This window comes from Thermobia domestica, chromosome 14 (assembly GCF_964235325.1).
Source record: "Thermobia domestica chromosome 14, izTheDome1.hap1.1, whole genome shotgun sequence".
NCBI lineage: Eukaryota > Metazoa > Arthropoda > Insecta > Zygentoma > Lepismatidae > Thermobia > Thermobia domestica.
The window spans coordinates 5,810,283-5,863,690 of record NC_137467.1 but is presented as its reverse complement, the minus strand read 5'-3'; the positions used below and the strand labels follow the sequence as shown (position 1 = coordinate 5,863,690).

Sequence of the window (53,408 nt, the reverse complement as noted above, 5' to 3'; positions counted from 1 at the left end):
TTTTTGTTTAAAAAATTCAAAAGAGTGCTTTAGTTTCGGAGGATTAGTTCCTTTACGGCCAACGTGCTCAACAACTGTTCAATTGATTTGGTCTCACTTCATTAATAAATCCTTGATCTATAATTTTATAGTACACAAATAACAATTTTGCATGAAATAGTCCAAAAGTGGAAGTTCACTCTTTGGTTTCTTTTTTTAATGGGCGATTTCATATGAACGACCTGCACAATTTTGTTTACGAGTTCCTTCATGACTAAGCGGTTAGCGTGCGCGTCTTTGGAAAACCCGGGTTTGATTACCAGCAGGAACTCATGCGGTTCGGATTCCACGTTAATCAGTAAGTCCACGTCTCGTATAGCCTCGCTGCTGAAAGGGACGCTAAGCTCAAAAATCTACTCAGCTCCACAATTTTGTCCATATTTCATAAATAAACATTACTGTAACAACCCTACAAGTATGGCATGAATAGTTTCTCATGAGAGAATCCACAAGGGGTGGTTTCCTCTTAGAGTTTTTTTTTTCTTAAACACAGTTTTCCGAAATCGCCAATTATAAGTTTGTTCATGTTTCGTAAATAAATGGGTTTAGTATAAACTACAGAATGATATAATTCAATTTAAGTGAGAGCAAGAAAGTTTAGTACGGTCGCCCCGTATCCTTTATTCATTTCATAATAAGAGGTAAGAGATTATGGCCTTCCACAATACAATTAAACATATCGAAAAAAGACTGAAAAGTAAAAATAGCTATTGTTTATACACTGGAACACACAAAATGAAGATAAATAAGAAGAAAACCAAAATGTTAAAGTGCACAAGAGCAATACAGGAAGGGGCAAACGTATGACTAGATGGAGAGAAAATCGAAGACGTTAAGACGTTTCCCTATTTAGGAAGTCTAATATCCTCGAACGGAAGAAGTGAAAAAGACGTAAATTCCAGAATAGCGCAGGATTACATTCAAGCATTCAATAGGAAAAGAGGATTACTAACATCAAGAAATGTGTCGTTGTACGTTCGTAAACGATTTATTAAGACTCTGGTATGGAGCGTGGCGCTTTATGGATCTGAGACGTGGACATTGAGAAAAGCTGAAGTATCCAAGCTAGAAGCATTTGAAATGTGGTCTAGGCGCAGAATGCTACGCATATCATGAACCGAACGGAAAAGGAATGAAGACGTACAAAGGAAGCTAATGAAGGACGACAGATCATGAAGATAATAGGAAAAAGAAGAAACAGCATGCTTGGTCATCTTATTAAGTACTCCGATTGGATCTCCGTGTTGACAGAGGGAAAGGCAGAATGAAAACCAGGAAGAGGAAAACCAAAGATAAAATATATATTAAATGCAATTATGAAGAAGAGACATCATCAAAGTATGAAGCAGCTCTCCCAAGGGAGAGAAAAGTTTTAAAATTTCCATGTTGCCCACCAACCTATGGTTCAGGCGAAGAAGAAAAGACCTGAGTAGGAGTGAACTACTTCCATAATGTCCAGAAAATATTTAGCCCCCTACCTTAGGAAAAACCTCCATTTTATTTAGTCTTTTTAAATCCCATTTCTTCTATTGCTCCAGCAAACAATCATTTTCTTTATTTTAGTGTAACTCAATTGAAGTGACCGCAAATTTTAGATAACGTGGTGATACGAGGTGATTTCGTTAGTCTTAAATGAAAACACAATGAATAAAACAGAACAAATTTTATTATATCATATAAATAGGGAGTCACACTTGCCACTCTACTCCACGTACTGTTAATGACTTTAATAGTAATGAATATACTATAACAAAATTTGAACTGTACACTCTCAGTCCGTAATAAAGTAAATGTAAGCGGAGCTTTAAGCAAGATGAGTCAACTAACGTACTTCCTACACTACGCTGGATAACATTAAATATTTCCTGATTACAAAGTCATTTTGAAAGGAATGCAGCAGTCCTTACAGTCGGCAAATCTACCGTCTCTCGAAAAATTACGTATCGAGCTACCTGAATGGATGAGTTTGTCAAAAACCAACTACAATCCTTCGCCATAACGAAATCAAACATTGTCGAAAAAATTCAGGCAATTCCTGGGATCAAAATGTTTTAGCAATTTGAAAATAACATTCACCATATTCAACTCTGGGTCACATCAACAATGTATCTTTCTGTCTTCATGCTCAGTTGAAATATCATTACAACTTCATTTTTATCCAAAATGGTAAATAGGACACCCTGCATATATTGTATGCATAAAATTTGATCTACAATATATAAATCACTTATAAAAACTGTTTCATGACATTTAAAACTCTGTTGTAAAGTAGAATATTTGCATCTTTGGCCCAGAGGAAGTCTGCATGGCTAAATGCAGGCAGAGGCACCCTGTAGTATTCTACAAGGTTGTGTAGGTGTCTTGACAGCCAGTAGACATCCTGGAAGAAAAAATATATGTGTGTAAAATTTCAGTTTTACAACCAGAATAATGTTGCTTTATAATTTACTGCATTTTCTAATTGTGTTATCTTATAATCGATTTTTATTTATTTATTTATTTGTGTTTTGAGATGAGACATAAATCAAGTGATAGATCTCATCCACCTGAACACAGTTACATCTTTAAAACTAAATCCTTATGCGTAGTTTACGATAAAATCAACAAAAAAATTGTTATGATTTATTTTTTGTTCCAAGTTATGAAGATAGGACGTACTATTAATGTGAAATCCAGTCCAATATTGAGCTTTGAATCCTGTGCAGTTGGTTGGATCATAAATGGGATTAATGCATTTTCAATTAATTCTCAACCTAATTGCACAATGTACTTGGATTATGCAATAATACTAATAAAGAGAACATCCATCAGCATAAAATGGTTTCCTTTTTTAATTTCAGGACAGATCTGGGAACATTCTTTCTCCTTCTGAAGTGTAATACCTTTCAAGATGAGTTCCAATCTCGAAAGAATTCAGAAACACTGTACAAGAGCATTATAAAATATCGCAGGTTCTTAATGCATAGGCTACAACAAAATATTTTATGCGATAGAAATGTTTCATTCGATTAATTTATGCCTCGGCATATTGTACTTAGACAAGGACCGTACCCAGAAATTTTTGTGGGGGCGTCCAATACTACATCCACTACGTCTATCCAAAAAGACTTCGTTGAACCATGAACATTTACCTTGCATCCGTCAAGGGAACAGTTCGCATAACCAACGCGAAAAGCAAATTAAACAGGTGATTCAATTTGTTCGGTAAACTGCGTTGTGAAACGCAAACTGAAACAATCCAATGTATCGCGGTGATCGGAACAGATTCATTAGCATTGACATGAACTTTATTTGATTGTTTCGTTGGTACATCATAATGCCCGGATGAAGTTTCATACTATGTACAAATCTTCTGCCATAATCTTTAATTATCGAAATCTAAACGTGTCAAATGGTTGTACAAATCGTGTGCAGTTTTTGGTTTATTCTTAACCAGTGTTTCTTTCAGAAACAATGTTTCGGGAGGGGAGTGACTTAGTATTTCGGGGGGCACTTCTAATACTATTCTATTTATTATTATATTATAGACGCATTATTTTGGTCTGCTCCGGGGGGGCACTCTCAGAGCTCCGGAGGGGCAACGCCCCCCCAAAGAAACGTATGGAAGAAACACTGCTCTCAACCATTATGTCTTTGCCATCCGTCATCCAACTTGCAATGGACAAATTGTCTATGCATGGACCACAGTGATCAAGCAGTAGCAAGTTCAAACCAACAATTCTGCATAATAATGGTAGCAGGGGCGGATCCAGGATGGAGTTCTGGGGGAGCGGTAGGTTGTAATACTGCTACTTAGAGCTACTTTTAAGAGCTCCGAAGGGGCGGATCCAGGATGAACTTCTGGAGGGGAGGTGGGTTGTAATACTACTACTTAGAGCTACTTTTAAGTGCTCTAAACTCTGGGATGGGTTTTATTTATATATATAAAATAAGAAAGTTTCCTCTTCTGGGGGGCGACCGCCCCGATCGCCTCCCCCTGGATCCGCCACTGAATGGTAGGTCGCTAGGATACGCAATCGTGCATTTAACGTTGAATCTCTCGAAAAGTTCTCAAAAGTACAGGAATTTTACTAGCATGTTGTAATCAGCATGAATTGGTCTTTCAAATGGCATGCTTAGTTTCCCTGCAGGCGAGTGCTTTCTCCCAAACTTCCCTTGAAACAACCTCTCAGCATAGGTATTTCTAACGAAGGAAAAAATTAACTACAGAGTGGCCCAAAAGTAGGTATACAGACCTACATATATAAAACCATAGAGGCATGTATACCTACTTTTGGGCCACTCTGTATGTAATTCCTTAGCTATACTCACCGCTGGATCAGAAAATATATCTTTATCACTGTAGTAGAGAGCAACAGGAACTGTAATTTTCTTCAAGTCATACTCTGGTGGTTTAAAACGTCTATATTTCAACAAATTTCCTAGTAAGCCATAGTCAAATTTCTGGAATCTCTCTGTAAATAGAATGGAAAAAACAAAGTTAACCAAGATACAGTATTTGTTACTGCGTGTTAACAAAGATTAAGTAAAACTTACATAGTCTGCCATATTCTCGCATGTATACTTTTGATTTATGCTGACATTCGGCTGAAGCATGACGGTAGACTTACAAACTGTGTATTCAATACTAAAACAAGAAGTTATACAGGGTGTTTCAAAACAACACCGACAACGTTTGGGAGGTGATTCCTGACACCAAGATAGGACAAAAAGTATAGACCAACCTGGGTGCATAAATGCTTCCTTTAGGAGTTATAGGCTGCTGAAAGCATGAAAAAATAAAATTTAAAGGTCCATAGCTCCGAAATTATGGGACTTATCGTAGTCAGGTCAGGACTTCACTTAGGAATTAATATGTGTGCTACCCAAAAATACGTTTCAGAACTCTGCAGTACTCACGCTACAATTGTTATAGAGGGAGTTTACCTGCGGGCATATAATTTGAAGTACTCACCAACTCCCTCTATAAAATTTGTTGGAAGTAACGCAGGATTCTGAAACATGGATATTTGGATAGCGCACATACTAGTTCCTAAGTAAGGTCTTGATCTCACTATGGTAAGCCCGGTAGTTTTGTAGCTATGGACCTTTAAAGTTCTTTTTTTTTCCTGTTTCCGGCAGCCTATAACTCCGAAAGGAAGCATTTGTGCACCCAGGTTGGTCTATAATTTTCGTCCTATCTTGGAGTTATGAATCACCCGTTGTCGGTGTTGTTTTGAAATACCCTGTAGATATACTTCTGGTTGCAATAAACAGACAATGGATGCTGAATGTACGAGGAAGTTGTTCGGAAAGTAATTATTGTTTTGAAGAAAAGTACTAAAACAGGTTTGTTCAAGATAAATTTTATTTTTACATGAAAGATCACACCTTAAAGTATTTTTCGGCAGTGTCGAAAATTTGCTGCTGGTGGACAAACCATCACAGACGACGTGCGCAGTGGCCGATCTAGTATTGTATCAATTGGGGGACATCATCGACCACCCTCCCTAGAGCCCAGACCTCTCTCCAACGACTTTCACCTGTTCCCGCATTTGAAGGAGCACCTAGGAAGCCGTTGCTTCGCTTCAGATGAGAAGGTGAAACACTTTGTAACAACGTGGCTGAACTTTCAAGGACATGATTTTTACCAAGAGGGAATCTTGAAACCCTCCTCACGGAGCAATAAGTGTCTCAACTGTTATGCAGAGTATGTCGAAAAATGACCTAATATATGTACTATCTATTGGCTGTATTAGTTGTATGGAACAATATGTACACGTTTCACTGGAGGCTTTGTAACCTAACTTTCTGATCATCCCTCGTATTTGGCCTTGGTCAACCACGCCCAAATTTGACATTTCACTTAAATAGACAATAAATTACCACCGTATCAATTGTGGATCGAAATCAGTGAGGTCATGCTTAAGAAATATAAATTTAAGTGTGACACAATGGAAAGCTATAGTGTGCATGTTTCAACACGAAGGAATGTTGAACGTTCCAATTTGGACAATCAAAGAAATTGGTTTTGGTTTGCATGAACAAAATACTCACTATCTCGTATAATTTGTCCGTAGTGAATGAGATCATACACTGATACCCCAGCAGGATCATTGTGGTAAATGGCCGGTACAATGCTCTGAAATAGAAACAAAAATAAACATTAAATACTTTAAAAGTTATAAGTAGGGACAGAAGTTCACGACCTAAAAAATATAGATATATGACATACACCCTCCATTCCAAAAGAAACCGAACGTTTAAAAAAAACAAAAAAGCAATGTACATTTTGGAACAAATCATTTTTATTATCAATGTATTCCCCTTCTGCATCGATACACATATTTGCACGCTCCAACAAGTTGTCAAACGACTTCTCCATGTCCTTTATTGGAATGGTCTTTAGGACGGCGGTCGTCGCCTTCTCAATGGCATCAATCGATGCGTGCCACTTTCCTTTCATCGCCAAATGCAGTTTCGGGAACAGGTAGAAATCGCACGGAGCGAGATCTGGTGAATAGGGCGGATGATGCAACCGAATAATGTGATTTTTGACCAAAAATTCAGTTACAAGTCGCGAACGATGTGATGGTGCATTATCGTCCAAAAGAGTCCAACTGCCGATTTCGCGATATTCGGGCCGAATACGACGAATTCTTGCCAGCAAACGCTTCATGACGCCCAAGTAAAACTCTCCAGTGACTGTCTGGCCGGGCTGAACAAATTCTGTGTGGATAATTCCTTTTGAATCGTAAAAACAAATCAGCATCACCTTAACTTTTGACTTCACCAAGCGACTTTTTTTGGGTGTTCCTTCATCCGGCGCTCTCCATTCAGCACTTTGCCGCTTTGTTTCGGGCTCATATTCAAAACACCACGTCTCGTCACCAGTTACAATCGATTTTAAGAAGTTTCGATCCTGCCGAGCACTTTTAACGATGTCTTTGCAATGCGCAATTCGATCAACTTTTTGGTCTTCGGTAAGTTTGTGTGGTACAAACCGCGAATTAACCTTCTTAAGGCCCAAAACTTCGGTCAAAATGCGGTATGCGGTTGTTTGAGGAATGCCTAATTCCATTTCAATAACTTTCACCGACGATTTTTTCTTATGTTTGATGAATTCACGCACTTTTTCGATGTTTTCTTCCGATAATCCGGTTCTGGGACGCCCTGATCTTTCGTCATCATCCAGCGTCTCTCTACCCGATTTGAATCGCCTGAACCACTCGTAAACTTACGTACGGGATAGACACTCATACGGGATAGATAATGTTGTACATTTCTAGACAGCTTATATAAGTATGTGTTTGTCAATTCTCGCTTTTGAAATTGTTAATAAACACGACTAGTTTCCTTCTTGACTTTCCGCATTCCTTTCAGCACATCCTGATATTTCCTAGTTCTCTGAAATCCGACTCATCATTTTGCAACCAAACAAAACCACGGAGGACATATCGACAAGGGGTATTCGCCTCGAAGTTTAGGAAGGTGCAGGATGATCGGAGGCAAACAGATTGCACCATTGGAGGACTACTGATTCCATGTCCCGAGAATACCATTCTGTTGGTTCATCGCCGCAGACACATTTGAGTTTGACATCTAAGTAGTGGCATGAAGGTGAAGAAGTACATCGTAGAAAGCACATCGTCAAGAGAGAACTCGACGCTCCTAGCAGATCAACAGGATAGAGATCCAGATGATTGATTCCAGCATTTCCAGAATTCCTCCAGAGAAAGACATTCATCGTTCCAGATGATCAGGACGACGCCAGTCTCGTTGGAATATCAGGCTAGTGCTCATTCTTTATCTCTTAGTCATAACCTATCTCTCTCTCTCTCACCTTTTCCCCAACTAGTCATCTTCAAAATTAAAACATTTGAGTTTTATTTATATTCAATCATAACTCTTACAGTTAAGTACCGTATTGTGCATCAGTTTCATCCCCAATTGTTACATTTATTCAATGAGTATTTTAGAAATTATTCTGAGCCATAACTGATGGCACAGCACCGGCACAGTATGTAGTTTTCATTTTAAATGAAAGTAACCAAATAAAATATAAATTTAAACAATTTAATGAATGGGTCAAATATTGTAAATTATACAACATGAAATGCAGTAGTTTCCCGCGTCTCGGCCTACTATAACGTCCGAGAAGTTGCCCCCCATTGAAACACTAATGATCTCTTCTAATGCAATCGTTAGTGCTTCGTTAGTGCTTCTTAGAACACAAACTCCCAACATTAGTGCTTCAATAGTTTGGACGCTAGAAGCAAAAAACTTTTGGGGGGCCAACTTCACGTTAGCCCCCCAGAAAGCACTAACGATTAAACCTAGTGCAATCGTTAGTGCATCGTTAGTGCTTACAGAGAACACTAATAGTTTCGTTAGTGCTTCACAATTAGTGTCGCTATGGCCAGTTATATGTCACGAAATTCCCATAAGGAATACATGGGGAATTTTTAATTGGCTCAAATTCCCGCCAAATTCAAAAGTGCTAATGACCTCTTCTAATGCAATCATCAGTGCTTCTTTAGTGCTTTTGAGAGCACCAACTCCCAACATTAGTACTTCAATAGTTTGGACGCTAGATGCAAAAAACGTTTGGAGTACAACTTCACGTTAGATCCCCAGGAAACACTAACGTTTAAATCTGGTGGAATCGTTAGTGCATCATGATTGCTTCCAGGAAACACTAATGGTTTTGTTTTGCTTTACTATTATTGTAGATCTGCGCACTTATATGTCACAAAGATGTCCAAACTCACGAGATCGGTGCTCACGAGTTCGAAACGTACGCTCACTCGACCTCAGCCTCACGCAGTGAGCGTGAGATAAGGCTGGTGATGTGAGCGTGAGGTTGAGTGAGCTGTAGGTGAGACTGGTGAGGTGAGCGTGAGGTCAGACTGGTGATGCGAACGTGAGGTTGAGTGAGGTCAGTCTGGTTATTTGAGCGTGAGGTCAGACTGATGATGTGAGCGTGAGGTTGTGTGAGCGTGAGGTCGAAATGAGTTCGTGAGTTCAGGTCGAAATTAGTTTTTGAGCGTGAGGTTGAGTGAGGTTAGGTCAAACTGGTCACCTCTGGTTACGAAACTCCCATAAATACATGGAGAATATTTTACTAGGACAAATTCCCGACAAATTCAAAACAGCTAATGATATCTTTAATACAATCGTTAGTGCTTCGTTAGTGCTTCCTAGAGCAGTGACTCTTAACACTAGTGCTGCAATAGTTTTGACACTAGAAGCAAAAAACTTTGAAGGACAAACGTGAAGTTAGCCCCCCAGGAAGCACTAACAATCAAACCTAGTGCAATTGATAGTACATTGTTGGTGGCCCTAGAAAACACTAAGAGTGGAAGAGAATGTGAATAATGAGTGTTTATTCACACATACTCTCTCTTCCACTCTTCTCCAAAACCCATTCCAGAGTTTGGAGTTCTTAAAGTAGCTCTAAGTAGAGTATTAAAAACCACTGAGCCCCCAGAAGTCCATCGTAGATCCGCCTCTCGAGAAGAGTATGCGTGAATAAACACTTATTTTTCACATTCAGTTTGCACATCTCAACAAACAAACAATATTTTCATTCACTTCCATCTACTACTGCATTCTAATGAACTGTAACGCCTTTTTATGTTTAAAAATAATTATTCATTTTTCAATAATGTAAATGTTTAAGTTCAGTAATTCACCATGAATAGAGTCAACTAGAAGTGTTTTTGTAACGAAGAAATAACATGAACTATGAAATATCTTTCAACAAACTGTCGAGGGTTGAGAGTCGACAAACTTTACTTTCTCGTTTACCGATTATCTCGAAACCGCGTTAGCCAGAATTAGCCCAGGATAGGGGACTTATATTAAGAAAATGAAAATCTCAGGAAAATGCAGAAGTCTTTTAGTCTTGTAGCTCTTAGTCCGTATGAAAGTACTGATAGAAATATGGCGAATGAATTATGAGTATTTTGTAGAACATTTCACTTTAATACACAGGAAATTCATGTTCCGGGTTGCTTGGTTGTGAAAAGATATAGAGTGTATTGGTATACTGTGTAAAGTATGTGTACTGTCGCTGATTTGTGATAACAATCAGAAACATAAGTAAAAGGTAAATTATAGTAATAGTTTTCTCTTAATAGTTTTGTATAGAAGGGAAAACGGAAAACCTACTTTTATCTTAACATTTTCTTTCTTAAAATTTCTATTTGGGTTCACACCCTTCCCCGTCAACATTGAATACGGAAATGGAGAACTGATTTAGAATTTGATTGTTGATTCCAGTATATTTCAAGCATCACTTCTCGGACCTAGGCCTGTGTTATGTCGATAACGCTATCGTCGATATCTATATTATCATATATCAACATTCGATATCGCAAATATATGGACATGAATATATCATTCTAAGTTTTCGATATCGATATTCCGGGGGGGCGACTAGATATAAGGAGCCCCTAAGACTTGATGAAGGAACCCCTATGGATGAAGAAATTAAAGTTACTTTTTACAATAATTATATCTTTATTACCACAAATTGCAATGTAAATTCATCCACTTGCAAATTTGCAATATTATATGATATAATTTCTTAGACGCCAGAACGTTTCTGTTCCCTGAAAAAATGAAACAAAAAATCACGTCCAAAAGCAAGTGCTTCGAACTTTGAACTAGAATTTACCATAAGAAAGTTTTTTTTATTTCTCTCTTATTTGCAGTTTGCCACACTGATATATTTCTGACAAAATTGAGGTTTAGTCCAACGCCTTTCGAAGTTGCAACCAACCCAACCGCCGAGTTGTTTGGGTTGCCTGCTATTTTAGGAAAAGGAGAATTGCAGGTGGTAATGCACTTTTGGGGTCGTGTATACATATCACCGTTGAGTTGATACATTTATAATTATTGAAGTATGCCTTCTTTGTTTTTATTTGGTTTGTGTATATTGAATAATTAGTAGAACACTGTATGGTATTAAATTTCGTATGTTGCTAGTAACCCTGTTAACAATTTGTATTTAACGTAGGAGATGTCTGCTAGGGTAACCGGGGTGACAACAGGAATCTCTTTAGAAGAATTGTTCAAGAAAAAGGTTAATCAATAACAGTTACTTCAGATTAATTAATAACTCCACATTAATTAACTGTAAAGACACTTACATTCTTTTAATTACAGTCTTCTTAGCATTTTCATCTTTTTATACAACTTTGAATCATGAAGCCTAATGTTCACAAATAAATAATACTATTGTAAAAGATCAATTAACGTTGTTCCAAAACCCGTAAACACCATTTTACATACTCAACAAACAGAATTAAACATACTAAAATTAGCAAAGGATTGTAGTTAATTTTTATCGTATCGTAAAACAATGCAGAAGAAAAAATAATAAAATGACTGCTTATATATGAACCAAGGTAAAAAGATTACATTTTCATACGAAAAAATTAGAAACATATTGAAATTCATCTCCGAAAACAGAACTAATAGAGAAACAAACAAAACTATTACTGTTTTCTACAAGTCCTAACGATGCACTATGGATTGCACTAGATTTCGTCGTTAGAGCTTTCTGGGGAACTAACGTGAAGTCAGCCCTCTTTTTCTACCTTTTGCTCCTAGCATCCAAACTAATGAAGCATTAATGTTCGCATTTGGTGCTCTAAGAAGTATTAACGATTGCACTGGAAGAGATCATTAGTGCTTTTGAATTTGGCGGAAGTTTAATTCAACGAAAAATTCCCAATGTTTTTCTTACGTGAGTTTCGTCACTAATAATGAAGCACTAACGACACTATTAGTGTTTTCTAGGACCACCAACAATGTACTATCAATTGCACTAGGTTTGATTGTTAGTGCTTCCTGGGGGCTAACTTCACGTTTGTCCTTCAAAGTTTTTTGCTTCTAGTGTCAAAACTATTGCAGCACTAGTGTTAAGAGTCACTGCTCTAGGAAGCACTAACAAAGCAATAACGATTGTATTAAAGATATCATTAGCTGTTTTGAATTTGCCGGGAATTTGTCCTAGTGAAATATTCTCCATGTATTTATGGGAGTTTCGTAACCAGAGGTGACCAGTTTGACCTAACCTCACTCAACCTTACGCTCAAAAACTAATTTCGACCTGAACTCACGAACTCATTTCGACCTCACGCTCACATCACCAGTCTGACCTCACGCTCAAATTACCAGACTGACCTCATTCAACCTCATGTTCGCATCACCAGTCTGACCTCACGCTCACTCAACCTCACGCTCACATCACCAGCCTTATCTCACGCTCACTGCGTGAGGCTGAAGTCGAGTGAGCGTACCTTTCGAACTCGTGAGCGCCAATCTCGTGAGTTTGGACATCTTTGTGACATATAAGTGCGCAGATCTACAATAATAGTAAAGCAAAACAAAACCATTAGTGTTTCCTGGAAGCACTAACGATTGCACTAGGTTTAATCGTTAGTGTTTCCTGGGGGGCTAACGAGAAGTTGCACCCCAAAAGTTCTTTGCTTCTAGCGTCCAAACTATTGAAGCACTAATGTTTCGACTTGGTATTCTAAGAAGCACTAACTAAGCACTAACGATTGCACTAGAAGCTGTCATTAGCGCTTTTGAATTTGGCGGGAATTTGAGCCAATTAAAAATTCCCCATGTATTCCTTATGGGAATTTCGTGACATATAACTGGCCATAGCGACACTAATTGTGAAACACTAACGAAACTATTAGTGTTTTCTGGAAGCAGTAACGAAGCACTAACGATTGCACTAGAAGAGATCATTAGTGCTTCAATGGGGGGGGGGGCAACTTCTCGGACGTCCTACTATATATACAGTGTGTTTTCGCGTCTTGCGCGTCAGTGCAAAGATATAATGTGAATTGTGTAATTATTGATTAAAATTAAACAAATTGTATATGGACAATCGTAAAATAGAAATCAGAGACATATTATGAGGGGGGCGACTTTCTAGGCACGTTGCCTCTTTCCACCAAAACATAGAACATGAAAAAAAAAGTAACAAATTCAATGTCAGAAATTATTTTTAAAAACACACAGAAATGAATTTTGGTAATATCTAATGAAAATGATAATTTCAGTTGTGTCCAATTACTTTACATATGATTGCAGTATATCAGCATTGTCTTGACAACATAAGAACAAAGACTAATATCTGTAGCTTAGATCCTTTTTGTTTTGCTTATAAATTGCCACCCTATGATAAAATGTGTTTACCTCGGTGGAAAAGTCTGCAGAACATTAAAAAAATTAAAAGAATGACAAAAAATGGCGAAAAATTGCCGAAGCTTACTAAAAATGACGAAAAAGTTCACTAAAACTTAGAGAAAATGACCAAAAAAAGCCTGAAATAAAATAAAATAACTAAAATTGAAAACTGGCAAAACACTAAAAAAATATGCACTTTAAAACCACCACTGTTTTCTTTCAGAACGAAGTGTAATACTGCCGTTGTGTGTATTTGATGCACATTGTATTTGCGATACTAGAAGAAAGATGGCATTTCATCAACTTCCGCTCTTAAGTTATAAGCGTACTAAATAAACCAACTAAATGTAGGCCCTGTAATACTTACTCAGCTATTCTTTACTGAGGTTCAATTTGCACGTACCTGGGGTTAAGATGAGAAGTGTTTGAGATTGAATCCGTTTCATAAACAAATACCAGGAGATGTGACAAAATAAAATACCAAAAATGGCAGGCAAAATGGCAAATAAATTTTTTAAAAATGGTATTATAAAAGGCAGTTTATATTGCGAAACTGTATATATATCGGGTTGCGGTGGTTCAATGGTAGACCATTTACTTCTTCTGGTTGCAGTCTTTGGTTCGACCACGCTCACGTCAAGTCAACTTTATGGCGGAAAAACACTGTATATTGGATTTTTTCTCAAGGTCTCCCATTTCCTTTTCTTTCATCATTCCACCATTCTATTAGTTTCTCATCATCGCCGTTTCCTTTAGCCCACATAGCATAAGCCTGAGACGTAAATCTGAAAGATCACGTTTATTTGTCATTAATTTATCAAACACTTACATTAAATGCGTTAATCTACTTTAAGGATTGTATATGTAAGTAGCACTAATATAGATTTGACCAGGACATATCAGAATGATAAAAAAGCAAGAAAATTAATATCCACATAAATATTAGTGTTAAATATAGAACTACAGAGGAAGTACTCTAATGAATACCGTAGCCAAATACTACCTTTAAAAAAAAACTCAGCTCATAATAGGATTCCGTAAAGATGGTATCGAAACAACGCTTACTGCAGTCTTGGTGGACAAATGGGTGGTTTCAGTCTGGGTCTCGTCTCGAGTCAGTGGTGCCCACCTCCCTCATATCCATGACGCACCCCCCCCCCTCAATTGTCTATTTGTAGGTGTTCTTCCATGAAAAAATATCTTTCCGGTTAATTTTTATATCCCCTCAAACATATTTATATAGATTTTTACCCCCCCCCCCAAATATTTCAACGACGCAGTTTGCGTCATAGCCCCCCTTTGTGGGCACCCCTGTCTCGAGTCACATTTATAATATCGCTCTCGGTTTCGTCTCCATCAACATATACATATCTCGGTCTTGAAGGTCAAGTCTCTCGATAGTCTTGAAATAAATTGTAAGAAACTAAAAATTAATAAGTTCAAAGAAGAACCATAAGCCTTTCAACATTTCCAGAACTTAAAAGTACACACGTGTACAGGGTTAGCATAAATGATCCATTCGTTTTGAAAAGCTTATATTTTCAAAAATATTGCACCTACACACATGAAAGATATATGAAAACAAAAGAACCACAAACTCACCAATTTTGTATTGTATATTCCAGGTGGCAACACGAGTCCGTTATCTCTCCGATCGAGTGTGGCAGTGTAGCAGCACGAGGTTAGTACCTGTTGAAAATGGAAGGAAAGCAAGAAAAACAAAAGGTGACGTCTGGTCGTGTGTCACCAATGGGGCACATACTGAATAGTCGTAGAGGGTGTATAAACTTGGGGAGTTTGTGGTTCTTTTCATATATCTTTCATGTGTGTCGGTGTAATACTTTTAAAAATATAGCCTTTTTAAAATGAATGAACCATTTATGCCAACCATTCTGTATTCTGTGATCGACTGTAAGTACAAGGTCAAACTGACCCAACAAAGAGTGTGATAAGCGGGCTATTTAACACACAAGCAGCAACTCTGTCAATATTTACAATCAGTTTTTAGTGGCAGTGATGGTGAAGGCACAACAGTGTCTGATACGTGAACAAAACGAACAGATATGAGTTCGAACTCGGGTAAAATACTGCAGGAGCAACCAAATATACTTCTCACGCGAAAGTGGAATGTGTAGCGAACAACAGCATAGCAACTCGTTGGTTCCACAAATTTCTCCATAAGTAGAAGTTTTGCTTTGTATATAATTAAATACAAATTAATTATTTGCTGAGCAAAGCAATATATTTACATTTAAAAAATAATGTCCGATGAAACCATAAAGTTAGTTGGCGAAACTTCACAACTATTTAGTTTTTGAATGTAAATATATTGTTTTGCTCAGCAAACTAAGTTTGTACCAGAAATTTCATGTAGGTTGTAAAAATGTCGAAATCAGTCGAGCTTCAGCTACAGATTCTGAGGTAACACGACACGCTATTAAAGAAAATTCATTCACCAACACACGACGATTGAGCTCCTTTCTGGCTAAGAGGTTAGCGTACGCGCCTTTGGCATGGGAGTCCCGGGTTCGATTCCCGGCGGGAGCTCATGTGGTTCAGATTCCACGTTAATCAGTAGCTCCACGTCTCATATAATCTCTTTGCTGAAAGGGACGTTAAACTCAAGATCAACTCAACATACGACGATTGTCAAACTCGAAATGTCCTAGTTCACTCAAACCTGTTTTAACCAATTAGTAAATATTATAAGTTTTACATTTTAAACTTTCGCGACAAAACCTACGGGACTTCTCGACACACCAGTTTCAAACCACCGGTTAAAATATTACTTACTCTATTTAACTGTGCAGAATCCCATCCAAGCAGCAAGAACAATATATCTGCACACACTTCTCTAATTGGTGCACGGCTTTTACACACTGAATCCCCAAACAAATTATAGGTCTTCGTGTGGCCAAGAAATTCATCAAATCCTACCAGGCGTCCCAGAAGCTGAAAAACAAACGGGAATTATGAATTTTTTGGTAAATTTGTAATTTTATTTTATCCTCGTGTTGCTGTTACCACTCAGGTTTTAAAAAATCATAAAATTAAATAACAAATGCATGAAACATCGAAGGGGGTGCTCTTTTATTTTGTACCAAGGTACATCCCTTAGTTTTTGACATGTAAAGTATCAGACAAGTATAGGATATTTCAAAATAAATATTGAGTTTTGTAGTATTTATTACATTTAACATACAATTATAAATAAAACATCAAACGAAAGAGCAACTCAAACAATTTTTGCTACAAGTGTTCAATGTGAGCACCATTCGTCACACGGCACACATCGAGTAGATAGACGAGAAAGGCCCATAAACCTTCCACTGAGATGTGGCACAAAACATTTTCAATTTAGGGGAGTCTCGTTGCAGCTGTACCATCTCGTGGGGATTTACTGACCTCCAGATGCAAACATTATGAGTGTTCATATCGCCACTCAGGTGAAATGTCGATTCATCACTGAAGATGACACGCTTCAGAAAATCTTCATCGTCATGCAGCAACATTTAATTTGCAAAGTTGGTACATAAACCGTAGTCTATAGGCTTTAGAACTTATAGCAAGTGCAAACGACAAGAACGTAAGTGTAAACGTCTCCTTAAAATTCTCTACACAGACGGTTGCACTGAAACTACAGATTCGGTCTTTTCAAAATGTAAAACACGGAAATCTTTCTGGTCACTAGTCGCCATCTTTCCTATTAGCGCCTTCTAACGGCAGACATGGGTAATATTGCATGCGCATGTGTGTGTACAAAACTGTTTGAGTTACTCTTTCATTTGATGTATTGTTTATAATCGTAAATTAATTGTAATAAATACTAGAAAGACTACCATTCCGAATATTCATTTTGAAACACCCTATACTTACTAACCCCTTTTCTGAGTATAAGTAAAAGTTTTGTACACACGCGCCCTTGGCGTGGGAGTCCCGGGCTCGATTCCCGGCGGGAGCTCATGTGGTTCAGATTCTACGTTAATCAGTAGCTCCACGTTTTGTAACTGAGTGTAAGTAACAGTTCTTTAGGACTTACCGATCAATAACAGTCATAAACTAAATCAGAAAAAAAGGATGAATATGGACGTGATAAGACCTGCTTTACACTCCTGGATCATTGCAACAATACATGGTTTAATCATGACTACTACTCGTTCTATCTTACTTGTGAACTATACTAATGCCACATTGACTTGATCCCTAGTCTGCCGTTGGAAGCGCTGCTATCGGCCGAAGGAATTTCACTCGCTTTCTCTCACTTAGCAAGAGCTAAACCCTTATTGGCTCAACGCGTGGATGTGTGAGGGTGTGAGCTTTACTTCACATTTTTGCAACGGCTCAAGACATTTTGGCAGCACAATAACATAAACAAGGCACTGTAACTCGAGCTGATTTGCTGCTGTGTTACCCAAGCATATATTCTTATGCAAAACAGCTCCCCACTTTTATTTGGCACGTTTAGCACAAGTGATTGTATAAGTACAAAAATAAGATAACCTTGTTTTTTATTTCTACATAATACTCGAGCAGAAAAACTCAGCCACCTTCCCAACTTCAAAGCGGAACAACAACATCACAGTTGAAGTGACGCCACCACAAAGTCTATCATCGAGCATGCTTATGCAATATCCTTGTAAATTTTGGTAGGCATGCTTTGTTGCATAATTATTAGACTTCCAAACTATTCTATTCTGAAGTGTTGGAAGTTTTAGAGAACGACTTTGTCCGTCCGTCCGTCTGTCTATCAACAAGTATCAGAGTAAAATAGGAAGAGATATAGAGAAGTGGTTTCTTGCAATCGATTTAGTGTCCCGAAAATCTATCCCAACCCTTACCTTAGTACCCTATTCAAACTTCAAGTGATTCAATTTAGCCATTTCCGGTTTCAACGTATATCGCCATAGCACGAAAGTGGTAACAGATAGTGAGAAGCAGTTTTGTGCAATTGATTCACGATCTTAAGAGAATATATCTAACACAACCCTTAACACTGTACCAAAACTGGAAGTGATTTAAATTTATTACTACTTCCGGTTTCAATACTCGTTTCCGTAGAGAAAAACGGGAAAAAGATATCGAGATTAGGCTTTCTTGTAATCGAATTATCATTCCAAAAGTAGGTTGCATCCCCTTAGTTAATCCTCTATTCGAATCAGAAGTTTTTTAACTTTCAATCTTTGTAGCCATAAAACAAAACAAAACAAAAAAACAGTAAGGCATAGCAAATAACGGCTTTCTGATATCAATTCAGCATTCGAGGAACAGGTTCTATCTTTAATCTTATTAATCTATTGCAACCAGTAGTTATAGATTAACAGCTTCAAGTTTGACTATTGTGTTCACATACTTTGGAAGTCTACCGTAGCTTCATACTGTTAAACGAAAACATGGGCGGAGCTAAGAATTGTCTACTGGGGGGTACGGTAAATACAAATGAGAATCGAAGGATCTTATAAGTGGCATTTTTTATTTTTTGTCAAAAAGTTGGAGGGCAATGCCCCTCATACTGCAGCCCATAGCTCCGCCCATGAATGAAAATCACTTGTTATATAATTGAAGAGTTTGATGCAATAAGGGCGTAAGTCTGAAACATGCAGTTGGAGATAAACGACGTTGAAAATTTAAGTAGTGTTTTTTTTTTTCTTACATAAAACAATTTAATATGCAGCATTTTATTCCGATATTGAATTGAAATGTTACCAAGAGGCTAAACAAGCATGACAAACGCCACAAATGCGTTTGATGCTAAGTGCGTTTGCACACGGCAACAATAATATCGGTGGAACCACCGATAATGTCGGCGATGAAATCGACTTCAATGTATTCAAATCGTAGCTTGCACACGCCACCGATATTATCGGCCGATCCTCCGACACGCAGATGTTGTCCGCCAAGCCCCCGATACTGTCGGCGGTATCGCCGACACCGATTTTGTCGGGGGCAATGTTTTCTTATGATTGGATGCACACGCCACCGATAATGTCGGCCGACCAGCGGGTTAGATGAAGAGAGTGAGTGACAAGGCGCTGAGTATTATTCTTTCGTTTCTTGTCTTTGGAATTTTGTTGTTTCCATTTTTTCTATTACAATTGTATATTATTATTATTATTATTATTATTATTATTATTATTATTATTATTATTATTATTATTATTATTATTATTATTATTATCTTGTCCTATAAACAACTTCGGAACAGCTTGTTATTTTTTTACAGTCTCTGTTTTGGAGTAGCTAATTCCCTTTATTAAATAAATATAAAATGTGGGAAGTTTAAAGAGTACTGGTTTCCCTCTAAATAGCTATTACCAAATAGAATATAGGAAATTTAGATAACCAAATTCTTGATTATTTTCCACACTTTTTTTTTTAAATTTTTGTTCTTTCTCTATCACACACACACTCTTTGATGGTATATTTTTAAATCTATTAATGCTTTTAAATTTTAATACATTCTGGAAATTAATTTAAGCGTAATTTTCAAAGTTTGATACACTGTGAACATAAGCATATAGAAAAAATCCTGATTATTATTACTTTCTTTTATTTTCATCAGAATTGTGTGCAGATTACTTTTCCCGGTTCCACTCAATAAGCAATGATTGAATAGAATATTTGTTGACAAGTCAAAGTAGAATTATTATTATTTTGAAACGAAACCAGCACAATCAAACACTCTTTCCAAAGCTCCAAGGACAAGTTACTTATTTGGCATTTTTTTGATGTGATCTCAACAATAGGGATGTGACTTCATGCTTCACTTGTTGCAGATTTTTTCTCTCATTTCCAAAACTATCCCAAATCCCCCCTTTCTAAAAATAATTTGTGAAAGGGCAATTGAAAACAAAGACCAAAGCTACGTATCCAAGTTTTCCCTCTCTCCTTTGTACCGGGATCGACCCCCTGATAGAGTTCTGCAGTTTAGCTACAGTGACTGAATGAAAAGGTTGTGTATTATTGTATTCGTATCTTTCTAGTTTTGCTTAGATTTTTAGAAATGGCAGGAATTTTTCCATTCGATGTTTTAACCATTATTGAACTTGTGGAATGTAGACCTTGCATATGGGATAAGATAACAGACTCTTTCAAGGACAGAATTGAAAAGCAAAATGCATGGCGAAAAGTTTATGCAAGCCTTGTCCACGATTTTGAGTTCATGGACAAAAAGAAACGAGAAACGACAGGTATGTATGCAACAGCGCAAATCTGTCTTCAACATTGGGGGGTAAGATCGTTCCCATCACTAGCGGGGTGTCTTCCCGTTGTGCCTACTTCCCGTTATGCCTACAGGCCCTCCAGCACTTTGTAGAAAATATTTTTAATGATCTTATCTGTAGGCAGAACGGTAATTCCCGTTGTGCCTACTTCCCGTTCTGCCTACTCTTTCGAGACGGGGAATTCTGTGCAGGGAGGGATCTTTTCTAGGGATTTTTTCTTTAGTAATTCTAATAGATTCTGTAAGAAGAATAACTATTCCTTTAAATTTCATCATATATTTTAAATGTTATCTTACTTGCTCTTCTCAGAAAAAATGACTAGGTATAGTTTTGTTATTAGCAGCGTTATTCACGTCTACTTTAGTAGAGATGTGTTTTTTTAATACTTACAGAGAAATGGAAAATTAATTGATTCAGTTACAAGAAAATAAACTTATTTCGGTCTAATATCAAGTCATTTCACAACAAAATTTTATTCAGTTTTCCAGTAGTTCATCTCCAACATTCTAAGTTGGGTCTTAGTCTCCTACATTAAAATTACTTTTTCGGCATCACCTTATCAGCTGATTTGTCTTCTATACGTGATTCTATACTATATGCCATAATATCATACATACTTCTATTTTCATATTTATATTGTCATAGGGTTCTTATACCGGATTAATAGACGTAGTAAAGAAAAGACATATTGGAAATGTACACGTGGGTGCAAAGCGACAGTTGTTGTTTTGGGTGACGATGTTTTATCAAAGAGTGGAGTACACTCTCATGAAACAGAAAGGAGCAAAATTGAAGCAAGATGCTTAATAGACAGGATGAAGTGTAAAGTGTCCGAGAATCCTGTAGATGCAGTTCCAAAAGTTTACAGGTAAGACTAAATTTTCTTTTTAAATGAGTAGTTATTTTATTGGTTAGTTCTATCTTCTAGTTAAAAATTAACTACTTTTTTCTTTCGTTTTTTAACATTACGTTAAGAGACACCAAATAGTTGATCTGGGTAAACTGAAGTCAGTTTCTTGAAGGTAGTGGCCTAGTATCTCGCTAGTCGTGTGATACAAGTTCAAGTTAGCAGTACAAATAATCTCAGTTTACAAGTTTTGACTTCAAGCTTATTGCACTAGTCAGATGAATGTATTTTGCAGGTAAATTTTAACGAAACTATTCATGTATTTTTTTTACTACTGGATAAACTACTGGAAAACCGATTAAAATTCGGTTGTGAAATGAATTGATATTAGCCCGAAGTAAGTCTGTTTCGTGTTCGTTTCAGATACAATGTCAAACGGGTTACTGGCAACTGAATCAATCAATTCGAGGAAAGAGATATGATGGAGACAAACACTCTTTTTAAAGGCCGCCTTATGCATCCTCTTGCGTTGTTTGTTTAATAGTTGGCCAGACATGTCTTGGGGATGTGAACTGTGGCATTTTTTAGTACTGCAAGTCTTAGCATGCTGGAGGTAAACTACTGGAAACCCAAATAAAATTTTGTTCTGAAATTGCTTGATATTAGATCTTTTTTTTTTTTTTAATGTTTGTTTCACATACAATGTCTAACATTCTTGCAACTGAGTCAACCAATTTTCCATGTATGATGAAACTTGTAGAGGTGGTGGTTGTTTTTACAGAAGCTTTTAGAAATACTAAAGAAATATTCCCTACAAAAATTCCTCCCTGCACATAATTCCCCGTCTCGAAAGAGTAGGCACAACGGGAAGTAGGCACAACGGGAATTACCGTTCTGCCTAGAGATAAGATAATTAAAAATATTTTCTTTAAAGTGCTGGAGGGTCTGTAGGCAGAACGGGAAGTAGGCACAACGGGAATGGAAGAATCATTTGGAGGGGGCGGTTCGCTTCCTGGAAGATAAGCATACTAGCCTCAAAGTGACCAAAATTTCAATTTGGAAAAATGGGACACATATGAATCCGGGGCTAGAGGGGGGGGTGTAAACTTGATTCCCAGATTATATTTTATGAACCGAATTTGTAAGTTTTTCTTAAATGAAATTATACTCTTTCTGTAGATTTAAATTAAATACGCACTTCCGTTTCGAAGGCGTGGCGGTATCATGATTTACTTCACAGTTAGTCACCGCGATTTACAGCGCTGTATTGGACAGTACTTACACACAAAAAAATCGCTATATTGACGATAGTATTTATCCTGTCATCTGTTATTTGCCACGAAGCCTGTCCCATTTCTCCTCTGTGTATATAAATATAGCTTCCCTTTGTTTCACTAAAGTGATCACAAGAAAACATGAAGCTTGACATAAATCTATCAATTTCATTATCCAATAGAATGCGAGGGTATGTTCCGGTCGTAGATCCGTATCCATGACATTTTTTCAGTGCCTCTTTAAGAGGGACATTATCTTTGATCGCGCTATGCGAATAACATTTCCTGAGGGCAAGATGTTGAATTTCCGTTACGTTTCGTTTTTCACCATGATTTCAGTTTGTCAACATTGTTGGCACTTTCTTAAGTGCGCGTTAAGATTGCGGCTATATAAATCTTCTGATGTATCAAAGGTGAAGAAAACTGGTATAGAACCCAGGATTCACGAGGAGTTGGCTAGTCACTGACTGATAAACTTTGACACCCATGAAATTGTTCATTTTTCAAGAAAAGCTCCCAATTAAACTCAATTGATGCATTTGAAGATTAATGTGTAAGGAATTCAATTTCTGGTACATCCAGGAATTTTCCACTTAAACAAGAGAGAGCAAGAAGACAAATATAGGACATTATTACAAAAGTATAGACCTCTGTACATAGGGTATTTTGATTTGTTCCTTGAGTTTAACGTTCCACGGTAATGACATGGCGGCTAAAAAAGACGTGCACTTACTGATTATAGTGGAATTCTAACCACCTTTTTGTTAAGATGTACCCTTACCGGGAATCGAACCCGGAGCCATGAGCACAGTATAGGGTATTTTGTCCGAATGTTCCGTTTTTGCAGTGGTATAATTGAGTATGTAAAGAAAAAAACGCATTAGACGAGATTAGGAACAGAGGGTTGGAAATTGGCTCTATTAGGTAATTTCTTAAAAGCAGCATTTAGAAACATGTATAATTATAGTCATACTTACAACAACAACAAAAGTATATTATAGTAGCCTTCGCTTAGGTGGGATTTCGCTCCCAGACCTCCAATTTGTTCGGAATACGGCTTCGCACAATATAGCAAATGCTTCTACGTGGTACTGTGACACAATATTTCGCGTTCTCCCTTTTCATATAGAATTGGATTGAGCTAAAACGCTGTCACGAAATTCAAACACCTCACAAACATTTTAGTGAACCCTCAACTCTGTTTTTGCCTTTCTACGTTAAGTGGCAAAAAATGCTCAAATCCATGTTTCATTATTTTAAATGAATAATCAAACTAGCAACTTTCATATATCTAGCCGTAAGTGATCCCGAGATATAGGCATCTTATAATAATAATAATAATAATAAGAAGAAGAAGAAGAAGAAGAAGAAGAAGAATACAAAAACGCTGAAATTGTATTGAATTGTTTTAAGTGAGAAGTCCATATGCCAAATTCCATGTTTCTAACCTCCAAAGATTCTTAGATATCTTATAATAATTGCAATCCCCGCCCCCTTTTCTTTCCACCTCTTTTCCCCATTTTACTAAAGTATCAAAAAATGTTGGAACGCGTGTCAAATTACTTTAAATGAGAATTCCAAATCCAAATTTCAAGTCTCTAACCTTACGGGATTTGGAGAGATGACAAAATAATTTCCACCCCTTTCCCCCTTCCTTTCTTTGAATTTCCCAAAAATCCTTCCTTAGTGGTATCCTAGATCACAAATCCTATCTACTATCCGAATTTCAAGTTTCCAGCTTAAGTGGTTTGGCCTGTGCAAAGATCAGGACCACAACAGCTTGTAGCTTGTATTATTTCCCAATAAAAGATGAAATGTCATTAAGAGTCATAATGAATGTTTCCGTGTTGAACCTCAAAAGTCACAGTTCTTTGTTGATGTAGTATCTAGAGAGAGTACCTTTGATCTTTGATGCATGAGGTTCTGTGGGTTGATACCCGGTGAGTGAACATCGAACGCACTACAATGGTTCAGATCCAACTTGAAACTCTGGTTCTCGTTCTGTAAAGCATCACTTTTGACGAACGATGTAAATACATATCAATCAATCAACCAACCTAAAAGTCTCATCTCAGATTTAGAGAGCTTTACAGTAAGGAGCGCTGAATATTCTATATTTCTCTTTATTCAAGGTAAAGGTGATTGAAGTTTCAGGTTTTGAATTCCATCCCCACATTTTTTTTTTCTAGGACACAAGTTTAAAATATAATTATTAGTTCACAGAGTGAGCTGTCTTTCCTTCTTCCTACAGCTGTTCGTTCAACGTATCAATCATTCTCTCTCGTTTGCGGCTTATGGTAACCGTCCCAAGGAACTAGGGACAGAAGTATTCACAATTCAAATACTGTATGTCTGTATTAAGTACCATTAAGTACCACACATTTTGATTAGACTCTACTAGGCTTGTTACACAGATTGGATCTGCTGGGAAAAGACAATATTTGTATTTCCGAACGATACATGCTGAAAGTAGAAGACCTTTTGGGGGAGCGGTCGCCCCCTCCGCCCCCCACGTGAATCCGCCAGTGGTTCCCATATTATGTATATAGCGATGTTCAAACTATTTCTGTAGGAGAGTTTCAAACTTTCCTTTCTGGCGATCGGACACAATCAAATTTCTCTCCCAAAAAACACATTTCAAATCGAGTTATTGGGGGACACAATCTCCCCAGTTCCAAGATTGGAGGGGGCATGTCCCCTTCATCTCCCTAGGATTTGCGCCAGTGTATGTATGGAGCAATGTAAAATAGAATTACTAATTCGAATCTTATCATTTAGTCTACTATGACATTAATGTTAATTGCATGGAAAACAAAATAATATACATACAATATGTAACAGTGTTCCAACAAAAATTAAAACTAATATAGTTTGCAATGTACAGCAGCATCAATTCTCATCGAAACGAAAATAATATCTTTACAGCATCTATTTAAAACGGCACTGTTAAATCTAAACATGTTTAGGCATAGGGCTATTTTTTCTAAGTTTTATACCGTCCTCAACACCTCTTCAGAACAGTTTTTGTAGTCCTTGTTTTAAAAAATAATTTTCCCAATTATTATTTGTTTTCATGTATGGAGAAGATTTTTGTATGTGTCTCTTACTTCGCTCATCACCGGCAACGACATTGTCGGGGCTTCCACCGATATTGTCGGCGACGTGTGCAAAGTACGCCGACACCGACACCGATATTATCAGGGCTTCCACCGATATTATTGTTGCCGTGTGCAAACGCACTAAAAGGGCGGAAACTCGCTTACACCCTTATTGCATCAAACTCCTCAATTAACACCTTGTTACCGTTCCTTACACTACTGTCTTAGTTTTGTGTTTATTTAATGTTAAGATTGTACTTCTAGTGACAAATTATTTTGCGTGAGAGTACGTACTAAAGATATACCACATTGACTTGACACCTAGTCTTCCGGAGCTCCCCCGTGGCTAAGCGATTAGCGTACGCGCCTTTGGCGTGGGAGACCCGGGTTCGATTCCCGGCAGGAGCTCATGTGGTTCGGTTTCCACGTTAATCAGTAGGTCCACGTCTCATATAGCCTCGCTGCTGAACGGGACGCTAAACTAAAATCAACTCAACCCAACCTAGTCTTCCGTTCCAGGTGCTGCTATCGGCTGAAGGAATTCCACTCTATTTCGCTAAGGCTCTCTCGCTTAGCAACAGTTGAACCCTTATTGGCTTAACGCGTGGGTGTGAGCTTTAGTTCGCATTTTTGCCACGGCTCAAGACATTTTGGCAGCACTATAGCAAATCAGCATTTTCTAGACGTTACAGCTGTTTTTGTTTATGGCCGTTTAAACGTGAGACAAATCACCTTCATGGCTATATGGTTAGGTACACATTTTCGAAGAGGGAGACTCGAGTTCGGTTTTCGATGGGACTTCATATTGCTTGGATCGCACGTTAAGTTATAGCTTTAGGCTTCTATATAGACTCGCAGCTGAATGCGATGATAAACTCTAAATCAGTGAGAAAAGACAGAGAATGAAAATTACAGTAGCATTGAGGACTTCAATGGCGGCTACAATTGAATTTGCGAATCATCGAAGATAAATTTTTCTTACAAATTATCTGTTACTACTGCATATCTTCCTAGTATTATCTCTAGAAGTGATGTATTATTGTCTTCCCTTTCATCCCAGAGGTTATTGGCTAAAGCGTACAGATTTTACTCTACAATCAGTGCGTAAATTGATTCGGAGGAAATTATTTTAATACGTATGAACCATTGTAGTTTTTATTTATCATCGCAAGGTCGCTCAGTGGTAAAGTGCTTACCTTTGGTGCGTAAGATCCTTGGTTCTGTCCCTAGCTAAGTAAGTTTTTGTCGAACATCATTGTATTCGTAGGTTTTCTCGTGGTACTCCCGTTTTCTCCCACCTTCTCATTCCACCAATTCTTCGATTATCATTCATCATCGTCTCCCTTACCTTTGTCATCGTCTTCTTTAGTCTAATAAACATAATCGTGTGATGTTAAACTCAAAAAAAAAATGTCGATATAAACTATTAAGCTGAATTCAGAGATTTGCTGTTAGACTTACCGCTAATTGACTCAAGTACGGAATAAGGTGACGAACAGGACTAGTGGCGTGCGTCAGGGTAGCCACTGGTGCCAACAAACTAGACAGTATCAGCTTGTTGTTATATTCAGGCCTCTCAGAGAGCATCACAAGATTCATGGTGGTCCCCATGGAATGACCAATGTAAAATAACTTCTTTTGTCCTGTTAATGTTAAAATATAATCGATCATCGCTGGAAGGTCGTGCATACCAATTTCATGCCAACTGCAAATATGGAATGTTTTAAGTTTATACATTGTATCTCAAAAGGAGTTTCAAAACGATGCTACGTTAATGAAACTCTACTTTTGTTTTGTGAGATCGCAATTAGAATATGCGACTCATACATATGATTGAAAGAATACAATCAAAATTCTTGAGATTACTTGCTTATAGAAAAACTGGCGTGTATCCAAAATACGAGTCGTATTCAGAAATAGTACAGAACTTCAATATGAACATATTGAAACAACGGAGAGAACATACGGATTTTTTTATTTTTACACAAATTACTACATGGCAAAATTGACTGTCCCAGTCTTACTTCGAAGGTTCAATTGCATGTCCCGTCAGGTAAAACCCGCGTAGGAAACAGCAGTACATTTTACTGCAAAAAGGCAAGAACAAATATCCTCGCTAAATCTCCTATATGGAGAATGAGTGCTTCCTACAACGCAATTGAGAGGATAACTGCTATAGTTTTTTTTTTTTTTTTTTTTTTTTGGAATATCGGAGACAGTATACAAGAATTGCCTTAAAACATGTGAAAATGAAAATATATAAATGTATAACCTTGTTAATATATATATATAACTAAGGGTAAATGCATTTGTAAGAAACAACACTGTAACTGGGCCTAGAGCCTGTTGTGTTGAATAAATAAATAAAATCTGTCTTTCCAACGATTCACGACATTCATAAAATAAAATTATATTGAAGGAGAAACCAGAATCAATAATAAAGTAAGTATCTCCCATATGTTATTGTATCACTCGTGAGTTTATGGATAGTGTATCATGATCATTATACTGTAAATATGTTATACACTGAGAAAAATCCGTTCCCCGGACAACTGTATATTATAGAAATATAGGGAATTCTCTTGCTTACTACAGAAATCAGCACGGAGCGTCCGTTATCCATATGTTACATACGCATTGCCCTTAGACGTTACATCATGCCGTTGCAGGATGTCTGATATCTAACAGTTTTCAGTATATCACATACATATAATTATGTTACATTTCTCAGATATATTTTATATACGTCCATTTGCATGTGAGATCCTGACTGCCTATATTGTTTCATACGGAAAGTACGTATAGATGGAACACTTATACAGAAAGTATTATAAAACATGTGTTTTCAGTTACCGTATACGTCTGCTGTACGTTCAGTCCAAAAACTACAGGAATTATGCATATAACCTATCTTTTAGGGTACGTCACCTACATTTTTTTCTCAGTGTAGATAGTTTGCAAAGGTAATGCATTTAACTTGTCTTCATTGAAATACATTGCTTCACCAAAAGAACTGCTACGTAAAGGAGGCGAAATAAGGCAATTACGGCACAAAAGAGGCTAAATAAGACAAATACGGCATACAACAAGAGAAATAAGGCAATTACGGCAGAAACAGGCGAAATAAGACAAATACAGCACATGATAGTAGGAAATTATAAACATAGTTAAATTGTTCAAAAACAGAAAATTATAAGAGTAGTGACAAAAATTTAAACTTGCTGTTTGTCTAGTATTCTGAGCTACGTACCTAACAGTTATTATAAGGGTATTCTTTGGTGACGAAGAGGTTAATGCGAATGTTCTGTCTTTCTTTCCGCGGTGTCCCGGGTTCGGTTTCTAGTTTGCCTCGGAACTCGACAATAATTATTTGATGTCTGAAAGGGTAAGATTACATGAAGTTATCAATAACCTATCATAACACTGTATTGACATCCACTTAGAAAACTTAAATGAGAACGAATCACTTCTAGCTATTGTTTTCCGAATCTGAGTAAGTGAGGGTTTGTTACGGTACATTTAACTTCAACTCAACCAACGCTCAAGTCATTTTTGTCAGGCTATACAAACTCAAGTAGCTACCCGACTCTACAGTAAATTGTATTATTTCATTAACAGTATTGAAATTATGATAAAATAACGTGCTTAAAATCGTGACTAGTTTTTTCTTCTTTGGGAAGAAAGGTTAGATAATGTTACTATTGCACGGGACAGCGAATTGTTTAGGGCCACCAATGTACTAAAATTCAATAAACGGAAGAAAAATCTAACATACTTCATTGTTAGGTTTTGTATTTAGCGTCTCTTTAGCACCGAGAATATATGAGACAAGACCCAAATTACATGGACTCACACCGGAAATTGTGACACACATTTTTGTTTTATGTGTTGCTGTGATATTTAATGAAACTGACCCAGTTTCCAAGTACTAATGTTCTGCGGTACAATGTGAAACCATACGTGCGTCTCTTACATATAAAATCTGAATATTGAACCTTTTCCTTTTTCTCCCTAAGAATTGTAAAAATTTGACAGTCCTATCTGAAACGCATGTTTTCTCTTAATGTTATACATGATTCTATATTTTATTTATCTGTTGTCAACAGATTATGAAACCCGAAAGAGAATTATGAATTGCGAGTTGTATTGTACAAAATGTCATGACGTTATTATCTATGCATAGGTTAATTACTTTTAAATTAAAAACTTCAAATATATAATTCATCAACAATTTTTCTATCTGAACTTTAAAAATGAAACAACTTCTTTTCCAGTATGGGTAGCTTGGATGTTTCTCGAATAGGTGTAAAACACTGTTCTTAATATTAAATCTTCAGTATATTATTGTTAGTGACTACAAAATACGGTAAATCAGTCAATATTTCTGAGACGATGTTATTTGTTGTCCTATTCGTAATTAAAAATTTCTACATTATAATTGATATACTCTGTGACAATAGAGACCATGTTTACAACAAACTATTCTATCGTAGCACTTTCTAAATAGTAATTAATTATGCAGATCAATTTTAGGATTATTCTGTGGTTTGCACACTATTTTGCAAAGTGTTCTTAAAAGAATGAGGTAAGAGAGGAGAGCCAAATTACGTGAAATCAGAGCCGAATAAGTCGCATAATAAAAATGTTTGTAGCTTCCTGTTCTGAGACATTTTAAATTCCATAGTAATCGTTTTGTTGCAGCGTGCACATGCGATACTTCTTTTGCATTATTTATGTGGCTTTACCAGTGCATCTACACTGATAAAAAAAAATGTAGGTGGCGTACTTAAAAAGATAGGTTACATGCGTAATTCCTGTAATTTTTGGACTTAACGTACAGCAGACGTATAACTGAAAACGCATGTTTTATAATACTTTCTGTATAAGTGTTCCATATATACGTACTTTCCATATGAAACAATGTAGGCGGTCAGGATCTCACATACAAATAGACGTATATAACATATAGCTGACGTAGGTAACATAAGTATATGCATGTGATATACGGAAAACTGTTACATGTCAGACATCCTGCAACAGCATGGTGTAACATCTAAGGGCAGTGCCTATGTAGCATACGGATAACGTTTGCTCCATACTGATTTCTATAGTAAGCAAGAGGATACCGTATATTTGTACAATATACCGCTGTAAGCAACGGATTTTTCTCTGTGTACTTAAAGGGTTGTTCCTTCTAATTTTCTGTAAACAAATAGTCAATAAACTACCTGAATTTCCAGAAATTACTCATCTTGGGATCCAATGTGGTGTGATTCCTGGAATACAAGTTTCCTCTGACGTTACCCAACCATACATCGTATCCATCATCAGAGAGCATAAATGCTGAAATTTGAACAGCATAAGTGTATTTTAGATAAAATGTTTTTCACGTGTATTTCGATAATAATTTAAACATTTATTTTACTTTCTGTATAAATCAAGAAGACTCTTCATACTGTCACGCTGTTGCTTCTGCATAATTTATAGTAGATTATGTCTTATATGTTCTTCATATTCATACACATATTTATGTTTCTACTATATTGTATTTTATATTTCAAATTTGTGTCTTAGGAATTTTATAGTAGGAATTCCATATACCTTACTAATACATTAAAGTAACTTAAATATTAATAAAGTGTATGATATTTAAAATATAAAATTTCTCAATAGTGTTATTTAAAGTACTAAACAATGTAGTCAATATAGTCGGTTAATAATTATATACATTATGAAGGGATATAGACTTCTTCAAACACTGTATTTCTAGTGGGTAAAATTAAGTCCTAATTAAGAAGGGTTAATCCCAACATTTACATTAAATGGAAAAAATATTATGATTCTGGAAGTGGTGTTGCGTAATATTATATTTACTTTTATTTCAGAGTGGCAACACAAGTCCACAATGACCTTACGCTTGACTACATGATAGTGCACTGATCAAAGTGTTTATTTATTTATTTATTTATTTATTTATTTAATTATTTATCAACACAAATGGCAGATGCCCAATTAGAATGTTAAAGTGTTACAATATATTTTTCCAACAATTTTTTTAGTACATTACAGAACATTTTTTTACTACATATTTTATCATATTTTTGACATAATTTGTGACAGACAGAACATATTCTCCATATTTGTGACTTCAGCATTATGTTGATCCTAGACTTTTTTGCAATAGAAGAGACCTGTATTAATAGTTCTAGTTCTAACTCAACGAACATGGAAGTTTAATGAGAGTATAAAGTGATCAATCGAATTTATTTTGAACTATTTTCTGGAAGAATATCAGAACGACAACATTACGCCTTTGTTCTAATGAGTAAATATTAAAATTATCTCTCAGTGTGCTGTAGTTGTTTAAATAAGAGATACATTCCAGTTACTTTGTATACCAAATACCTAAGAAATTTTGATTGCACTTTTTCGATATTTTGTTGACGATACTTTTCTTGACACAGGTTCCAAATTACAATTACATATTCCAAGTTGGATCTTACATATGAGTAATACATTTTTAACAGTGTTTCAATATTTTTGAAGGCCTTCAACTTCTAATCATGAATCCTAATAACTTAAAATCATCATGAGCAACATTTTCGATACTTTTAATGAACGTTAATTTCGGGTCAAATGTAACACCTAGATCTTTAACTGTATTAGGTGTCAGATTCTATACAAATACAAAGATAGTGTTCTAGATTCTATACAAAGATAGATTCTATACAACGCAGTGTTCACGGACTTCGTGCTTAGCAAATGTCAAAAACCATAAAGAAATATTATTTTAAACCAATGGCAACAAAGTCTGTGGGAAACACTCCCAGAAACAATACTGTCATTATGTCGTCCAAAGAGTAGAAGAATTTGCAAGCTGTGCAGAAAATTTTCACCCCAATCCACAAAAGTTTGCAAGCTAACTGTTTTCTGTCGGAGTGGGCAAAGAAGAAAATTATTGAACAGAGTCAAAAATTTTGAATCATTAGCAAAACGTATTCGGTATGTTCACGCAGACGTGCTACGTGAGTACTTGCTAAAACCAGTCAAAAATGTTCTCAAACAATTGTAAAAACTGGTGGTGGAGGTTTACGTTTTTGTGTTTTACGTCTTATGCAACATCAAAGTTGAGTAAAGATCAGGACCTACAATTAAGTGGGTTCAGAACATGACTGGAACTCGAAACCGGTACATTTGATGCTTGTGTAGTCCATCATACAAGATCAACTCTTGGCGTAAATGTTGTTCTTCACTATGTTGTGGTTCCGTGTAGTGTAGTTGCTACGTACTTGCCTCTGGTAGAGCGATCCCGGATTTGATTCCCGCTGGAGACATTCAGCCGAAAACGTGTAACAGCTTTTAAGGATAGCGATCCTAGTGAGGTTTTTCCTGGGATTTCCTCATTAGGCAAATACATAACATACAGCTTCCAGGGCTGTTCCTCGGATAGTGTGTTCGCGGAGGGACATCATCCGTAATACGCGAGGGCTTAAGGTCGTAGATGCTGATCATGCCATGTTTCACTGTTGGGTGAAGACATTGCGGATCATATTGTTTGGGTGTCCGCCACACATAACCAGAGTTCGTGATTTGGAATAAGGTTAATCGAGGACTTATCCGACTATATCAAACCTTTCCAGCCATGTTGCATGTTTGTAGCACTATTGTCGTTGTGATAAAGTATTATGATTTCTTATCATTGATTTTCCCGTGTAACGCCACCCATTATGTCGATTCCCTGCGATTGTTGACACAGGCTGTGGGAGGCACCGCTTGAATTACTTCGCTACATGCATCATAGTCGCAGGTTATGAATGACAACCTGCTTTAAATCTGGAATGGACCTGTCATTCCATTTTTGCTGTGAGTTTTCAAGGTTGTCATCACCTTGCATTCTGTCCCTCGCAACACAATAAACATACTTGTGACTTTCATCATATAACCAAAGACCAACAATTCGACGTATGGAAATCAGAGAAGGCACTTATTTTATACTATCACCGTCTGCGCATGTCACTAGCAACAGTCGTTCTACTGCTCCTGGCGTGTGGAGTTTGTCCTAACACATCATCACCGAAGATCAGTAAGCGGTTACTAATTTCTTGGAATCGATCCAGCATCTCGAAAAAGGATATGATCTTCATCCGCATCACTGTACTAAAACTGGAGTGTTAGCAGTTCCATACTCCGGTTTCAGTATGGAGAGTAAAAGGGGATAAACAGTTATTTTACAATCGATTAAGCGTTCCAAGTATATGTTCTATCTCGGACTTTATTCCTATAGTGTAATCAGAAATTGTAGAAATCTATTACCATTTCCGGTTTCAATATTAATCTTCATGTTGCAAAAACATTAAGAAACGGCAAAAAATTGCTTTGTGATATGGCTTCAGACTTAAAGGAACAAGTTCAGTTTCTGATCTTATTCCTGTATTACAATTGCCAGTTAGATATCTACTACGACTATTTTCATTATTGACTTTGCATAATTTGGAAATCTGCCGTAATTTCACACAGTGAAATGAACCTCTGTTCTGTTATAAATTGTATAAAAATTGTTATTCTGTTATAAATAAGCATGTACAAAAGTAGTGTTCTACAGATAAACTTTACAAATGCTAATGATTAATTATGAAATTATACGTTAGTATCAGAAAGCCACACACAATGCTATTCCTACATCTAGCTATTTGAAGAAAAGTAATTCTGTAGAAGATTAACCCAAATAATATTTTTATTTAATTTATTTTTTAATTACCTAAAGCCTTTCCTGGTCCCAGCACAACAAAGTCTGCAGAGTTGGATAGCAAACCATGCATAAGTAACACCACTGGTTTTCCCTTGTTTACAGGAGACTTTGGACTGTAAGGGATCCGATGCAAACTTAATATGTAGCCATCGTCGGTTGTTACGTGATGGACTTCAGCAGGGTAACCGTGATCTGCAATCATTTGGGGCTGTCAAAAAGTATAAGCATACAATTATTATTCTCACAATAGTATTTGCTTAAAAGACCCTATGATTATATCTCCAGATCGATGTTAAGTACATGCGCAATCTTAATCTGTAGCCCATTGATTTATATGGAAAATTGTTTTTCTGTTTCTTTTGACACACAATCATAGTCATACGTCTTGTGATTAAAATCAGAAAAATAAACACACTGCTGAACAAGACTGCACTTATTTAATATAAAAACACATTTACACGTGACGTTTCGATCTTCTAGCCAAGATCCTCATCAGACGTACACTGAGTGATACAAAAAAAAACTACTCAAGTATATATACACAATTCATCTCCCTATCTGCTCTCTCATTGGTCCATTCAAACAGCCAATCAGAAGCGTGGAAATCTATCCGAACTGACCAATGGGAAAACATAACATTCTACTAGAAAGAAACAACAAGGAGTTTATTTAGTTTCCTCTGAGGTTTATTTTTCTGTTTCTTTTGAAGTGAAATTTTATGGTCCGATTTTACTAAATTCTCCTTGGAGTTTAATGGTGAAAACACTTGTATTCTCAAAATGGACTAGCATCATATAGGACCCACACGCAGTATAAGCCACATGTTTTCACCATAAATACGTATTTTACTACTTTTAAGCAAACAGTGGCAGACGACATGAGGAAACTGCGCTTTAAGGAAGAAACGAAGAGAAAACGGAGAACCACGAAGAAATCCGACTACCCCTCCACAGGTTCTCCCTTCAAATGGATGACTATAAAAGCGAACGACAGGACTAAGAAATTATCAGGGCCAGTGCTGATTGTTCACCTTTAATACCATCTCCGTTATGGGCTACGGAGACTTATCTTTCAGTACATACTCCCGAGGCAGCTATGGGCTACGGAGACTTATCCTTCAGTACATACTCCCGAGGCAGCTATGGGCTACGGAGACTTATCCTTCAGTACATACTCCCGAGGCAGCTATGGGCTACGGAGACTTATCCTTCAGTACATACTCCCGAGGCAGCTATGGGCTACGGAGACTTATCCTTCAGTACATACTCCCGAGGCAACTATGGGCTACGGAGACTTATCCTTCAGTACATACTCCCGAGGCAGCTATGGGCTACGGAGACTTATCCTTCAGTACATACTCCCGAGGCAGCTATGGGCTACGGAGACTTATCCTTCAGTACATACTCCCGAGGCAACTATGGGCTACGGAGACTTATTCTTCAGTACATACTCCCGAGGCAGCTATGGGCTACGGAGACTTATCCTTCAGTACATACTCCCAAGGCAGCTATGGGCTACGGAGACTTATCCTTCAGTACATACTCCCGAGGCAGCTATGGGCTAAGAAGTATGAACTTTTAATTCCTGCTCCCGAGATTGCTATGAGCTACGAAGTATATAACCTATGTCGTCTGAGGCCGCTGTAGACTAAACCAAGCTTCTTTACTGCCTGATGCAACATTATATGCCGAAGGGAACTATTCATAACTTACACTGAAAACATTTTAGAGCAGTAGTTCTCAGTGTGGTTCGCGGACCCCTGGGGGTCCGTGGCACCTAGTCAGGGGGTCCGCGACGCCTAAAACTTAAAACGTGTTGTAATAAAATAGAACTCACAGCTGTTATGAAAAAAGTTTAGTTTTTCAGTTACTTAAAAGAAAACAATTAGAAATTATACCTACGTCCGTAAATTTAAATGTTTTTTTCTACTTTACTAAATTCCTATTGCCAAATATTTCTAAATTTCTCCTCCGTGGACCGTCATATAGTAGTTGTCTAAAAGCTCCTATATAACGATTAAGGCATTGCAACATTTTATGCCTTTCCCTACCACTTACTTATGTGAACAGACCTTTCTCTGCTCTTTGTAGTATGAAAACCTTAAAGCGAAATCGTCTTAATGTGGAATCGGGGCTAACATTGATGGTGACAAAACTTATTCCAGATTTCAATGCAATTATGCAAAAACATGAAGAATTTCATTCCTCACATTAGTGACCCCACATTTGAAAATATTATTTATCAAGTGGGCTTCCTTAAATGGAAAAAAGAAAAAAATTTCAGCCGTGAAAGTTACTGTATTTTCAATTAAAATTTCGTTCACTAGGAAACAAACAAGTGTTTTTAGAATAAATTCCTTATTGCATTATTTTTCTTGATCTTTTTCTTGTCTGTGGTAATTCTAATTAGTATATTTTTTAAATACCGTATGAAATTGCAGATAGCATTGCAAAAGTGTCCGTAGATCATTTTCCAAATGAACAGGGGATCCGCGTTATCAGAAAGTTTGAGACCCACTGTTTTAGAGTAACCATAGACTTAGAGAGAGACTTATAAAACTTTGTATAAAAAATTACACAAGACATTTTTACTACGTATGACAAATTGGTAAACGTGTACATTATTGACTCTGCCTACAAAACATTACAATATTAAAATCATATGCATATAACAAAATTTAATTTTCATAACTAAAGAACATTTAAATACATCTGAATATTAAATAAGTAAAATGAATCTTTATATTTCCAGTTCATTTTGAAGATATCAGAAAAATGATTTTCCTTATAAGGTCAGCGGGCTAAAGGTATAAAGATGCTATATGTATGAGACGCTTTTAGTTTTTATTCAGATAGGACCTGCAATAAGTTATATTGCTTATTCAGAACCATACAGTTCGTTCATAGGGTTATAACTAAAGAGCTTCTCGGTTTCAAATACATGTGACTCAAGTCTAATGACACTCAAATAAATAGAAGTGGTATTAAAGGGAAGAAAAGTGGAAAAAGTCTCCAGTGACTAGTAAAACTGACTCATACAGTCACAATTCGCCCTATACCTAAATACTGATAAGTAGATTCAGACTGGCCATTCCAGATGATGATTAAATACTTATTAAAATTTTACGCTATAACTCCAAATTGATTTATCTCAACGTGATTTTGATGTTAGGACATTAAAGATCTGGTTCACCAGTCCTAAATGAGGACGATATTATAAAAATATGTATATCACATTGGACAATTAAATAGGAAAGATATCGGCAGACGATGGCCATTCTAGCGAAAGGAGAGGCCAAAATAGTTATGTGAACGTGGAAAGAAAGTCTCTTCAATAAGGACGTATCTCAAAATCTCTATTCCAAAATGAGATTTTTCTGAACTAAACCATGTTTCAAAACTGAAATCTGTAAAAAGATTTGAAAACTATAACAAAATAAGATTAAAAATTAGTAAAGCGTATACCTGTACGGTATCCAAAACTCGATATCAACGAAAAATTCGAAAATATCGAACTATTAAGAAATGAAAATGTCGTATTTTGATCGATATGTCGTAAGCCTTATAGCTCAGCCTTATTACTAAGAATGAAGGAAGTATATGTTATAGGAGCTCTGATTTAACTAAAATGAGCCCCTAGCCTTAAGTGAAATGAGATTAAAATTAAGTAGATGCAGGATAGAGAAAGGATAAAAATATAAAAAGCTCATAATAATCACCCGTAAAAGTTAGTTCCGTCCAAATAGACTTCAGAAACAGGTTATATTTACCATTTTGCTCTGAAATATTTGCTCCATTTCATAAACGTATGTCTAGAAAGGTTCTGTTCAAGCGCGGAAAACTGAGCAGCAGATACTCCAGAAATTCAAGGAAGCAATTGTTGGCCATGTCCACAAGGTTCCCAATTATCAAGAGTCGTTTTACAGTAGACACTGATATCAGATTAAGAGCTATAGTTTGATTTTGAGACCTGTTTATTTTTGGTTTAATACTATTTCTGAGAGCGAATGGTCGAGGAACAGCTTTGAACTGGTAGTTTGTGCAATTTAGTTTCCGTTAATGAAGTTCGTTCCAGAAATTTCGGACAAGTCGTCTTTGAATCGAATTCACCAAAAGTCTCAATTGAGAACTCGTTGAAAAAGTCTGGGTTTCCCCCTAGAAGAACTTACTAGCTACTCCACTGCATATCAATATATCTATCCTTCTAATAATAGTGCTTCATATAATGTATCTTTGCATTTACTAATGTTTATTTTAATTCCGCATAAACAATTAGTAAATATTCACTTCCTCGTTTGAACTGAGTCCTTGTCTATCACATACAAAGTGAAACAGGTTCTTAGCTGTCCACAACATACAGATCAAAATGTTGGGATTCTAACTACAGGGTGAGTCATAAGTCTCCATACGAATGATGATAATACTACACTACAGTTATAAAGTATGTTCCACATGTTTCCCTTGCATGTCGAGACAAAATGACAGGCGCTCCAACCAATTCCGACGAATATTTGCCAATGTTGCACTTGTTACTTGTTTGCAAGCTACACTGATTCTTTGTTTAAGATGATCCAAATCCCGCATTTTCTCCTGGTACACAATCGATTTCAGGTGGCCCCACAAATAAAAATCCATGGGATTGAGGTCTGGTGACCTTGGTGGCCACTCCACCGGACCACGTCGACCGATCCATTGCCCAGGGAACTGTTGGTCCAGCCATCGGCACACTTCAATGCCGTAAAACATAAACATTATTCATCTTGTATGGAAACTTACTACCTGGAATATGAAAAATAAACATTAACCATCTTGTATGGAGACTTATGACTCACCCTGTACTTTATGTAGTTTCATCTTAATTATACTGGCTACGTGAAACTATGTTTAGCTTGGAACAACGAAAGAAAGCACCAATAGGGATTATAATTTCATATTTATATTTAGTTCTTACAAAGCTACTTACGGTTGTTCCTTCTGCATCGCGTTTACCTCTTTTCCTCTTAGGTAATCCCAATGATTGATTGAGCAGTAGAAGGTACAAAACAGTTTGCAGGAGATCTTTCATGGTGAGAGACCACTGAACCTAAGAAAGAAAAAGACGTGAACATCTAATGCGTTATTTATATATTTAACTAAGCATAAAGTGAGGATAAGTTTTCGTTTCTTCTAAATTAGAATATTAAAATATTAATACTTTGTACCTCTTGGTTGGCATGAGAAAACTTATATGTTTACTCTAAGGTTTTTCAACAAATAAGGTTCGATTACAAATGACTTATCCTGTTTTAAAAAAAAACGTATAAGATAAACAATAACAAACTATAATAAAAGTATACAGAAACTATCCAAGTATCAGACATACTGCTACACATGTTCAATGTGCTGCCGTTCGTCACATGCCAGACTTCTTTAACTCTTTGCTGCACGGTGTTTCTAAAAAGTTATCTAAAAGGTGGTATAAGTGCCACCGTCATTCAAAGAGTTAAGGTAGTTTAGTTCACCCCACACTTTCTCTGGCATATCTTTATTAATTGTCCTAAGTGTAGTGGTAATGCGATCCTGGAGCTTATCCTAAGTATGGAGAAAAATACATTCTGTCTTTTATATGCCCCAAAAAAGAAAAAAAAGCAGACACTGTCAGATCGGGAGATTTAAGAGGACATGGGAAGATATGGAAGTGGTTTGTCTCAAATTGTTAATGGGTGGCAAACTTTACTACTTAATATCGGTATATTTTCCACCCAATTCTAAGATTGATAAATATCATGATTTTTTTAGCAGGGTTGAGAGCATACAAAATATTCAATATCATGAAATGATTATCGTTGGTGATTTCAACATTCCGTCAGTTACAGATTCTTCTTATAACTTTATGCAGGGTGGATCTGTTTGTATCTCATTAGCAAATTTTTGTCTTTATATAATTTACAATCATATAACTCTATAAAAAACGATTATAACAAAACTTTGCATTTAGTGTTATCTAATGTGAAGAGTAGTATTGCAGTAAGTCATAATATGTGTCCTTTTGTAAAAGAAGATAAACATTATCCTTCTCTTACTTGTCAATTTTATATCAAGGAGCAGGTTAAGAAAATCAACTGTAGTCCGATCACTGTATACAATTATGCGAAAGCAGACTTTTATAACTTATACAAGGGACTACAGAGGGAAAATTGGAATAGACTAATTATAAATAAGGATGTTAATAATGCTCTAGATTGTTTCTATAATATTTTCAACAATATTATTGATACATATGTTCCAAAGAGGATGTTACATAAGAAACATTCATATCCATGCTGGTTTACTACAGAAATAATTAATATTCTAAAAGAGAAAGAATATTATAGAAAACGAAAACTGCATTCAGATTATAATCTAAACAAATTTAAGGAATTGCGTAGAAAATTAAAAAGTATTATGGATAAGGCACATAAATCGTATATTTTTCAAACTGAAAATATGATAAATACAAATCCTAAAACCTTTTGGAACTTTATCAACAACAAAAAAGAAAATAAATTAGCAACTAGTAATATGACCTATCAAAAACAATCTCTAGATACCAACAATTGTATTTCCAATGGTTTTGCTGAATACTTTAAAAGTGTATATTCTCAAGACCCTGCTAATTATAATATAACCGATTCTGTTAACTTGAAGGTATCCCAATGCTTGAATATAAATTTTGTTACTGAAGAGGATTATGTAAAAGCAATTAGAAAGTTGAAACCATCAAAATCCTTGGGACCTGATTTAATACCAGTTTATATATTCAAAGGCTGTGGCGAAGTATTGATGAAACCATTGTGTTATATTTATAATCTCATATTAAGAACACAAGTTTTCCCTGAAACTTGGAAGATTAGTAAAATCCGCCCAATTCACAAAAAAGGTAATCCATTTGAAGTTGAAAATTATAGACCGATATCATTAATTTCTGCTCCGTCTAAAATATTTGAACAGATTCTTTATGCTAAAATATATAATCATGTGAAATCTTATTTATCTATATACCAGCATGGATTTTATTCCAGGAGATCTACAGTAACTAACTTAATTAATTTTACTCAATATCTCTCTGATTCACTTGATAGCAAGAATAATGTAGATGCCATCTATACAGATTTCGCTAAAGCCTTTGATAAATTAGATCATGACATATTGCTTAAAAAGTTATCAGCTTTAGGTTTGTCAGATAACCTTTTAATATTAATTACATCGTACTTAAAAGGCCGTAAACAATTTGTGATATTTAATTAAGTCAGTTCCCAATTGTACGAAATTAATTCTGGCATACCTCAAGGATCGAACCTTGGACCTCTGCTCTTTTTGTTGTTTATTAATGACCTACCGGCAGTAATAAAACATTCTAATTGTTTAATGTTTGCGGACGATATGAAATTGTATAAGGAAATAAAGACCCACAATGATGCTTTGCAATTGCAGGAGGATTTGGATGAATGTTAGAGGTGGAGCATTTTAAATAAACTACATTTTAATGTGAAGAAGTGCTTAGTTATAACTTTTTCTAGAAAACATTATCCACTTCTTTTTGAGAATACGCTGACCAAAGAAGCTATTCAAAGAGTTAAAGAAGTAAATGATCTGGGTGTAAGGTTAGACAATAAATTGTGCTTTAATACACATATTTTAAAAATAATAAATGACGGATATAAATCATTGGTATTTTTAATCAGAAGTACGAAAGAATTTACAAATATGCAAGCGCTTAAGATTTTATTCAATAGTCTAATTCGTAGTAAGTTGGAGTATGCATCTATAATTTGGACACCTTTTTATAAGTCTATCAATAAGAAAATTGAAAGAGTACAAAATAAATTTTTGAGATACTTGTACTATAAAACATATAAAAGATCATCGTACAAAGAAAATGTATCTTATTCAGCGTTGCTAAAAAAGTTTGACTTCATATCTTTGTGTGATAGGAGGCATTTTATGGAACTTGCTTTCCTCCATAAGTCTGTAAATGGAATAATCGGTAATCCAGAGTTTCTCAAATTGTTTTATTTTAATATCAACAATCAGTCTCTACGAATGAGACCTCCGTTTTGCTGTAAAAGATCATATTCAGTAGCTCATTCAAATTCTCCTGTAATTAGATTATGTAAAAGATATAATAATATTATAAAAATGAATACAGATGTAGATTCTGCGATGCCTTTTCTCATGTATATCAACATAGTAAAGAAAATTATCAAATTTGGTCGAGTTTAATGAAACAAATAGAATATTGACTCTGTAATCCTTGAATAGATGATGTTATTGTTTTATAATGAAATGTCTTGGTGGTTCCAAGGGTAATAAACAATATGATGTTTTCTTTTTAGGTTTTACATTAATATGAATTTTTGCGTACAATATCCTAGACTTGCTAGTTAATCATTATGATTTCATTTAGTTTTAGTATAGATTAACACATTCTCTGTTCTTCTTAGAAATACTCTATCCATGTATGTATGTTTGTTTGTATGTGTATGTATGTATATGTACTTATATGTATATATATGTATATATATGTGTGAATGTATGTTTGTATGAATCTATATAGGTGTATGTGTGTGTATGTGTATGTATGTATGTGCATGCGAATGTATGTATTTATATTACTATTTCGGATTATGAAATCCCATGTTAATGGACATAACTTGAAAAGAAGGTATGGAATTCTCTCCTTTTCTTTTCTCTTATTGTAACTTTTATTTACTTATTTGGTTTGAATCTATGTATTTTTGTTCTATTTACGAAATTTTTATATTTTACCTTTTGTAAGCCTATTGTAATTGGGGTTTATGCCCTGTAATAGGTGCAAAATAAAATAAAATAAATAAATGGGAAAAGTACTAAGTTACCTTTAGCGCATCGCCCAATCCCAATGGCCTGTGCTTTTACAAGCAACCAGTGTCTTTAAACTGTCGATATCATCTCATAATGCTTTGGTGATGTGGCGGTACCTATGCAAACCGTCTGCGGAAATATGCTGTATGGCTAACATCGGAAAAACACTATTCATATTCCAAAACACAGAATACTTTCTGCTGCATAGACGCCATTTTGGAAACTAGACTTATGCTGCTATCTGTCGCCACGAGCCAAGATTACAAAATGAGAAAAAGAGACACATGGTTCAACCTTTTTCCCTGCTGATGAGACTGACAACATCAAAGATATTTTTATGTATTAAGAAAACAAATTAGAAATTACTCCTTTTCTCTAGTTAAAACCGGAATTTTCAGAAAGGCTGTAGCATATTCCCACTTGTTTTGAGTAAGATATATACAAAGTTTCACATCCCTAACATGACTCTCTCATCTGAAGCTATTTTAAAAACCTTTGAAATTTTTCAATTTAACGTCCTGCGATTACGGTAAAGAAGACGATGATCAAGTGAGTGAATGATGATGGAACTTTTTCTGATATTAAAATGTGGGAGGAAACGACTGTACTCCGAGAAAAACCATGGACACGATGTTCTTCACACGCACACACACACAAAAAAATACTTGGCCGGAGGTCGAACTAGAGGTAAGCGTTCTACGACTGAGAAACCCTGTCCCTTTACTGAAAATTTAAAAAAAAAGTTCTCAGTATGACCTGTATGTTTGTGTGTTTGTAGGTATGCTCGTAATTGTAGAGAGTATCGTAGCTCATACTTCGTTGCGGTTTTCACTAGTACCGTCAAATGGGGTGAATAGAAACACATTTTTGGCTATATGAGTATATAAGTTTGGTGACGTTAAAGATTTCGCGTATCAAAGTATTCCAAAAAACCGGTCTTAATATGCTAATGAAGTTAAGTAAACGTCATATTAATTTATCAACTCCACTTTTCTTCACCTTGATTTTTCTTAATGTTTTTATTCACCCCATGGGTAGGGGTGAATAGAAACAATGACTTTATTTTCATTGTTGTTCCTTTTATACTATTGGAAAGGTAAGAAGAAACAGTGTGTTTGTTGAAACGAATTATTTATTTGATATTTGCAAGATATAAGTTCAATAAGATCAATATTATCTAAGTTACAAACTTATAAAACAATTCAATGTACAAAGTAGGTACAAACGACCATACAGTTTTGATGATATTTGAAAAAAAGACTTAACCACTGAAATTACTAGGGAAACTTATCATATACTTAAAGCGTGCTGACCAACTCCTAATAGGACCCAACAGTTTCTTCACAATATCCTCATGTAGTAAGAACGATTTTTCAAAAGTTTCTGAAAATTTCATTGTTTTTGGTGCTCTTATAAAACACTCCTATATATCCACCATGTTCACAATTTCGCACTTGGGTAGTGAATAGCCTCACCGAGTATTTTAGCTTCCCATAAACCTTTACCACAGCAAAATCACCAGCTTTAGAAAACCATCATCTAGTTCGTGATTGTCTGGAATGTTGTCTTCTGGAGTGTTGCCTTAATCCTCTTCCGACAATACACGGATTAAACTTAAATCTTTGTCATTATCGTGAAGAGAATAATAGTCGAAGCTCTCTGATGACGAGTGTTCTACATGGATCAACTTTCTTGTTCGTGAGAGATCCGTTCGTTCCGATGCTGTCGGAGTAAGAGAGCCCAGGTTGAGTTTCGTTGTGATTTGATGAAAGTATCATTTTCAGAAAACAAACCAAAATTCTTACCAAAAACAACATCTATTCGTACCCTCTTCTTCCGTTGTTTATTTATTTATTTATTTTTTTCATTTTCTCGCATGATCTTGAGAAGACCCATAAGGGAACGGTCTACAGTCTGAAATGTTTCTTGCTGTTCTGTTTCTTCTCGTTCAGTGTGCCTTTTTGGCAGCATCCTCAGTACTTGGTCTCGACAAAGGGGGAAAATTCCACACTTTTCAAATCCAGCCCTTATATTTACCTCCTTCAGTTTTGTTTTTTTAAGAAGACGGAAATTTGTTCTTAGAGATGGTTGATTCATTCCTATCAGGTCCTTTTTTTCGCTCCTCAAGAATTTTCCACTCCTCAAGAAGTGTTTCTATACACACCATTAATTAAAAATCATAACAATAACCCAGCAAAGTTAAATTTTGATTACAAATAATTTACAAAAGGAAAACTTTTACTATAAACCTCATTAAATGAAACAACAAACTACAAAATAGGCATATGTTCAAACGCAACAAATATGAAAATGTCATACTTACGAAGGAAGTTTGCGGAGCGCCAAAATACCGTGTAGGATTTCAGTAACATATTAACGCTGCTGCCATCTACCTCAGTGTTCCCAACTCACTAAAACATTTTGTCTCTGCTGTGAACACTTTAGCCATATAAGACTATGTTAAGAAATTTCAGTTTTGTTGATTAATTTATCGTCCAGATAAATTCAAAATTAATCTGGGAGTGTTTGTTTCTATTCACCCCCATGTTTCTATTCACCCCATTTGACGGTACGAATAAGCTTTACCGAAGGAAAGTTCTCATAAACAAAATATTTGATTTTTTTAATAGTTAAATAATAATTTTAAAAAAACAATAAATAAATTCCTACAACACTTGCTGAAAAATATTATCCTGAAAGATGAGGCAACCAGATAATCAGCGAAGTAAGGTGGGTTGTATATAACCAAGGCGTTAAGCATCTTTGAAACTACTTTCTCCAAATTATTTAAAACTGTTTGATGGCAGATGTTCACGTCATTGTTGGTGTCTGCTTAAATATCGGTATTGCTGGACTTTTGCCAAAATATGATCCACTTTTTTCTGCGATTGGTCAGTCAATGGAAGGAGCATCTTGGATATCGAAAGTAGAAAAATATACAAAGTTAAAAAAATAAGCGTCTTCAAAAACGCATTAAAAAACAGATAATAATAATTATAGTAATAATAATAATAATAATAATAATAATAATAATAAAGTACTTAAAATAATTAGTACTATTATCTATTAAAAAATGTTGTACTTGTGCCAAGCCTTACATGCTAGTGCCTCGTAAAAGTAGTATTAATTTGTTCGGCTAGGCACGACCTCCACGGATTGAGTAAAATTGGTATCCCGATTTCGTTAAGTTATTATTCGAGCAGAAATTAGCTTTTCTTGCCAGTATAATTTTTCCCTGGAATATAATCTCCAAAGTTCTCTTTTCTTTCTATTGCACAGGTGTAGTTACGCAGAAGTCCACCAGGAGATAGTTTAGTCGAAGTAAGCAATATGACTTCTACAGGTCACAGAGACCTATGAGCTATCGTTCTATGAACTTGATTTTTATGCGTCTAAGTCCGTTGTGCAAAATTCAACGGCATTTCTCTGGAAAATTTTAGGGTATTTGTACCGCTATTTGCTACAACTGTAGGTGAATTACGTGAGCGAATCACTGCAGCTGTGGCCGATATTGACCCTGACATGCTAGGGAGACTTTGGCAGGAAGTTGGTTGTAGATTAAATGTGTATCGTGTAACTCGTGAATTGCATATTGAACATTTATATGTTAGGAAAAAACTTTTTGAGTTGATTAATCATGTGTGTAATCTCTGATTATATACGTGTTTTTAAAAGCAACAAAGAATTGAAATCGGGAACATTATTTTGACTCACCCTGTATAATAGTAATCAATTATTGTCTGCTTTTAACCTCTATGTTATTATTTTCTTTTTCGTGTTTTTGAAGTCTGTTCACATTTTTTTACATTCTTGTTACCGCTAGGCCAATATTGTGACTCGGCTATGATAATGTGAGAAAAAAAACTGTAAATAGGGAAGTGATTGTCGTGAACTGGTGATTCAGGTATGGCATCTACTGTACAAGGAAATATGTAACGCTACACAGCAAAATTTGATGGAGTTAATAGAATTTAATTTTAACATAGGCCACTGAACCAAGAATCTGATGTTTAGATTAACACATGCCTGGTGTTACCGGCCTGACAGGAGACTAGTGTTAAATCTCACGATGGTGCTATTTTTGTAGTGTGAAAATAACAGCAACATAATGTTACAGAACTGTTTGCGTAAACGAAGAGGGAACAACGCCATAGTCTTCTTTCAATATGTAACATGTTTTGTTAGTAACACTCCAACCAGGATACTGAACGAAAGCTATTAAGACAGTAATATTTATAATTGTGTTATTCGTCATCTATTAAGACCGCTTAAAAATCCTGTATATATCAGAGAAATACATTTATACTATTTTATCATTTTGTTAGATAGAAAAGGGTTAAAGATTGAAAGAAGATTCTTTATTCTCATATTTTTTTCTGACATTGTTCAATAATTTTATTAATAAGGCTCTTAACCCAGGGCTGTAGTCGAGGGTACACGGCGGTACACGCCGTATACCCTCTGCTTAATCTTTAGTCATTAGAGTGTACCTTCTGCTTCAAACCGTATAGTACTATTTTTATTTCGTTTATATTTATTAATTTAATCGGGCCATGACTCCAATGATAAAATGACTATATCGCTTTTTTCTCTTACATTCTTAGCAGGTGTTCAAATATATGAGTCATGAATAAAACCGGGGCGATTTTTCCTGCTGTTTCTTGAAGTGAGTTGGTTCCTTCTTCATACCTAAATCCATTTATATTATTAATAGCGTGATTAAGTAAGGAGTGTCATCAAGAAGATAGGATGAAATGCTTTTAGACAATAAAACAGTAATATATCCTTTATATTTTAATATAATTAATTACTACATGCTTTGTACACTGTTCATTAAAAATGCCTTTTATGTCTTTTATGACAATCATAAATGGTCACGAAACAGCGTATAACCTCTGAAAATTTTAAAACTACAGCACTGTCCTAACCTTACCCAGTAGAAGGTTACGCCATTTCTGTGGCACGGGAGTTTCGACTCTTATTATTGAACTTATTGTTATGGTTTAAGTGTAGTTGATAAATGAAGAGTAGTGAAAATATAATAAAACAAAAGTTTAGATTAGAAGAAAATAAATAGGCGTGCTGAAATAGGAAACACAGTGGTGTTATTCAGCCGGTTCGCTAGAACCGGTTGTTAAAAAATTTCGAGTTCTCAGAACCGTTTGTTATATCCAGACATGAACACAGACACACGCACAACATGCATGAAATATCAAGAATGATGTTCTTGCGAACCGGGATCATACGAACGAAGTGGTGAGGGTTATTTATATTTGAAATATTATTAACAATTATCGATCAATTGCTGGATAAAGGTCTGTACTTTTTGACTACAATCTATCTTGGACAACTCGTTTATAAGCAAGATATTCTCACCATCAGTGTTAACTTACATAATTTCGCCATACCATCTTGTATCAGAGTACTGTGTAAGTCTCTGCTAGTCACTTGTGATATCTAGTAAAGAAAATTCTTTTATCTACCTTGCATGGTTTGTTTCCTATAAGAATTATATCTATCTATTCATCTACTATTTCTCTTCCATATATATATATATATATATATATATATATATATATATATATATATATATATATATATATATATATATGTGTGTGTGTGTGTGTGTGTGTGTGTGTACAGAGAGAGAGAGAACCGGTTGTTAAAAATTAGAATAGCGCCACTGAGAAAACATATATGCAATTGGTGCAAGTATATACCGAAGGTAGTGTAGAGTTTTCCATTTTCTATGTATTATTTTTATTTTTAATAGAATATACAAGCGATGAATTGTGTCAAATATGAAATAAATATTAAAAGTGAAATGCGGGTCATGCCTGTAACAGTCACCTACTCAGGGCTAAATAGATAAATGCATGTTCTCTATCTCGGGACAACTAAAGACTGATGGCGACAAAGAAAAGCCCAAAGATAATGCAGAAATCATTGTGAGATAATGGAAACAAGTTATGAAGATGAACAGGTGTATGGTATATATGAAGAGGTTTATTACAATTAAGGGGCACCGTGCTATATTTCCTGTAATCTTTCGCAAAAATAACTCTATGAGCGGATGCGCCTTCTTACAAAATCTGTACATTAACAAAAGTATTTTCACATGCTTTTGATGCTACACTTGTTCTTGGCGTACTCCATTTGCTGGCTATTTCTCGATGCGCTTTTTTTTTTCATTCAGGAAAGAGCAGGCTCTGCTCCGGTGGTATCTTCCGCACTCCACCCTTGAGTATCCCCACACATGTATCGTAAAGTAGGTCGTGCAAATATAAAACTTTTATTTCAGATATACAAAATATAGCTGCCCCTCAAATTTCTCTGAACTCCACTTGTCTCCTCACTGGTTCTCAGTAATGCGGCAATTGTGTTAATTCGACATACACCCCTAAGAGCAAGAAATAACCGGATAGCAGGAGTGCAAATACTGTGAAATACAAATCATAACTTACCACCTGAAAGATAAAGCAAGTTATTCTTCTCCGTCCATAGAAACTGTATTTTGCTTTCCAGTACTTCCAATAACTAAATCACAACAACACAATTTAACTGTCATTGTGCGAATCATCTTTATTTGCGTAGAGTATTGCTAAATCACTTAGTCGCTATTGACCCTTTGTTAATAACGTATGGAATGTGTTAAGTGGACGAAAAGAATCTCTAATCTCTTCAGTAAGAACTGAATATAATTTACATGTTTAGAAATCATATTAAAAATATGATTTATCATCTCTTCTCAGATAACCTTGGTTAGAACACTTACTGTTCTTCAAGGATATGCATTTTGAATTTGTCGCATTTTAAACGTATGTCTCGCTGTACAATACATCCGTAAGAACAGTAAATGATAAGACTAACATACTCTGTCAGTATACTGACATAGTAAGACAGTAAAGAACAATAGTATGTAAAGCCGCTATTTTGTTGCACTTTCAAACTATGCTACGTATAAGTATTGGAAGTCTTATAGAAGGTTATGGCCGGCCGTTTCTCTGTCTGACAACAAGTATCAGAGCAAAAACACTAAGAGATATCGAAAGGCGGTTTTTTGGGATCAATTTAGCATGGGGGACCGCGGTGGCTCAGTGGTAGAGCGTTCATCTCCGGTGCTCAGGGTCTCTGGTTCGATCCCAGCTCGAGCCGTGTGGACTTTGTGGTGGACAAACAACGTGCTCGTGGGTTTTCTCGGGGGTCTCCCGTTTCCTCCTCCTTTCTTCATTCCACTATTTCACTCATCTCTCATCATCACCGTCTCCTTTAGCCTAACCGGCATAATCGTGGGACGTAAAACTTAAAGATTTCATTTCATTTCAATTTAGCGTCCTGGGAAGGGGTTCCATCTCATCCGCTAACCCTCTATTAAAACCGGAAGTGGTTAAGTTAAGCATTTCCTCTTTCAACGTTGATAGTCATAGAACAAAAGCGGTAACAGATACAGGTAAGCGTTTTTCTTTTTTTTTTTTTTAATCGGTTCAGTCTCAAGAGAAGATATTCTCACCCCCATTTCTATACTAAAGCAGGAAGTGGTAGGAATTTATTTCTACTTCCGGTTTCAATATTGATCTCCATAGAAACTGTTTCCTCGGAATCGATTCGGCGTTCCAACAATAGGTTTCACCTAATCCATTCACCTTCTAGTCAAGTAGGAAATTATAGAAATTAACTATTTCTGTTGTCAGCGTTGACCGCCATAGAGCAAGAATGATTAAGCGGTAGCGAGAAGGCTGTCTTTTAAAACCCATTTTGGGTGACAAAAATGAGCTTTCATTCCTCTAAGGTACTATTTAAACCGGAAGGTACAAATTAACAATTTCCGGTTTCAACGTTGATCGCTATAACAAGATTTTATTTTATTTATCGGAACAGATTCAGCGTCTGGAAAAAAAAAAAAAAAAAAAAAAAGATAATATATTTAACACAGTCTATCTACTAAAACTAAAAGTAGTATAAATCTGCTACCACTTCTGGCTTGAAAATTAGTCGTCATATAGCAAAAATGAGAGAGGCGTGGGTCAATGAAAACTTGACCCATAACCTACTGATCCACCATCACTCACCGTGACCATCCACAGATGTACGAGAAACCCTATCTGAAACAAGTCCAAAACACAATGTCATTATTAGAGAGCGGATTTTAAGATGCAGCACCTTTTCTAAAAATGTGGTTGTTATAACAACCAAAGTTTAAAATATCTATTTCCGGGCATAAAACGAACTGAAATGAACGCACTTTGTTGCACTTTTTTAATGTATGTTGCACCTTTTTCGCTAGATTCATAAAATTTCCCTTTTTCTTACTTCTTTTAGCCTTCAACACCTTTATTATCCCTTTTTTCATTTAAAAAAAATGGACAGTATAATATGTTTTATTTTTAATCTAGTTTATATATAACATTCCATAAATTTAGAAGCAATCTTGACGGTTTTGCTAAGGATAAATTTGTACTGAATTTGCGAGACAATCCGGACATAAAAACCTTTGCAACGTCAACTGAACTTCCTGTCCCTGCGCTTACAAGATGTGTAGCACTGGTTTCTGTTGATGTAGAGCGAAGTTTCTCCACATACAAGGATCTTCTGAGCTCCAAGCGACAGAAACTAACATTCGAAAACATAGAAATGTTTTGCATAATCAAGTATAACTAGCTGCTGAAAACCCAGTAGTAAGTAATTGTTTCTCAAGCCACAATATTGCTAAATTAATGTTTTCTTCTTTAAACACCGAGTTTGTTTTAATCACAATTTTATTACAAGAATGTCGAATGTTGTACAAATTTGAGATTAAATAAAACAATTTTGCAATTTATGTCTAATGTTTAAAGCCAAGATTTTAACAATATTTGCTGGTGTAATGTATAAAGAATGTTCATATAACTGTATACTGTAGTACTTAATAAAGCACCTCTTTTGCGCCTTTTTGAACGATTTTTCATCCCCTTTTATTCCCTTTTTCCTACCACATTTTTGCACCTTAAAATCCGGTCCCTAGTCATTATCATCCAGATCATTAAACAAATATTTGTGTGTAAAAATACACTCAACAATACCGATTGGTATCACCCAGACGGGTCAGTTTGATGTAGTATTATGTGCGTAGGAATTTCTGACAATTTCCATTATTGGTAACGTTCACTATTTTGCTGGCCTTAAGTGTATTGTTGCTGCCGTTACCATGGCAACAAAAGTTGGTAAGTTATTAACGATTCGTGTGGTATGTTGTACGTCCATCGATGATTAACTTTGGAGAATGTGATATATCCTACTATTATGTGCATTATTATACATAGGAATTTCTGCCTCTTTTCCTATTGTTGCAATTCTTGACTGTGTTTCGGCTTTTAAATATTTTGTTGTTACTGTTATCATGACAACGAGAGCAGATCAGTTATTGACGATTCTGTGATATCTTGTAGGTACACCGCTGGTTGGTTGTTGTGAATGCAAATTATCACGTTATTATGTGGTGGTAGCGTTACACAGAGGAATTTCCGACACTTTCTATTGTTGCTAACTTTGACTTTGTTGTGGCTTTTAAACATATTGTGGCTATCCTTACCATGGAAGAGAGTTCGTCAGTTGTCAACGATTTTACAAATTATAAATAATTCAATATATAATTTGCTCCTTCGACAGTGGCATGTTTCGCTTGTTATCATTTCCATTTTGTTGGATACTTCAAAATATTGGGTCGATGCATAAGTTCGTGCTGTTTTCTTTTGGGTTGGTAACAATGCGGCGTGAAGCGGTTGTTTACCGTTATTCCGTTGTTTTACTGTAGTTTGGAATTTGTGTGTTGTGAAACACAGGTTTTCTTGATTGTGAACGTATTATTGTATATATTTCAGAGAAACTAATGTGGAATGTCAAGTTGAGAAAAGTGATCATTTTCGTCACATTTTACTCTTTGACTTGAACCGAGGATCCACTGCAGCAGAAGTTGAGAGAACAATTTGTGCAGTGTACGGGAATGAAGCAATTGCTGAAAAGAACAGCACAGAAAAGCTTCTCTTGATCAATCGCTAACAGATTTCTTCCAGTCAAACCCAAAACAGTTTTACAGGCGAGGCATTGAACTGCTACCTGAACGTTGCCAGGTGATAGATAGTGGAGGTGA

The 53,408-nt window shown here is 35.9% G+C and overlaps 1 protein-coding gene across 1 annotated transcript; it reads right to left on the bottom strand.

Annotated features, from left to right (window-relative positions):
* Positions 1-2,266: 2,266 nt before the first annotated feature.
* LOC145670657 (lipase 3-like) lies at positions 2,267-34,623 on the bottom strand. The gene is made up of 7 exons (XM_081739445.1): positions 34,431-34,623; positions 30,901-31,015; positions 27,134-27,377; positions 16,027-16,185; positions 6,072-6,160; positions 4,351-4,489; positions 2,267-2,419 (listed from the first exon to the last, which is right to left on the bottom strand). The coding sequence occupies exons 1-7, from the start codon at positions 34,621-34,623 to the stop codon at positions 2,267-2,269; spliced, it is 1,092 nt and encodes a 363-aa protein (XP_081595571.1).
* Between the last annotated feature and the right edge of the window lie 18,785 nt (positions 34,624-53,408).

What these genes read in the sequence shown, in the direction of transcription:
- LOC145670657 (XM_081739445.1), bottom strand. Translation starts at nt 34,623, where the DNA reads ATGATTGCAGATCACGGTTACCCTGCTGAAGTCCATCACGTAACAACC. An exon ending in CGTACTTGAGTCAATTAGCG is followed by an intron (nt 16,186 to 27,133) that starts GTAAGTCTAACA and finishes TTTGTTTTTCAG; the next exon opens with CTTCTGGGACGCCTGGTAGG. An exon ending in CAAATTATACGAGATAGTGA is followed by an intron (nt 4,490 to 6,071) that starts GTATTTTGTTCA and finishes ATTTACAGAGAG; the next exon opens with ATTCCAGAAATTTGACTATG.